General features: G+C 39.8%; 2 protein-coding genes across 4 annotated transcripts; one reads left to right on the top strand and one right to left on the bottom strand.

Moving 5' to 3' along the window:
• Positions 1-13,065: 13,065 nt before the first annotated feature.
• Positions 13,066-58,940, bottom strand: LOC124126770 (armadillo repeat-containing protein 2-like). 3 transcript variants are annotated; one of them, XM_046490284.2, is made up of 21 exons: positions 58,809-58,940; positions 53,531-53,808; positions 51,076-51,148; positions 48,190-48,231; positions 45,511-45,700; positions 34,978-35,143; positions 34,544-34,623; positions 34,058-34,156; positions 33,762-33,937; positions 32,657-32,759; positions 32,148-32,320; positions 30,448-30,498; positions 29,741-29,886; positions 20,998-21,097; positions 19,487-19,627; positions 18,674-18,866; positions 18,261-18,383; positions 17,207-17,320; positions 16,787-16,919; positions 16,048-16,208; positions 13,066-15,695 (listed from the first exon to the last, which is right to left on the bottom strand). In XM_046490284.2, the coding sequence occupies exons 2-21, from the start codon at positions 53,731-53,733 to the stop codon at positions 15,529-15,531; spliced, it is 2,634 nt and encodes an 877-aa protein (XP_046346240.2). In that variant the 5' UTR covers positions 53,734-53,808; positions 58,809-58,940; the 3' UTR covers positions 13,066-15,528. The 3 variants fall into 3 exon arrangements, with proteins under 3 accessions (XP_046346240.2, XP_046346241.2, XP_046346243.2); XM_046490285.2 differs by having other exon boundaries at positions 45,511-45,691; XM_046490287.2 differs by lacking the exon at positions 48,190-48,231 and having other exon boundaries at positions 45,511-45,691.
• Positions 58,920-63,515, top strand: LOC124126771 (transmembrane protein 161B-like). Its single transcript, XM_046490288.2, has 2 exons — positions 58,920-59,026; positions 61,040-63,515. Exon 2 carries the CDS (start codon positions 61,080-61,082, stop codon positions 62,553-62,555), a length of 1,476 nt encoding a protein of 491 aa, XP_046346244.1. The 5' UTR covers positions 58,920-59,026; positions 61,040-61,079; the 3' UTR covers positions 62,556-63,515.
• The last annotated feature ends 1,514 nt before the right edge of the window (positions 63,516-65,029 follow it).

The raw sequence follows: 65,029 nt of genomic DNA, 5'->3' as shown, positions 1-65,029 counted from the left end.
GCCTATTCCCTTTAGTAAACTAGAGATAAAAAGCAAAATCAAAGCCTCCAAGGCCCAAAGATGGCAAGCCAAATAAAGTTGAAATAGCCATCTCACGTCTCAGACTCGTTCACAAAAAGCAGATAACTAGGTATGTCCATCTTGCAATCAGTCTGAATTCATTACTCACTTGTTACTATCTAGAATGTCAAGACCATGCCGGCTCGGCTACTCGAACGTATATTAACAGAGCAGCCAAAGTTAAAAATGAAATCATATCAATACAAAAACAGAAATTTATGAATACTAAAACTCGCAATAGATTTGTGTATCCTACACACATGAGCCCCAAAGAGCGACAGGTCAGCCGGAATTGCGAAGGCAGAAGGCGACATCTTAAACACTTAAAGCAACAACAGCATGACTCACATAACCATGGCGGGTTTAAGGTTAGTAGAGTATGCGAGGCACACGAGGCACACAACAGGTTCTGTTTAAAAATTACTTGTACAACAAGAGCACAACTCGACAGACTTGTCAACACTGGAGATGCATCCATAAAGCCTGCAAAGGAAAATGTACAACAGTCGGAAACTTTGTACGGAATATCACAGACCACACCCATCCCCGTGAAGATGCCACACCCATCCCCGTGAAGATGCCGACCGTCTGAAGTTTCTGAGCAACTTGAGGAAGAGGGCCAGAGGGGAGATAACCAACATGCATGAGTTGTACGACTTTGAACTGGTTGCAATTCGCACTGTTCAGTCTGAGTTCCCAAATGCTTAAGTGAAGGGCTGCTAATTCCACTTCAGCCAAGCAGTATGGAGGAAGACACAGGATCTTGGCTCATCTTCATCTTTGGAACCATTGTCGTAACTGCTTTCGGGAGTCAAGTGGGACCCTACTACAGTTACCTAAACGCATTGCCGTTCCTGGTCATGATGGTCAGTTAAGCCATGACTTTGCAGCACGCCTTGTCAGCATCAGTCAAGGAGTGATTGGACTAATGACGTTTCCTCCCTATTGTCTCCATCAGCATATATACTCGCATAATAAAGAAACGCAACACCAGCTTTATACTCACATTAGGTTTACTTACTCTCAGTCCATCTATCAATACACGACAGGATCAGACCAGCCAGGCTCGTCACTAAATGGGGAGAACTTAGAACGATCAGGGTTCTACTCGATAGACTGGAAACCGCACTCTCCACTCCTAATGTTGACTGTATGATTTTAAAGTGTTTGGGCCTGGTCTGTCCTTGACATAGATAATTTTAATTGGTTAAGAACAATATCATACCATGAACTCATGAGCCAATTAAAGATGTCAATGGATTAATTGGCGACAACACCACCAAAGCTATCCGGAAATATCCTGTCACTATCATCGCCCTATTGATGTCCTGCTTGGTTGCGCCAACACGTCGGCTTTCTATCTCCATCGTTGTTAAAGCTATAACCATGTTATAAGTTTCTTAGGTTTTGGGGATGCATTTTCACCTTAATAACACCATAACCAGACAACAGGACCAAGCACCAACAACGATCTTGAAGGATTTCACAACCGACTCAATCGAGAACTACCCCATGACCATCCGAACATCGACCGCTTCATTGAAGTTATCCAGATAATCGAGAGGGCTGACCGCGCTAAGATGTCCCAGATTGATTTGGGAGCAGCTCCACCTAACCGAAAGAGTCTTCAGAGAGTCTGAAAACCGTCTGGAGGGATTGAAAGATCAGCTTCGCCATGACCATCCGAACATCTACCGCTTCATTGAAGTTATCCAGATAATCGAGAGGGCTGACCGCACTAAGATGATCCAGATTGATTAGGGAGCAGCCCCACCCAACCGAAAGAGAGTCTTCAGAGAGTCTGAAAACCGTCTGGAGGGATTGAAAGATCAGCTTCGCCATGACCATCCGAACATCTACCGCTTCATTGAAGTTATCCAGATAATCGAGAGGGCTGACCGAGCTAAGATGTCCCAGATTCATTTGGAGGCAGCTGCACCCAACCGCAAGAGAGTTTTCAGAGAGTCTGAAAACCGTCTGGAGGGATTGAAAGATCAGCTTCGCAAGGTACTCAAAACTCCACTCCAGTTCCTGGATGCTACAGGCTTCTATGCAGGGTTGGAGTAAACAAAGACTATTCAGATCTACTACCAGTGCCAATAAAGAATTTTTATATATTTATGGCATGATATGTCTTTGTGTGCCTATCCTTCACATAAATAAAGTGCAAGTTTACTTTTCTGCTTTTCTTGGACCACTCTGTTCTGATACTTAGGTAACATAGGGTAGACCAGTCAGGGCCTTCAGCCATGAGCGATGTTGTTTTAAGGTGTGTGACAAGTGGGACGCGTAAATAATGGGAGGATACTGAGTAAAACATTGTGTTGCAGCCAAATCGTTTTGCGACGTCCATAGTGCCTCCAAGGCTGGGGGCCTGTCAAGGATGAAGGTCATCTTGTCCCATGGAAGAGCAGACATTAAGAGTGGATTGGTAGGACACCAGGCATCTGGTGAAGGACATAGAACATTGGTTGAGTTACTCATAAGTAGTTAATGTGTCATTCGTCGGTATATTCGGTTGACAACATCCTTCACTTGACCGGTCGGGGAGAGAATGTGGAGTTGGTGAAGTATGTCCTCTCACAGTAAAGTGTGACAGAAGAAGACAGGTGTTGGTGGCAGCAACAGAAAAGGGACAAAAAGAAGTGGTAGAGTTACTCGTAAATAAAAGAGGTGATTTGTAACTCATAGCAACGTTAACATTCTTCACTTGGCCTGTTTGGGAGAAATGTGAAGCTGGTGAAGTATGCCCTCTCACAGGCCATGGTGGGTATCAATAATAGAGCATAGTGCGGGAGAACACCAGTGGTGCTGGCAGTAGAGAATGGACATAGCGAAGTGGTTGATTTATTTGTGGGTAAAGGAGCTGATATGTCACTCGTAGATCAAAGAGTTGAGAACATCCTTTACTTGCCAGGTCGGGGAGGTGATACTGAGATGGTGAAGTATGTCCCCTCACAGGGCATGGATGACAAGTAGAAGAAGAAAAGGGACAAAAAGAAGTGGCAGAGTTACTTTTGAACAAAGAGGCTGATTTGTCACTCGTAAATGAAAGAGGTGACAAGAAACAAACTGTTTGTCTGGTCATGAGCTTGACCCTTGATATAACAGATCAATGTGACATCAAACTTTCCAAGGTCTAAGGAAATATATATGTTGCTGTCAAACTGAGGCAAATTTGAAATATAACCATTTACACAACTGTCTAATGAAAAACAAAACAACAAACAAAGTATCAATTTATTTATTCATAAATGCACTCGTATTACACATTGAACAGTGTTCACATGATGGTTCCCTATGCAGTATACAAGTTCCTCCTAATCTTCAATACTCATAACAGAGCATGAAAACTGTTCGCTTGAGAGCACCTTCTGACCACAGTCAAAAGTCAAAAGTTCAGAGTCACTTGCAATGAATCCCCCTTTTCCTTCTATATTATCAAGGGAAGGACAGGAACCAGGAAGAAGTGAGTCCCACTCCAGCTTGGCATTGGTTCATCCTCTCACATTAGCCAGACCAGCCTTTGTGAGTGTGGCCCAGTGCCTCTTGGCATACAGCTTCTGGGTTGGCTTCCATTGAAATAACGGGAACCTCCTCATAACTGGCCTGCTAGCCATCGCAGACATCTGCAGGAGTTTACTTTCTGTTGAACCTTTCAGGTCCTTCCAAACTGTCTACCTGGAGTGCTTATCCAGGGATATCGAGCGGGACTTTAGCTTCTTCAGAATTATGTGTAATCAACCAATCAGTCATTTACTTTAGGATTAGGTCATCAATGGAAGTTTTTGAACACCCGCGCAACAGCAAATATTTACAATTGTGAAGTGTTTTTATTGTAATTTGCTAAATGTTTTAGAAAGGATTAGCATAAGCATGGACATTGAAAATGGGAAATATTTTGAATGTATATTAACATGAATTTCAGTTTCAATTACATGTAAGTTACATAATGGACAATTCCAAAGTCTCTTATCGCTGCCCGCTCTCCTCCCAATATTATGCCTACTTTCCAGTTCACCAATTCTAAATATACCAAACATACACCTATTTTCTTTAGATAATATACTTAACAAGAATGGTTCTGATGTAAGCAAAGTCTTTAACACTGACTTTAATTCTAATTTTGAATAACTCGACACCTCAGAATACCATATTTGTGTATGGCAATCTTCACCCTTACAGATTCATTCAGTCTCACCAACACCTTGAGATTCGCAAACGAAACCATAACCGAAAGAAAACAATATTTTCTTGATATTTGAAGCCCTTATTGTTCTCTGGACTGCATCTTGTTCAACTGAGATATCAAAACAAATTTACAAAACTTGAAAACGTTCGAGCAACAACCATTTATTAACACCCCAAATATCTGAACCATATAAAATGATAGGTTTAATTTATACTATCAACGTCTGCCTTTTACCAGACCAGAAGAATGCAATGAGTGTCTACCGAATCTCAACAAAAACAATGTTACATAGTTACAGTCCTTGTTCAAGAATAAATACACTGCCATATGACACTTTCTGAAGTAATGTACATGATAATATTCATTATACATGATAATTAAGAGAAATGTTTACAAAAATTCAAAATGTGTTTGCAGTCAGAACTGATCACATTCAAACAACTCGGGACAATGTATCCGCAATGACGATGTCTTTGCCTTTGATATGCTTGATGTCTAAATCAGGTTCTTGCAAAGACAGGCTCCAGCGCATCAGGCATTGGTTTTTGTTCTTCATTTCATGGAGAAAAGTCAGTTGATTGTGATCAGTGTACACTTGAATAGGAAACAAAGTAATATCCAAGTACACTTCAAATTGTTGCAAAGCGAACAACAGGGCAAGAGTTTCTTTTTCAATGGTGGAATAATTTCTCTGATGTTTGTCAAATTTGCGTGAATAATAACAAACAGGATGGTCAAAGCCTGATGCATATTCCTGCAACACGACAGCTCTAGCGTCACTAGCATCTACAACTAATTTGAATGAAGTTTGGTGCTTGGAGTACAGGAGAATATATGAGAATGGCTTTAATTTTCTCAGGAGCAGCCTGACAATTACTGTCCCAAACAAATTTCACCCTTTTGCCCCGTAAACTAGTGAGAGGGACTACCACATGTGAGAAATTTTCACAACATTTACGGTAGTAGCCAGCCACACCCATAAATCTCCATAGTTTCTTTTGGTTTGTGGATCTTGGAATTTTGAAATAGCTTCCACCTTCAGCTTGAAATGCTGTACCTGGCCTTGGCCTATGACATTTCCTAAAAATTGTATATGTATACATCATTTTCAGGTGTTCGTCCAGCTCCATGGAATGATTGATAAAACGTCAACATAGGCTTCGACACCCTCAAGATTGGCTGTAATGTCATTGATGAGATGCTGGAATTTGGCTGGAGCATTCTTGTGCCCAATTGGCATATTTTAATATTGGTAAAGTCCATCTGGAGACACAAAAGCTGATAACCATTTGGCACACTCAGTAAGTGGAATCTGTGAATATCCTTTCAGTAGGTCAAACTTGCTTACGTATTTGGCTTCATCAGTATCACAATCTGATACAACATCCACAATTGAAACAGTGGCAACAAACCGAGTGGGTACATTGTCATTTCTTTCATGATACTTTCTAATCATACTGACATGACAAAGCTGTGTCTTTTCTGTCAATAACCTGCGGACGGACCGTGGTACCTAGCACTGCACATAATGGTTGACCAGGGATTGGCAAAAACACTAAGACTTTATCACCAGGACTGAAATTTCTCTTGAGATCATTCAAGTGCTTTAAAGGTCCACGAACTGCATGGCCAAAGACAAGGTCAAAAGGACTAAAACCTAGAGACGCCTGAACTGACTCCCTCACAACAAACAACAAATGAAGGCCTTTATCCCAATTCTCAGTCTCAAAACAGTAAGTCCTTATCATATTCTTAAGAGTCTGATGAAATCTCTCTCAAGTTCCTTGAGATTGAGGATGATATGAACTCGACATAATCTGAGTTGTGCCTAACTGGTGCATAGCCTGTTGGAAAACACCTGACATGAAATTAAAGCCCTGATCTCACTGTATAATCTTAGGCAAACCAACCATCGTGAAGAACTTTACCAATGCCTTGATAATAACCTGAGCTGTACTTTTCCATTAAGGAATAGCCTCTTGAAACTTTGTGCAAGCACACATGATAGTAAGCAAGTACTTTATTTCCTGACTTTGTTTTAGGCAAAGGGCCAACACAATCAATGATGGCCTTGCTGAAAGGTTCTTCAAAAGTTGAAATGGGTTTCAAAAGTGTGGCTGGGATTTTCTGATTAGGTTTGCGAACCAATTGACACACGTGGCATGTTTTGCAAAATGCAGCCACATCATGCCACAAATTAGGCCAAAGGGCATGGGAAAAGATTTTGTCACATGTTTTGTTCACACCCAAATGACCTGCCAAAGGAGTTTCATGTGCCCAACTCAAAACATGCTTTCGATATATGAATATGTAAGAACAATTTGAACATTCATAATCAGCAGGTACATCTGGCAGCATCCATTTCCTTATCAAAACACTATCCTTGAAATAATAGTCAAACGGGAACCTTGTCAGCTTTTTCTGAAGAGTGAGCCCCCTGTAAGTAACCTAACTTCTCCCTACCTAGAACTGGTTCCTCAACAGTCAAACGGTCAGATTTCTTAGCACACTTCCTCGAAAATTAAGACAGGTCAAGAGAATGATCCATAAAAGTGCCAGCCAAACTGGAATCATTTGCTTAAGAACTTTGCTTAGCCATAGAACGAGTAACACACATGAAGGAAAAATACCTGGAATTTCTTTTTCAAGATTTTCAGTACTTTCTTAAGTGCTAGGCTCAAGACAAATAATAGGATCAGCCAAACATCTTCCCCCTGCCACATCATTCCCAATGAGCACGCCTACACCTTTAACGGCTAGAGTTTCTACAACCCTCACCTTGACCAACACAGGCACCAAATCTGTCTTCAAATTCACAATATCGAGAGGTGCACTGGTAAAACTCTCTAAAAAAACCTCAGAGTTCACTGACGACTCCTCAGAAAGTGGGATAATAACATCCAAAATCAGAGTCTGAAGAGCACTAGTATCTCTATCTCCAATGGGCTTAACGTTGGAAATGTCACCTTTAGCTGACACTAAAACTTAACTAACGAAAGGTAAGTACTCCTCTCTCACAACAGCAGACTTTGATGACTGGTCTATATCAGCCAACTCCTCATTACCTGAACCACAAAATGGCTGTGACGTGACATTCACAAAAGCAATCAGGGAAGAATGACTTGCCCTGGCTTGCGGCAATATCTACAAGTAGGCTCTGACGAAAATCCAGAAGTATTTGTGGAACCAACTGGAGTTGAACTTGACTTTTTGTCAACAAACTGAGAACCAGACTTGTTTGAACTAGATGTAGTAGAGGATGAATGATCTTTTCCTGATTTGTAACCATGTAAACTCCGGTGTGTAAACCCTGACTGCTTAAAACTAACCCTTTGTGTTGGGTATAATCAGCAGCCAGAGTAGCAGCCTTGTGTACTTGATCCATTTTCTGCTCATCAATTAATGCAAGATATGTCCGAATATCCGTTGACACATACTGCTTAAAATCCTCCAGCAAAACTAACTGCCTTAAACAGTCAAAATCACTATAGATGTCATTTGAAGTACACCGCCTGTCAAACAGTTTCCTTCTCCCTTGCAAACTCAACAAAAGTAGAACATCCCTTTTCTTAGCCGACCTAAACTTTTGCCTGTAAGCTTTAGGAACGAATCCATAAGCCTTCAAAACTACAGCCGTTACAACCTGATATTCAGAACTCCTATCAATAGGTAATGCAGAATAAACTTCCTGATCTTTTCCCCTAAACACATTTTGCAACAACAAGGTCCACTGATTTTGAGGCCATTTCAAACTAATAGCCACCTTTTCAAAATGTTCGAAAAACTTCTCAACATGATGTTAAGAGAACAAGTCTAATATGCTTTAAACGATCAAACAATTCATCACCTGTTGAGGTACGGTGAAAGAGATCATTCTGTAATTCAAGGTTGTTTTATCATAATTTCTTTATCAACTTCCAATCTCAATATTTCTTTCTCAGCTTCAATTTCTTTGAGCCGAAATTGTCTCTCGTTTTCTTTCTTTCTCTTTTTTCTGCTTCAATTCTCAATCTTTCTGCTTCCATTTCTCTAAGCCGAATTTTGTTTTCCATATTTTCAATCTCTTTAAAGCCAATACATCATGTTTTTCTTCAATTAAAGTCGTGATGAACGCCAAAAGGTCATCAGCAGGTTTCAGATTGGTAGAACTCAGGGAGAGGCAGCCAATATGTCCAATTGATGTGTCTCAGTCTGTTATTTGCAGACTTTTAAACAGGCTTCTGTAGACACAAAAGTTGAATGATCGGCCTCGCACGAGTTGTCCTAGGTGAGATCAACAACACAACTCGATTACTAAAAACACAGGCTTCAAGAAATCCAGTCTAAACAGCCAATCAAATCGTTGTTCACTTGCGCCAGGCCACTGGACGCAGCTAATCGGCGGTGTCTATTCGCACGATATCGTGTACATAAAGAGTACATATTCCACAATGTACACGATATCGTGTAAATAACAGACAATTTATCACAATATGCACGATATCGTGTAAATAACAGACAATTTATCACAATATGCACAATATCGTGTAAATAACAGAACTTTAACCATAATATGCACGATATCGTGTAAATAATTAAACATTAACCATAATATGCACGCTATCGTGGGAATAACAGCACACGATACTCACACGTTATGGTATCACGGGTTATATTATTCGATCTATCAGCAGCGATTACGAACATTATATGAACTCGCTAAATACATATATATATATGTGTGTGTGTGTGTGTTTGCGGTTTATAGGCCTAGTATCTACACAGATCAACACATCGATCTCGGCATTTGCGCAAGTGTTAGAACCCACAACACTGGTTTTTAATAATACTCGTTGATAAAATCGAATATAATAAATATTAAAAGAATTTACACATCTTATTTACTGGGTATATTTTACATTATATTAAATGATAATTTATATGCCTCGTTAAAATGTAGACATTAATTGCGCAAAAAGTCGTGTTTGCTTTTTCCACGGCGATAGATGTGTGGCAACCCTGTCATATTGTCCTCAGTACGCAATAACCTACAATACTGTGTACGCATGCTAAGAAATAAATACCTAAATAACATATCAGAGTTGCCCTATTCAATTCTAATCAGAACGGTTTATGTATTCATATATCTGATGACTGATTATTGGTTTAAAGTTCCAAATACAAATTTTAATATTGTTCTTAATTGAAATTTTTACATATTGGTGTCCTATTAAATCAAAATGCGATATTTTCGCATTCAAATTATGATCAGTCGTTAAACATTTTGTCCATCTTTGGTGTTAAAATGATTAATGTTATTTTTTTGTTTAAAACACATGTAATGGTTCTTCCGTTGAATCTATAAATGGCAGCGGTTACTTACAGATGCATTTGCATGTATATGAATATTTTACGTCCGTTTCAGTCACTATCTGTCACATACTTTTTGTCAAATGAAGATGTTTGTAACAGGGGGTGGGGGATCCTAACATGTTTTTTTGGTAACGAGGGTGGACGCCGATGGGGGTAGGGGGTGTAACTAGTATTGTGTCCCAAACGATAACATATATAGGTAAAAGGTTTGCTGTCTTTCTGTTGGTGTGGGTGTACAATCTTTTCATATTATTTCTCATTCATACTGATTTACACAAGTTTTCGGTCAACACACTGGTGCACTAATACATCTTAACTAACGAGCTTACCATGTCATCATGTTCTGAAGGAGAAAAACTGTCAGTTTAAGACGATTGGCATAGTATATATTAACAAAATTAAGAAAAAGAAAAATCACACAAGACAGATATATTAACTAAGGAATTATTTGTTATGGATATGTAAGAAGTGATTCGTTGAAATGGTTCAATGAGTATTTTGTAATTGCGTTAATCCAAACACGTATACACCATCAACAATCTTTTAAAATATCTGTTTTTGACAAGCTGAAGAAACTCCCCAAATTTTAGTAAATCATTCACACGTCTTCAAACTGCATGCAACATATAATTCAACAAGTGCTTCCTGCGCCTATGCTGGGAGCAAGCGTGTCTGTGATTCTCTTAAAAAAACTTTTTGTTGGTTGGTAGACACAGGTGTTTGGTTGATTGTCAACTGATATGTCATACTAAGTTACATGTATATGTTGTTTATTATGACGATATTTCGACAGAATTCTCACAGCTGAACTATTTGTAAAAATTCAGCGTTAGTTTCGAGGATTAAAAAATGACTTTTACAGAGTCAATTGTTTTATACTGATAATAGTAACATTTCGTGCTAGTAAAATCCATATACGGTAAGTAATGGAACGTTTTTTAGGGCTACTTGAGTGTGCAGGGTGACTGATTGGTAGTCAGCAGATACTTGTTATGGTGTATTGTTTGTTGTTGAATTCTGCTATTTCTGCATGCTCGGTGACCAGGGTAGCCCAGCAGGCACAACAATCAGTTTGAACATAACAACCATGTCAACGTTGAAACAGTGTCATTTGCGTGCTGGGAGCGTAGTGTTTCCCTGCAGGTTCTCCAAATGACGGTTCATAGCGTTAAATATGCGACTTATAGTTGTATGGAGTAGTTAGATGAATATGTACCCTTTCGGCCTGGACAGCATGGCCACAAGGATTTGTTTCTGTAAAACTTCATGCGAAATAACTTCTTTTCAGTGTTTCCTGGAATATACATGTTTTCTAGATCGCAGATCAAGAAGTAGGTGAATGAATATGGATACACGCTGAGCCTGACGGTGTTGCTGTGGGAACGGGGAGACTGGGCTGTGCGCATTGCATTGTTCACATGTGGAAAATCACATTAGGGTCTTTGAAATAACAGCTTTAGTCTAGATCACCCACCGGCATTCAATATACAGTAGATAACAACTAACTACTTACTGAGAACCAGGCATACTCACCCGTAAGACAGACGCACGGGGCCAGCCAGCTGGAGATGTCACGATCTGTAATTGTTATCCAAACTTTGCAGAATGATGCAGAAATGAATTTCGAGGAAAAGGCTGTGTCACGTAACTTGATCACAATTATCCGTGATCTACGTTTCGTTTTATTTCTGATTTTACAAAGCAAGCATTCTCCAAGAATGATGACCTGTGAGTAACTGTTGTGAGAGATCAGTGCAACATACGTTGTGTCCTGGTGTTACCCACACTCACTATCACAAATGCTTGTCGTAAGAGGCGACTAACGGGATCGGGTGGTCGGGCTTGCTGACTTGGTTGATGCATGTCATCGATCCCAATTGCGTGGATCGATGCTCATGATAATAATCACTGGATTGTCTGGTCCAGACTAGATTATTTACAGACCGCCGTCATATAGCTGGAATATTGCTGAGTGCGGCGTTAAACAACCAACCAGTGGTCTAGCTCTATAAAATCGTCCAGACTAATGCGAACATACACACACACACACACACACACACACACCTCGCTATATGAGTGCAATAATCTTGGACATGTTCTATTTGACAGAGATCTAAAGAAACAGCCGGCCATGGTAGTACAGCTATGTTATGCTGCCTCAAAACATGTTAGAACCGGTGCAAGTGCAACTTGTGGGCTGGCATTATCATTCTGCAGTAAACTTGCACAAAGTGATCTAGAAAGGATATCGTCCCAGCAGTGTATTCCATTCCAATCCCAATAAGTTGTGATGCCACCATTACACTCCATGGCAGCGATTCCGCAGATGCACCAACCAAATATGTTGTCTTGACGCGACGTCACACGTGTACGAATTGGAGCAAGCCGTGGCATTGTGTGTTGATGAGCACTTGACAGCTGAACAATCATTGCATGCAGTTCACATTAAATAAATACCTCTGTGAGTATCAGGCACCAAACAAACACGCAAATATCCAAATTGTTCGCTGTGAATGAACAAGCACGTGCAAATTGTGAATCACGGCCTTGAAGTCAAGGAGGTGTCTTCATAGATATATATTGAAAGATGCATTATTTAATTTAAGAAAAATTCATTTTTATTGAACTTAATATTAAGCAAAGTAACTTTTTCCGCTAGTATATGTTGAGACGACCCCAATCGTAATGATCGTGCATGTCCATAGTTTCATTGATACACATGTTGTCATTGTTTTCAGACATATAATCAACTGCTCTCACCTTCTGTTTGTCACGTCCAAGATTATTGCACTTATATAGCGACGTACATGCATATGGGTGAGTGTAATGCAATACATGCAAATGTAAGATTTTACTGTTTCTGAAATTCTTGTTGATTATAACGTGAACCATATTACTTTCCTCAAATGAGTGTTGATATGAAAGTTCAGTCAATACGTGGAAATAAGGTTGAGGTTGAAATAATTGGTTTTGCAAATGAACATATGTAAATTGTTATTACAGTGTTAATGGCCAAGTCAGAGAATCAAATCATTTCATATTTGCCTAAAAACAACCATTATTACTCATCTGACATTAACAAACCTTGCTTCTACAACAATCACTAATAATACAGCCCTTGTGACATGCTGCTTGTCTCTCACTGGTGACTGGGGAGTTTGGTTTACCCCTTCCTTTAGTATTTCAGTAATGTCACGTGTGTCACCTGATTGCGGGATGTTTTTACCACTGGCATTGGGATGGTGCCGACAAGCCATGAATCACAATCAGTGCAAATCTGGGGTTTGGACCTATAATCCTCTGATTCCTTCTTGCCCAACGGATGCCTAACTGTACACGGTGAAATGTACCAGCTTACATGACTGATGTCCACGTCTCCTGGCCTCACCATACATGGCAGTACAAGGGGACCTCCGGTCCTCCGGCTGCCAGATTCACTTGTATTCACACCACACAACAGCATATGTTCAGTATTTATTGGACGGAATATTACATTTTGTACAAAGTACAAAGTATTCATCTTAAATAATACAATTTTGTATTTGAAACCCAAGTGTATCCCCCAATATTGAATTACCTCAATGACTAAGAATTTCATTGATATCATTAAACATTGTTTTTAATGGATCCTTCAATGAGAAATAGCATTGTCATACTTTTATGTCAAAGAGATGTCAACATAATATATTCGATTTGGTTTGAATCTGATTAATAAAATTAGCATGTACCTTTAACCAATAGTTTTTCAGTTGAGTAAGTAAACTTAGTCATTACTATTATCCTGCATGCACAGTATGATCTATCAAATGTTAACAGACTTTGTTTGACTGCACAATCCCGCCATTCAGGTTTTCTATACTGGGTTAAAAATAATGTACAGATTAACTGACACACAACTGCAAATACACAACTGCAAATACATGACTGTAGAGAGTGAACTTTAGTACATTCCATAGTGTTACTATGCAGTGAACTTTTACACCTGTGCAAAACAAATTTTTACTGCTATGTTGTGTCCATCTCTTCTCCACAAGCAAGAAAAGCAAAACAGTAAACATCACTGTCAACTCAGGAAAAATAGCAAAAGCCACGATTAACATAAAACTTAACATGTGTAAGAGTCAGCGATGCTGTGGAAACAATGGAGTTCAACATAGGAACTTTTCATATGAAATAAATAATGAGTTTCACGAAGAATGGTACCATTTTTTCTGTTTATTTTAAAGTCACATTGTTATTAAATAGTATGTTTCTTTACGAACATAAATATAATGACAGTAAAAACTGGACGGAAATGCCTGACATCCCACATTACATTCTTCATCACTGATTCAGTCATCAACTTCATCATCTTCATCGCCAGTGTTGAAAAACACTAAAGCCATACGTAAATAAATGTCATAATTTGGCTTCTTAGATAGTTCATAACAATCATAAACTTTGTAGAACTGTCTCAACAAGTACAAGTGTCAATATCGGTATCTATTTCATATGATCATTATTCTATAAGGGATGGAACAGTTTCCTTGTAAATATGGAATGTTTCTATCAACAAAGGATGTATTTACAAGAATCACAGGTGATACAGCAAACACACACACACACATTGGAATGTTTCATAGAAATAAATATATTCTTGTATATACAATTACTTTTCGGATAAGAAACTGATAGAAGAGCAACACAGCAATACCAAAGAGTCTTAACATTAACATGATTAAAGCATAGAACTCTCCCAATTGGTAAAACATGATAATCTTGTCCTGCAGAAATCGCTGATGAACCTGAAACTCGGTGCCTGTCCTTACACATAGGGTTATTGAGCCAGAGATACTTAAAGGCTAACGACTTCCTCGTGGATGTATCTCAGCATGTATAAAGGTATTTAGGTAAGACTAGAAGGATATTTCTGAGAAGAGAATAGAACTTTGGTGGTGTTGATACAAAAACCCCATGTACACTAAGATAGTGAGGTAAACAGTCTTCTTCATGTCTTCATTTTCTGGTTACTCTGCCCTGGCTTGTAATGACCTCTCAATTGGTAAGGAACTTACAGTGCAGATTCATAAGGAGATAACACAGGCACATGTCAAATAGGCTAACATGCTCTGTGATGAGGACTGTGATTATGCATATTGACTCCCCAAACTAATTGTTTTTGTGACTCAACAATATTTCTGTCAACTGTCATGCAAAGAATAAAATACTGGCAAACATCACAGGTTACAGAATAAAAAAGCGGACGGAAAGAGGCACACAGATGTGCATAGCTATGCCCAATTAGGAGAACACAGAGCCTTTGGGAAACACGTGGGGAACCACCTTACATCACAAACAATTACGGGTAGTGTAACCAACTCAACTTGATCTTCCTAAGGTATACTGACAGTTTCTACACACCTTACAAATGCACTTCAAGATTGAGTTCTGTCATTAGACTAGTCATTTAATGCAAATTGTACACAATGTTTCATCAATTCACAGGCAAGTCATCAAGTAGTTCCACCATTATGTACTATCAGTATTAAGGATACAGCCAACTCTATCACAAGCTTATACAATGGACTATAGGTTGACCTCCCATCATAACAATATCGTAGTTTTGTACACACAACAGATAACTAACCTTTCTTAATACTCTTCACATCATGCAGGGATCATCCTGTGGGGTTTATACAAATACATGTGTAACAAATATATGCTCAGAAATGTTTCTCTTCAACCAATTCTATACATTTGACACTTCAACAATAAAACTTTGCTATCACAAATTGAGGTACTAAGAAAGTGATTTCCTTATTGTTGAAACTCTTCCCAATCATCCTAGTGTGTATAATGTTCCGGGATTTCACTCACACTCCACCGACTAGTACACCACATTCAACTCATGCTAATACATTCGTAGCTCAGCCACCAGATGCCTATCACCCTGGCGCTTCCAAAGGTTCAAAGCAGGACTGATGGATCTCTATCCTCTTCAACAGCTGTGATGCAACAGGACAGAAGTCAGCCTCCCATGTTTCACACAGGTAGTCCTTCAAATCCTCATCTACTTCATCCTTCAGAGATGCTTCTAAAGCTGTTTCCCTATCTGAAAGCAGTGAGAGAAGAATACCGTGATAACATTGCCCATGCAACTCCGGATGAATCCTTGATGACAAATGTAGTATGTGAACACTGCATCAGCAATTCTGTAGCTCTTTACTGAAATATCTCCACATGTGCAGCCTGATATTTTCACATTGCAACAGCCATCTTGGGATGTATTCAACATATGTCATAAACACAGGTAACATGCTTTTCAGTCCATCAACTGTTATTGGAGATAAGCCTTACATCATGGGCTTTCCTTTGATGTCAGAAATGTTTCAGCCATCACTGAGCTCGTTCATAAGCATAGGGAGTGAAGTGAAAGCAAGTCATGTGTAAGAAAGATGACTCACCCAGATACTCTACCAGCACATCGACAAGATCCTGTGCCTCTGCTTCACCGAAGCATGAGTTTGTACTTGTGATCTTGGTGCTGTAGTTACACAACACCTTACAAACAACACTGCCCAGTTGCCAGTCCTCACGCCCAAAGTCTCGCAACACTTCAGTCAATCTGAAACATGTCCACAGTGTCAATAGTAACTCCCATACATGACAACTACTCTATAATAAGTACTCTTTAATGATGATATGGATACTGTGAAATGGTCAGCCCAAATAAGTATGTGAACTGAGACTGAAGGACCTGACAGTCACAGAGTAAGTGAGTTGTTCAATGCCATAGTCCACAACATCCATCTTTGATCTATTTTGCACTAGATTCCAAAAGAGTTATAATAAGGAAAATGATTTGCAGATGCCTACTTGAATAGATGCAAGACGTATTAAGCACAATAAAGTTCCTATCTTAATGTCATACTTTACACCATAAGTACTCCAAATGTCTCTGAAAACACTTGAAATATTAAAGCAGGCATAGAAATTAACCAAGCAAGTCTGCTAGCATAGTGATAACACATAGCGATAACCATTAAAATGTTTGAAATTCTACTAGCCCTTAGAATACCTTTAACGTTACCAAAACTGGTCTGGGCTAGCAGGCTTGGGCTAAATTATATCCCTGAAGCATGAAGAATTTTTAGAATTGAATAGACTGACTTGCAGGAATACACTGTTGCTTAGATAACTCACTTTTTTATGCCACCTTCTTTCTTGAGAAGAGGTCGCTTATCTTCATCAGCCATGAAGTTGATGAGAACGCCACATGCAATGAACACCAGCTCTCTGTTCCCTGAGTCCAGCAAGGTGATCATGATCTCATCAACTGAAACAGATTCACCAGATTACAGTACAGTTTCTACTTGAAACATCAGTAGTACCATTTCCTTGTGAACTGAAACAACCTGTATATATATCTGTTAAGGTATAACATCATCTGTTTTTTGGTAACAGTGGATCAAATTTAAAACAGCTTTGAATTAAATGCTTCACAAATCTTGCATACAAATACTGATTGTCCCATTGACAAAATGGGAAGAAACCATCTAACAATGCTGACAAACCCTGGGAACTATTAAGCCATACACTAACAGATCTTAAAGTCTCACTCACCTTTCTGTCTGGAGAGAAGGTCTCGAACAGTCCTCTGTCTGGTCAGATTGCCAAACACTCGCGAAGCTTCTAACATGGCCTCCATGTTGTCTGTCATCACCAGTTTCAATAAGACTGAAGTGAAACAAGACTTTTAATCAGAATACCAATACAGATCAGACACAAACAGATCCCTGCTAATGAGTGAGTTTAACAGCACTTATAATAATAGTTCAGTTATATCACAGTATGTCATCATAATGTGGGAGCAAAGCCCCAAGTGATGCAGGCCTTACACAGGGATGGTGCTGCCAAATCTAAAAACAAAACAGTGGCCAGTGTGTCCTGCTGAAACACTGAACACCTTAAACCTGCCCCTGTGCACATTCAACTGTTAACTGAACACCTTAAACCTGCCCCTGTGCACATTCAACTGTTAACTGAACACCTTAAACCCACCCCTGTGCACATTCAACTGTTAACTGAACACCTTAAACCCACCCCTGTGCACATTCAACTGTTAACTGAACACCTTAAACCCAGCCCTGTGCACATTCAACTGTTAACTGAACACCTTAAACCCACCCCTGTGCACATTCAACTGTTAACTGAACACCTTAAACCCACCCCTGTGCACATTCAACTGTTAACTGAACACCTTAAACCTGCCCCTGTGCACATTCAACTGTTAACTGAACACCTTAAACCCACCCCTGTGCACATTCAACTGTTAACTGAACACCTTAAACCCACCCCTGTGCACATTCAACTGTTAACTGAACACCTTAAACCCAGCCCTGTGCACATTCAACTGTTAACTGAACACCTTAAACCTACCCCTGTGCACATTCAACTGTTAACTGAACACCTTAAACCTGCCCCTGTGCACATTCAACTGTTAACTGAACACCTTAAACCCACCCCTGTGCACATTCAACTGTTAACTGAACACTTTAAACCTGCCCCTGTGCCTATTGAACCACCAATGGTCTGGAGACGTCCAAAGCAGTAAAATGATACTGCTCTACAATGAACTGTAAAATGACTGGTAATCAGTGACAAGTAGGTCACTCACCCTGAGCTACAGTGTTCTGGTGGGCTGTGATGGCGCTGGTCTTGGTGGTGTAGTATGAAAGGTTGTTGATTGTAGCCACCGTGTTAAGAATCAGCTCCTCGCTGCTTCCAATATCTTTAGAATCTGAAGAAATACAATTTCATCATTGCTTTCCCCTAAACACAAATAGACCGTACACATAATGCATGTATTATTGCTGCCAGACTTAATAAGTTTCAAAACAACATTTCATGGAAATGAATTTATACATTGCCCCCCCCCACCTCAATGTTTTCCTAATATTTGGATTTTATAGAATTGAACAAGTTAAAGTTTTCTTAAACAACTGCTATATTATTCAGACTTCCAATTAATAGTTGATATGACATCAGTGAATGAATTCTACTGATATTCTAGTCACTGTAATCACACACCTAGAATTGCTAGCAAAAGTTGTACACATTCCACATGTGAAGCTATGATTGGCCCAACAGAATCATTGATGGACAAGTTGGCGATTACTCGAATGACTTTGATCAGAACGTCATCTATTGTGTTGACAGCACCATCCCCATCATTATTGTTGTGTCTGCCATTTGTGGTAACATTCTCAGGCTTTGACCTTTTCTGAAAGAAGAAAATCAGTTTTAATTAGTTTTAATCAGTGTGTGAAAAGCAGACATAATCATAACGCAAAGCTGTCATTGACTGTCAGTATCTGATTCTGGCACCAGGTGATGATCAACAACAGTGTTGCATCTTGACGGTGTGTGCAAGATGTGGCCCCTGGCATGAGGGTTGCTTGGTGAAAACAGGCAAGACAGCTTCCCTGAGTCAGTACTTTCATGCTGGTCCAGCAATTCATGACGAGGATGTTTTAATGTTTAATTAATTCATATGTTTTACTTAGTAACTGTTAGATTGTGTCACAGAAACTATATTTACTGCATATCAGCATTCTGTTCACTTCACTTGGTATTTGGAGTACAGGCTAATTTCAGCTTTGTGCATTCCTTACTTTTCTTTATTGGAGGTTAAAACACATGTACATGTACACAGAAAAGCATATTTTGATTCAATTAAAAAATGCTAGGGTGCATTACCATAAGCTAATAAATTTTAAATGATTCAAACCACAGAAAAACTATTATGAAAGACGTAAAGCTGATCAATTCATTTTCATTCCAAATTAATCCACATATTACTTCTAAACTTGTCAATCAAGGTTGTTCCTGAAAGGTATTTACCTGAGACTCCAGGTTGTGGAATGTTTTTAATACTGAAAGCAGGGTGGGCATGGCATTAGTTTCCTGGAACAGTCTTCTCCTTGCATCATCGTTCTTGGCTGTGATATTCCCCAGAACAAAACACACTCTCACGACCACGTCCTGCAACATCATGCAGCAATACACCAAAGAGATCAACATAGACAGAGACAACCATCTTCACGAGGCAAGAGAGTTAGCTGACTTTGAAAGTGCAGTTTCCGCCCTTGCCAAACTAGGCTGGAATTCCTGGGCTCGATTGTAGCACCACCAGTGGTTATTACGAGTTATGTTCCTTCTAAACCTCTCCTATGGACCAATCTGATTCCATCACTTGCATTTGTTTCAATTAAAATGGCAGTGCCCTGTCAAGACGATCTGATCTATAATCAAGATCTAAAACGGGTCTTACAATGTGAAGTGCATCAAATCACGCGAGCACCTTGATTAAAAACATGAAAAGGTTTGGAAAATATCTGTTGACAATGAGTTGGTGGTGCAAAGGCTTTGCAAATCCTGCAATCGACCGAAATCTGCACAATAGTTTACAAACCGGATTTCGATTTCGCTGCAAGATTTTGATTGGACTATGCATAGACTCATTAGTCCAGCGAAAATGTAACTCCATAATACCAGCCTAGTTCGGCAAGGATAGAAACTGAACTTTTATTGTCAGTTAACTCTCTTGCCTCGGGAAGATGAGAGACAACGAGCAGGTGAAGGAACTCTCCAGGAGCCAGTCTAAACACCTTGAATTACTAAGTTCATTATTTGAAACTTCTCTCAGTCTATTTCAGCAAGATTCAAGTTGTCTTATTTCCCAACTACATGATTGTTTGTTTGTGTAAGTGAAACTGGTTGCACATTACATGAAAACTACAAAAGTGTTTACACATATTTGCAAAAACAGAAACAGCCTCTTTACTATCATGTCCAGAAGGCCCCAGAAATCATAACATACAACCAAGAATTTCCAGTCCGATAACAGGTGTCACCCCAATGAAGGGTTTGTTCAGTACACAAAGAACCTTGAGGATGACCTTGACCTTTGACATGGCCAATCAATGTTCACAAATTTTTATGATATGTATGTACACGACATCCCCCAGAAGTACTCGAACATATGGTTTCAAAGTGTGGAAACTGTGGCAGTCAATTCTGACATGTTAAGCACCCCCATTTACATGGGTCAATCAACTATATGAGCAAATCAGCTCCAAGCATTCATACTTTTTATAATGGATGCTTTGAATAAAGCACTGAATAATGTCAATGCTATGGATATTATGTTATGAAAGAAAATAATAATACAATTTGGGTTTGACTTTCGTTCTAACATGACAGAAGAGAGATGACTGGGCCAGTAAAGTGTACTAGTTCCCACAGTAATGTTGAGCTTGGGCAGGTAATGTTATTGCAATACTATCAATGTAAGAAAAATAAGAGATTGATAATCCTCATTCCCAATACTACATATCAAGCGTCAGTGTTACCTCCTTGTTGACATGTCTGTTGAGCAAATGAATGAAAGACTTGTAGCAGGAATGTTCATTGGCCAAAACTGTGCAGCAGTCCGTATGGAGCGTCACTTTACTGAAAGCAAACACAGCATTGTCACTACACAGACATCTCATATGAGGGTAGTGTTGCAGATGCAATTTCTTATCAAACTTTTGGAGTCATGGAGAATGGCATTTGCGATAAGAGATTTTATTTTTGCTTTTAATAAAATCTAAATAGCTTTTGTATACTTATCTGTATTACTCCTTAATGCATTTACTTCTTACTTTTGACAGAAACGAAGCTGTGTGCAGACCAGCGGAAGAAAAAGTTGTTCCAACCAGTTGTGAAGCCGACCCTCTTACAGCTGCCACGTGATCAAACGCAAGTGATGATGTCATGAAATCTTTATATTACTGCTTGTCACATGTACTTTCGTCTGAAGGCAGCTCTGCGACAGCCGGGCGCTTAGTTGTACTTATGTGGGATAAGTATACAAATGATAAAAATATTTAGATTTTACCAAAGCTGTCCGTGGACAGTACGAGAGTATGAGGACGTCCCTGTTAAAAAACAACATGAGAAATTAGCGTGCTCTTTAGTTGAGAAACTGATTTACCAAGCCAACTGGTGGATCAAGTTTGGCGATCTTATATGCCTGAAGGATGATGGTGTTGCAGCTGACTTCTGTCGTGGAGATCTTGGAGACAGGAATACACACAGTCTTGGAGTGACTGATGTAAACTCGCAGTGTGCGAACAGGGCACAATAGGAGTTCCTCCTTTTCTTCAGATTCCACAAACAAGATAAAGGTGGGATGGCAAAGGGCCAGTCGGGCTGTCCTGATAGTTGATTCTTGGTAAGGAAATCCCAGCACTGCCTGAGGTTTACCTTGCTCAAAGCGTACAAGGCTAATGTTAAGAGCTTTAAGCTCACTAGCCCTTGCCACTGTCGCCAGTGTTAATAAGAAGAACGTCTTCTTGGTGAGGTCATAAAATGATGTAGAGTAGAGATGCTCTAACAGGGGAAGCATGCAACAACAGAAGTACCACATTTAAATCCCATGCAGGAGTGCAGAAGGCAGAAGCCTGGAGTTCCAGGATCTTGGTCATCTTCCAATCTTCTGGAACTGCAAACACTGAATTAGAGCCACCAGATAACAAGGCGTGATCAAAATCGTGGCTCTTGTTTGCCCTAAACTTCTGCATCACCTTGGGAAGAAGTACTGTAGGGTGAAAATTGTAAGGTGATCATTTCAATCTCCTGGGCATCGTATAAGCGCTCTCGTTCTTATATCAAGGTGACAATGAAGGGTGGTGCCTCCTTACCCCGCATGAAGGCATCGGATCCAGTGGTTGCAGCATTATGTACAAGTGAGCATGGAAACCAAATTGTCGGATACACTGCACGGCTAACAATAGGTCAACTGACCTAATTCTGGTTGACAGTCAGAGAGTTCTTGACACGTGACATTTAAATCACCTTGCGCAGTAACCTTGAATTCTGCATTCAGCCGTACGAGGTTCAAGCTCCACACACGGATAATCCACTGTGAACTGTGTGGTAGACAGACAAGTGATGTTCTTGAGTTCTGTGAAGAATGTGTGACGTGGCCAATGTAGGAGCAAGTTGTCCTGTCCTGTGAATGATGATCCCGAGTGGTGGGTACCCGGTCGCATATGATGGTTCTGTCAAATGTCTAATGGTCGTGAATTTGGGATGATCTTCAAGTTTTGGTACAGATCATGCCTACCAGAAGCCATAAGATACAAATTCTACAAGAGTACAAACGCCCTCTCTGTGAAATCGTTCAGCCAACGTTAAAGTACACCGATTAGACTGGGAGAATTGGCGGAGCTGCCAAAGGCCTAAGGGAGCGTCGGACCTCCACTGTATGAAAGCCAATCACATGTCCGACATCTGGACAGTCGTCGGCTTAGATAACCTCGTCATACGATGGTCGCAAACCTCTGTTGGAACATGGACTGCATAAAATCATGAATCCCTAATGGGTCCATATTGGGTGCTCTCGTATGCGGGTACGTGGGTGGCGCTGGTGGGAAAAAGGGTTGGCTTCACAACTGGTTTTCTTCAGCTGGATCTCACACAGCTTCATTTCTGTCAAAAGTAACCAGTAAGGAGTAATGCAGATAAGTAAACAATCAGCATCTTCAATGCATGGATGTAAAATAACCATGCCACAATTCCATGGCTAGGAAGAGCAATGTGCAATATGTAATGCAGAATAAGTGAAAAACATATGAGCAGTATGTATATTGTACAAATTGGATATTTTAGTATAAAATAATCACACTTTGCATTTCTCCCTTCTTTTTCGATCCTATGTGGGAATGTGCTTGAATTATGTTTCCAGCTTCTAAAACTAAAAATAGCCACCCAAGCCCCCCTGCATCTCCATGGTTACGTCCAAAAGCTAGGTCAATGACGTGCCTCTTGTGCACGCAGTGCCTGCTTGAACTGACCACGTGTGCGCCTCTACCAATTCATTCTCTCTCACAGAGCTTTATAAGGCTAGAGTAAATGAGATGCGGGCATTGTCGGGTGGGCCTATCGCGTGTGAGATAGGATAAGTATATAAATATACAATTTATACTAAAATTTCCAAATTTTTAAATGGTTGGATGGTGGGTCAGAGATACCCTAGCCTGTATAGACTACAACCGTGAGATATGCACGAGGAAGCTGGTTCTAGACAGTGTAATTTTGAATTTTGTTTCAGAATTTTGAAAAAATGTCTAGCGTCTAAAGACATGAACTCGTGAGCGGGGAAAAAATACACACGATCAATCAGTGTTTACGATCCCGAATACGTTACTCAAACGCATAACAGCATGAGATTGGGTATACATGCCAAACATTTTTTCCCGTATGTCATCGTACATATAGAACAAGCTCATAGCTGTCAACGCATAAGCGAAACGGCAGATGACTAGAAATCGATCCTAGAAGGGCATTGATTCTTCTAAAAAAAGTCTCTACAGATGAGCTAATCCACCCTCCAAAAGGGACTCAATCTGGGAAACCTGAACAATGAAAAAACATGTAATACCACGTAAACGTTTAATGATTTATTCTGTATATACAATTGTAACCCGCAAAGGATTACGAAGGATAACAGTTTATGTTCTGCGTGAACTGGGGCGAGACAGCTGTTGAGCCAATACCAACGAGCCAAACTTGTGGAGCCCTTGTACGTCTGTGACTGAAATGTCACGAAGTTAGTGGGACACAAACACAGTATCCGACTTCCAAAAACACCCTTCCATGATGGTTGAAAGGGTGCAGTTACTGTGGAGGGCCATGGTGGAAGCAACCGCACGAGTCTTGTGAGGATTGGACATTGTAGGTGGAGCGGCCCGGCGAAAGTATACATTCGCAGAATGATGGAACGTAGCCAGAAGGATAGCGTCGTCCGAGAAATTTGTAGACGGATATGACAATGGGAACGTCTGTGGAGGCGTGACGCATCGAGATATATTTGAAGCGCCCAAACCCGGAACAAGGAGAGGTCTTCAAGGTCGTTGGATCCCAAAAAAGCCGGAATTGTAAATAGCCGGTCCGGTTTCTAGTTTTAGAAGCTGGAAACCTGATTCAAGCATGTTCCGACATAGGATCGAAGAAGAAGGGAGAAACGCAAAGTGTGAGATAGGATAAGTTTAAAAATTATTATTTATTCTTCCAACTGTGGAAACTTTACAAAAGCCCTGCTTGTTAATTGAATTTATAAATATTTAACATGTTCAAATATAGTGCTTGGTGAATCACAAACAAAATACCTGTAGAAACTGCTTAGCTAAAGGCACAGTAACATTTGGAAGTGAACAACACAGCAAGAATAGGGACCTCCATGACTTCACTAATCCTTGAATAAATAACTAGTAACAGTTAGGGCTGAAACGATATCCCGGGACACCGATGCATCGCAATTCACTCCATACGATACGGTGTGCGATTTGTGAGGTGCTGTATCTCGATTTTTCACGATACGTTTTTTTCAAAGACGTATATATACGTACGTCTTTGTTTTTGTACATAAACTTTTATCACAGATACGTTTTAAATGTGTTTAAACTCTTTCAACACCGTAGGCACCAAGTCCTCAGGCACCGGCCAAGCCTTAGTCACATCAAAATAGTTTATATTTTTATGGACCGACCTGTCATACCATTCATTTATTAAATCTATCACATGTTACAATGTCTGAAATACGAATTCTATTTCAATTTATCATTTTTTATCGATAGATTCAAAGTTATTCACTATTTCCCGCAATGTTATTTAAAGTATAATCCACGGACGCACACTTCGACAACGGGTGCACATCGAACATGTCAAAGAGCAAAACAAAGACGTTTCAAGCAAATCTTTAAATATATTATACAAAGTGATAAATAAAATCAACAAAAATATATCTAAAAGTGGTCAAACTTACAGCTAAGTTATTATTTCCATCTTTTCGTGCGATCGCGTGAAATGATAGTCAAAGGACATCTCGGCTTTCGGTGCCTCGAATTCTCGGCTCGGACACGATGTTCAATGTCAAAATATATGCATGAAAAATCTTTGTCACAGCTTGTAACCTAGTATGATACGTCCACGAAGCTCAATATTTTTAATATAGATCGAGATTTCCTGCTTAAAACGTTCAGAATAACACGATTAAACCAAAATATTTCGTAAAAATCTGAAATTCATCGTACACGAGGATTTGTAATTTGATTGCCTGCCTCAGGTCACGTGCTCAAATTTGACCAATCATAAACCTTGTACCAGATTTCGGCAAGAAAGCGTCATTAGGAACCATTTTTTATCCAATGAAACTTTATGTTATACCTACGAAAAGACTCCAGGCAATGTTACGAGCGTGTAGATGAAACAACAAGCTATCTAGCGATGTGTCATATGTCAGTCTTCGACGAACGTGTTATTCATTCGAAGCCTCGAAAACAGTGGTATTTCTTCATGTTACTTAGCGGACAGCCGCTGTTATCTGGAAATGGGTGAAATCAGATACTATTCATAATTCTTTTTAAAATAATTTTCCAATTATGTAAATGAAAAAAGAAGAAGAAATAAGTAGATCTAGATCTTTTGAAATCTTATATTTGCCCCAAATCGTCAAATTTTCGCTTCCTTGGTCCTTAATCTGGATGTTATGAATGTGTTAGCTTACATTTTGTATATTTACAACGAACTTAATTAAGTTGTCAATGCATTATTTAAATAATGTTATAAACATAACTTTTATATTTATAAACACCAAGATTAGACCTTTCAAATGGTGTATAACATGGCTGTTGCTACAATTGTTTTTAATTGTTTTTTTTGCCTTTATACATGAAAATGGCAAATCATTAGTTACTGGACACTGGTACATTTAGTATTTACTCCTAGAATCTACTATCTAGTCACAACTCACAAATATGTAGAACTGTTACGTTGTGTTTGCTGGCCATTACATGGAAATGGCAGATGATTCATTAAGTTAAAGTACTCATTACAGTATATATTTTATGACTCATGAACATTCATTCACTTTCATTCAATTTTTCATTTTAATAAACTAAGTTTAATTCATTTATCTCTTTTCTTCTCTTGTCACTATGTGTATCGAGATACGTATCGAATCGGGATGTAAGTATCGAGACACGTATCGTATCGTGACCTAGGTGTATCGTTGCAGATCTAGTAACAGTCCACTAACAGGTCTTCTAATTCAGGTAGAATGTACTTTGTCAGAGCCCAAAATGAACATTTACAGTACTAAAATTGGCATTTAGACATGGGTTGCTCTCTCCAACTCCGAAGAATTCACTTGAAGCAAATGGATAGTATTTGTTTCCTAATATATGATTTTTTTTATCTTAAAAAGGTTTTATTCTTTCCCCGTGTCTTCATTGCAACAAGTATTCAAATTGGTCTGACCACAGATCAATTATCAAAGTAACTGGTAAAGTCAAATACACTGCATTCAAATAACAAATTTTGAGGATCAGCTCACAGCCACTTAAAAGAAGGGAGATCCAGGTTAGAATCGTTTTTCAGCAACCCAAGCTTACCGTAAAAGGTGACTATGCTTTTCGCAAGAGGTGACTAATGGGATCTTTCTTCATGCATTTCATCGTATCCCAAATGTGTAGATTGATTCTTATGATGTCAATCACTTGATTGTCTGGGGGGGGGGGGCACGAGTGGCCCAGTCGTCTAAGGCGCCACAATTCGCTGTGCAGAGTTGCGTCCCTTTGGCACGCCAGAAACCTATGATAGTGGGTTCCAATCCCGATTCACCCCGATCACATGTTTCTAGGTCTGTCAGCACCATACCCGTGCTTGTGGGTTTCACCGAAGTGGTAAATGTCTGAGACCTGCATCACTTCAGGCTTTCCTCCCACATTAAGCTGACACGCCGCGATATAACTGGAATATTGTTAAAAGTGGCATTAATTAAACTCAACTCACTCACTTGATTGTCTGGTCCAGATTTTATCATTTTCAAACATCTGTCATACAACTGGAATATTGCTCAGTGTGGCCTTAACCAACAGACAAACAAATACTTAAACAGTGTTTGCGTTGTGTTTCAAAATAACGGGGTCGCCTGTGACCCGGTAGCCGCGAGCGCCGTAGGCGCGAAGCTATCTAGGGGGGTTTGGTGGCATGCCCCCCCACGAAATTTTGTTAAATGTGGACCTGAAATGGTGTACTTTAGGCCATTCTGAGCATAAATAAGTGTGTGGTTAAAATCTTTAAGTCTCACTTTTTATGTGTGTACACAAGACATCTTTAAAATCTTCATAGATTAGCCACTTGACTTTTTCAACACCAGTCAACTAGAAGCTTTATCTGCTGTGACACCAAGTTCCCAGAGACTCTTGTGTGATAGATGAAGCAAACATTTATCAAGGAAAATATCTGCTTGTAAAACATTAGTCCTGCACCATGACTGTGGAATATATATATTTTGTGAAAACAACACCAATCTAGAAACGTATACAAAAGCAAGTGAAGCCAGTTCTAGCTAGGAAATCAGCAAAGGGGAAATTATATATTTATTTTTGGAGTCGAGAAGGGTATTGTGTAATATAAGATTTCATAGACTAAATGTTAGTCTAGTAAAACATATTTGCAACTACATGTTATACACCATTTGAAAGGTCTAATCCTACTGTTTATACATATTTATGTTTATCACATTATTTAAATAAAGCATTTACAACTTAAGTAAGTTGTAAATAAAGATGTAAGCTAACACATTCAAACGTCCAGATTGAGGACCAAGGAAGGGTAAATTTGACGATTTTTGTCAAATATAGACAAACATAAAATCCACTTACCTATTTCTTTTTTATTTCATTGTTTACCTGATCGGGAAAGTATTTTATAATTGTAAATAGTATCTGTCATCACCAATTTCTCGATACCTGCGGCTGTCAGTAACATTAAGAAATACGACCGTTTTCGAAGCTTCGTATTAGAAAGTTTATTTTTTCATCTACACTAACCTCGCCATGTCTTTTCGTCGCTGTAAGTTTGTCACGTGCTTTCTTGTCGATATCTGCTACGAGGGTGGTGATTGGTCAAACTAAGGCTGTCAATCAAATTACAGCAATGGCACATGTGTAATCAAAGATTTTGACGAAAGTTTTTTGTTATTCTTAACGTTTCAAGCAGGAAACTCGCGATCTATATTAAAAACATGGAACTTCGTGGATGTATCGTTCTAGGTTAGGAGCTGTGACACAGGTTTTTCAGGCATATTGGAAACATCGTATCTGAGCCGAGAAATCGAGGCAACGAAAGCCGAGATGTCATTTGATTTACATTATACGCGATCGCAGGAAAAGATTGAAATAATAACTTAGCTGTAATTTCGACAACTTATTGATATATTTTGGTTGATGTTATTTATTACTTTGTATACTAGATTTAAATATTTGTTTAAAACGTCTTTGTTTTGTTCTTTGACATGTTCGATGTGGACCGTTGTCGAAGTGTGTGTCCGTGAATTTTATTTTCAATAACATCGCGGGAAATAGTGAATCATTTAATCTTTCGATAAAAAATGATAAATTGAAATGGAATACGTATTTTAGACATTGTGAAATGTGATTGATTTAATAAATGAATGATATGACAGGTAGGTTCATAAGATTATATAGATCTACCCTTTATTTTGACGTGACTACGACATGGCTGGTCTACCGGCCTACGGTGTTGAAAGAGTATATTGGCTCTTCAAGCAAACTTTCTTGAAACCTATTTTTCTTTTGACAAAGTTTCGGGGATGCCATTTGGACTTTAGTCCTTGACATTGACAAAATACTGTTAACAAGGTCTGCGATTGGCTTATGTTTCTATTTCTGTTTTGTAAACCAATCAGCGATGCCATTACGGACACGACATGGAAGAGAAACGTCATCGGATACCTCTCAGTTTCCCGCCGAAATCTGTGGCTTGCACCGGAACCCCGCGAATATTGGATACACATTATCACATGAGTTTTGGGAGCAAGAGAAACACGAACACGAACAAAACAACAATAAGTTATGCCTGTTTTCAAAATAAAAAACGTGTAAAGGGACGCGTGAAGGTTGGGTTTTTTGCGTCCTATTTTTTTTCGGTGCGTATTTTTGTATATGGGACGCCATAAACGCAAACACTGCTTAAAACATCAGTCATTCCTGAGGTGTGGAATGTGTGGGGACGTCAGCTTACCTGAATATTCTGGATATGTAGAGTACCAGATCACAGTCATTGGGGTAGGCATCGAGAAGATGACTGAGGCTCTCTATGACCCCGGTCTGCAGGAACCGCTCCCTCCCTGACCCCACATCAGCCAGGTTACGCAGGGCTGCACACAGCTGCACACACAACAATGTCATAATGTCACAAAGGACTAGGTAGCAATACATGTATGTAGTTCCCTCTAAACCAATATGACTAGGCAGCTACATATAGCTCCCTCTAAACCAATATGACTAGGCAGCTACATATAGCTCCCTCTAAACCAATATGACTAGGCAGCTACATACAGTTCCCTCTAAACCAATATGACTAGATACGATGGATGGTGTTTCTATTTTTATTCAGTAAATCATCAAACAAACGTAAGGCTGAAGAAAGTAAGCTTGTTGCTTGGGTATTATTTTGACAAACACAAAACACATAGAAACATTCAGACAAAAATGCTTATAGACAAAATATGAAAATTCTAATATCAGATTAAAAAAGACACCATAGAAAAGATGTCAGAGAAGCAACTGTTTATTTCCATCTTAAATATCCTTTCACACTGTCAATAATTTAACTTTAATTACGTGAAGGAAACATAACCTATTCTGTTTTGGTAACAATTGCATAAACAAGTGCACACAACATCCTTCATCAAATGCCTTCAATATAACAAGAAAGCAATAATTTACCTGAACTAAAATATGTCCAAACTGGTCACTGACTCGTCCATTGTCTCGATTCTGATCAGAAAGAAATGTACATGTAAAGCAGAGAGACAGGAAGACAATGTTGGCATGAAGGGGAGGGTCAACAATCCTGTTGTCTAATTCAATGAAGAAGACAAAATGGTCCAACTAGTTTGAAAAAGACCCCTTAAATCAGTGAGAGATATTATCACGATGCTGTGAACAGATTACACGGCTGTTTGTTGATGTTACGCTTGATGATTAAAATCTACAGGTGAATATGAACTGACTGAAAGAATTACTTAAAGCAGCTATAGGTTTCCATAGCAACACAAACAAGTATTTGTCACAGAGTGACGAAATATCCCCCGCCATATACACCATAGTACCAAATATGAAGACAATCCAGCGATTAGTTCTTGAGATATTGTGGCAACACCGTTTTCCAACTCCAAAAACAGATTTGCCTGCTGTGACCTTGAAAATGGGGTCAAGCTCACCAAATCTGACAGGTGTATGCGGTGTCTGTATATACACTATAGTTCCAAATATGAAGACAATCCAGCAATTAGTTCTTGAGATATCGCGGCAACACCGTTTTCTAACTCCAAAAGCAGATTTGCCTGCTGTGACCTTGAAAATGGGGTCAAGGTCACCAAAACCGACTGGTGTCTGCGGTGTCTGTATATACACTATAGTTCCAAATATGAAGACAATCCAGTGTTTAGTTCTTGAGATATCGCGGCAACACCGTTTTCCAACTCTAAAAGCAGATTTGTCTGCTGTGACCTTGAAAATGGGATCAAGGTCACCAAAACCGACTGGTGTCTGCGGAGTCTGTATATACACCATAGTTCCAAATATGAAGACAATCCAGTGTTTAGTTCTTGAGATATCGCGGCAACACCGTTTTCCAACTCTAAAAGCAGATTTGTCTGCTGTGACCTTGAAAATGGGATCAAGGTCACCAAAACCGACTGGTGTCTGCGGAGTCTGTATATACACCATAGTTCCAAATATGAAGACAATCCAGTGTTTAGTTCTTGAGATATCGCGGCAACAAACAGGTGGGACGTACGGACGGACGGACGGACGTACGGACGGTCGTGAATACTATATCCCCCGCTTCGCGCTTTCGCGCGGCGGGGGATAACTACATACGCATAGAGTTCAATCCTTCAATGTTTAGAAGTCTGTCTAAATAGAATCATAAAAAAATCTCCGACAGTTTTAAAGAGTGCAGGAGATGGGTTTAACTCCTCTTTTCAACAGTATTTCAGTCACATCAGCTTAATGCTGGAAGTAGGCTTGAAATGATGTAGGTGATAGACTGCTACTGCTTTGAACAAAGCAAACACTGACGCTATTACTATAAGAGAGCTGAGACTTGGTCTTCCACAGTTGTCAACCACCTGATTACTGACCATACTGACCAGCCATTGCAACCACCTGATTACTGACCATACTGACCAGCCATTGCAACCACCTGATTACTGACCATACTGACCAGCCATTGCAACCACCTGATTACTGACCATACTGACCAGCCATTGCAACCACCTGATTACTGACCATACTGACCAGCCATTGCAACCACCTGATTTCCATCCTTGTCACCTCTCGTAACAAGCAAGGATGCTGTGGACCCCGGGGGGTTCAAGTTTGACTCAAAAGATACTGTGTGAAAAGTTTGCTATGCTCACAGTTTTCTCTATATTGTGCATGAGTCCAGCAAGCGTCTCTATACACTCCTTCTTGGCCAGCCTCTTCAGTATTGTTGGGTTTCCGGTAAGGAACTTGACGGCTCCCACACAGTAGATGAGAGCTTCACACGACGCCACATGGTCACTACTCTGTATTGTCTCTATCAGAAGATCTGAAATAACAAACATTTTTCATAATATCTCTGTCTTGAACATACAACAATTTCAACAAACTGGATAAGACAGAAGTACCTGCAAACATGAAGTGAACATATAGATAGAGTTATCCCCACTGGATCACAAACCGAGTCGACTGAGTGAGGCTACAAGCTATTATGCACTATTGTTTGAAAAATGTTGTCAAATGGGATTTGAATATAAAGGAGTGGATCAGATGTAACAAACGGAGTAAGTGACAAATATCTGAGTTAAAAGTCTGAGAAATGGTGGTGGTAGCCAAGCTGTACACATATCTCCGTGACATTTCTCCTCCATCACAGATAACTCACCTAGAACATTGCCTTCCAGGAACTCCTGGTCGTTCTTCTCATTACGGCTCACTTTAAACACCAACTTACACACATTCAACAGATTATTGCCTCCCACCTTAAACTGGAAAAGAAATTTGTCCATTAGGCTGTGACAAGTAAGCATGCAGAAAAACTTACTGTCACATGGTTTTGTTTGTTTGTTGTTTAATGCTGCATTCAGCAATATTCCAGCTATATGACGGCAGTCTGTAAACAATTGAGTCTGGACCAGACAATCCAGTGATGGATATCATGTACCAATCCACTCATTGGGATAAAATGACATGCATCAAGTCATCGAGCTGACCACCTCTTACGACAAGCATAGTCGCCTTTTCATGGCAAGCATGGGTTGCTGACGACCTATTTTAACCTGGATCTTCACGGGTCGAAACATGATTTTGCCTCAAAACATGTCCCTGTTACCAACTTTCTGTCAAACTAGCTACTATGAAAGTACCTCCCAGATGAAGCAAGCCTGCCTACTTAGATTCTAAAGAAGCAAATATTACAATCCTGTGAATCCTCTATGTGATGCTTAGTAAAGACAGCTTCGGACATTGGGAATACAGTACTTAAATCTACAGGAGAAACCTTGATATTTGTAGGCTATGCAAACAATTTTGCTTAAAATAAGTTACTGACACAATGCATTTTCCCCTAAAGTCAATGATATATTGTTGTATTTCAAATTTCCAAGCCATAATACTCGGAATTTTTTTTTCTAAAATACTGAATCCCCTATTATACTTCGGTGCGCACTATACTCAAGAAAATACAGTAATGCCATTGTGAATAAAAAAACAATTATTGAATTTACTATTGACTTAAACAATTGAACGATTAACAACACAGCATGGATTTTGACTGATACACAAATAAAACAAGAACACTTAAGTAAATCTTCTACACATGAGTGTCTGTCCCATATGTTACTTCAAATTAAGCCATAGCTAGTAACACACATCAAAAGGAACATGTACATCCTCATTTTGCTACCCTGTTTTGTCCATCAGGCCTTAATATTCCCACCCTGTTTCAAACATTACTGTTGACAGTATGGAGCTATGAGCAAGTCACTTACTGCCAGTATTAGCCTGGCTAACTTGAGCATGACTCTGGGTTCTTCCACATCCAGCAACTTGAAGATGGCCTTGAGTATGGAGGATCTCTGCTTGTAGCTCTTGGTCAGTTTTTTGTTGGTGTCCAGCACAGTGTACAGCTCCTCCGCCAGCTCCCCCAGCTTTTCATTGTCCCTGTCTACAACAGTGGGGAAACAAAATGTTCTTATAACTTGTGAACACTTGCTCTTGCCAACTTGTCTCCCCTTGGACTACAGAGTGGGTCAATAAAATGTTGTTACAACTTGTGAAGACTTACTCTTGCCAAGAGCTGACATCGCCTCAATGAGAGGGGCCACTTTGTCTGTGAAGAAGTTATCATCACCGACGTCAATTGAGTCTCTTTTCCCAGCACTGCCTGGAACATAAAAGGGAGGAAATCTGCATAAGTCTGAGACTGCCATTAGACTTGGACTTGTATGTAAGTCTGAGATCTCAATTAGACTTGGACTTGTATGTCAGTCTGAGATCTCCATTAGACTTGTATGTCAGTCTGAGATCTCCATTAAACTTGTATTTCAGTCTGAGATCTCCATTAAACTTGTATGTCAGTCTGAGATCTCCATTAAACTTGTATGTCAGTCTGAGATCTCCACTAAACTTGTATGTCAGTCTGAGATCTCCATTAAACTTGTATGTCAGTCTGAGATCTCCATTAGACTTGTATGTCAGTCTGAGATCTACATTAGACCTTTAAGACAGTTGGAGATCTGTGATGAGTGTACAAGATGGGAAACACACTGACCACTGCGACTCTTCCCTGCACTGCTGGACTTGCGTGAGCTGCCACTGCCCACCCTCTGTTCCCCGTCATGGGATCCACCACTGCAACAGTGAAGCTTGCAATAAGCTCCATGGATCACAAGAGGACTCCCCAATAGCAATTGATGGATTTACATAAATTAAAAACATCTAAGAAAGGACTGACCAAAGTTAATGTGTTTAAAGAGATACTTCTTCAAGGTCAGAATCATAACTTCTTTTCCTTCAAAGAGAAAAACATGTCATGCCACTGATAAAGAACAAAGAATTCATTTTTTTGGATAAATATTAATATTTTTCAGTCTTTATGATGACTGATTCAATTGGAAATAATACATGGATTTGGGTTAATGAAGACCGTAATTTACCATGTTCCAATGTTTCAAGGAATAGCTATATCCGCCAGTCAGCACTCACGTTCTGGGTGGACTGCTGACTCCCATGGAGCTGGACACCCGTGGGGCAGCTTCTTTCCCATCAGCCATGCCCCGCTCCTCTGGCAGCAGGGTCCTCTCCTTGGGCCCGCTACTCACACGACGTGGGACGTCTGCATCAGGGCTGCCTTGGTCTTGGTGCAAGCGGCCTTTAAATTAGAGTCAGTATTATCATACTTACCTCATTCAAAAATTAAAAATGAGTAAAATCTAAATATTTTTTACATTTGTATACTTATCCTGCATTACTCCTTAATGCATTCACTGCTTACCTTGTGACAAAAAAAAACTGAGACAGCTAACCGGCGATGGTCCTTGGGTGAATGGTTCTGTTCACAATCCCACTTTTATATCCCGCCGTCGCTGTCCCTGTGACCTCACGTGACCAAAGGTCAACTCTTCACATCACTGCCTGTCGCCCGAGCTTAAAAAACATACTTTTGAGGTTTCTGAAGCCAAAGTGGGGAGGCAAGTCTGCGACGGGTGGGCCTTAAACGTAGTAATGCAGGATAAGTATACAAATGTAAAAAATATTTAGATTTTACTAAATTTTTTACTTATCCTGCATTACTCCTTAATGCATCTGTATCGGACGGTATGGAGGTGGGAAAACCTCACAATACAGAAACCTCAATAATTCACACCCTGACAACCTGACACAGATTAGTCAGTAAACCGTTAAGCGGAAAAGTTGAGAAAAACGCTAATACGGTAGGGTATTACAATGTGGCAAACAATTGCACATGGGAATTAAAGAATAGTTCCCTATACATTTTAGTAATAAAGACAACTAGCTGCTCAGCCAAATCTTTACTTACTATATGATTATAGCCCTGATGACAATAACTTGTCTTCCCTTGGCGAATTCTGATCAATTACACCGAACAGGAAAAGGCTCTGTATAGGGTGTGTATATTATTTGCGTCGAGGGTTGGTAACTTGCTGAGCTACAACCAACGGCCCCAAACTCCGTACACCTTCAATGTCCTCGAGAGTCACATCGCGAAGATAATGACTAGCGAAAACTGTGTCAGACCTCCAAAAACATCCTTCCATGATTGTCTTGATAGTACAATTGCTGTGTAAGGCCATGGTAGAGGCTAATGCCCTGATCTCATGAGGATTATTCGTTCTTCAGGGATGTGAGCAGGTTTTCCCGAAAAAAAGAGGAAAAGTCTAGGGGGGTCTGGGGGCATGCCCCACCCGAATTTTTTTAAACATTTGATTGCATTTTAAGCAATTTCGTGCAGTTTGGAAAACATTCACACCAAGAAATGTAATAAGTCAATGGAGAAAGTCAATAAGTCAAATAAACAAGATGGCAGATGCAGTAAAGTTTCGAAGTTGAATCAGTACTTTTATAAAATCGGGCATAGCTTTCGTGCACCTGGCTACCCGCCAGGTCTGGGAGCAGTACTGCCATAAACTTCAACCCCCATCCCCCAGACACAAGGACAACTGTCACAAGCGTGCAATGTCTGACCCTTTCCCCATGTTGAAGCATATTGAAAAAAAACTTACCTTGTACTTACCTTTTGACGAAAAAAACAAAACTCCATTGCAAACATAAGACATTAATACAACATATATCCCCATGTTATGGGGTTTTGGACGCTGAAGAAACATTCATAGTTTTCTCGCTAATCACATGAACAACTGTAAAACATCTCATTCACTTACAGGCTAAAAGACAACTTTATCTTAAAAACAAGCCATCAGCTGACTCTGAGTATTTACAATTTCTGTGTGACGCCACACCCCACGTTATAGTGCAAGTATTCATGATAGAAAATGTATGATGTCCGAAAACCTATGCTGGTGAAAGCTCTGATCGAAAACAGGACAATCCGCGATGCTTGTCCGGTTTTCGATCATATCTTTCGGAGTGTTTTTTTCCGAAATTTTTATTTAAGTTTTACGCGGAAGATGATTTTTTCCGAGGACTACTGTTTTAAAAAACGCGATTTTCCGCGTTTCCGCAGAGATTTCACATCCCTGGTTCTTGGTGGATCCAAATTGGCGATCGAATAGGCCTGAAGGATGACTGCGCGTAACCATAAGGATATGGTGTTGCGACTGACCTCGGTCGTGGATGTAGCAGATACGGGTATAAATAACCGCTTCCTCGAACCACGCCTAGTCTTGGAACGGCGGATGAAAATTCGCAGTGCCCGTACCGGACATAATAGAAGTTCACCCTCACCCTCACTGCCCACAATCATCGAGATTGGTGGAATGGTGAAGGAACGATCAGGTTGGCCTGGTAATTGATTCTTGGCAATAAAATCCCAGCACAACCCTAGATGTACCGCTCCGTGCGTCCCATGCTCAAAACGAACCCGGGTGATGTCGATTGCATGTAATTCGCTCACCCGTGCCGCTGTGGCTAATGCCAAGAGAAACATTGTTTTCTTGGTGAGGTCATAAAATGAGGATGCATTGAGGGGCTCAAATGGGGGTCCTCGCAAACCTCGAAGTACCACGTTCAGATCCCACGCAGGTGGGCGGAACTTGGTCTTCTGATCCTCAAGCCTGAAAGAGCGTAATAAGGCCTGTAGTTCCGGGATCTTAGTAATCTTACGATTATCCGGAACGGCCAACACTGAGGTGACGCCGTAGTAGGATCTTGACCTTTTGCTTTGCAAAAAGTCTCAAACGATCCCCACTTATCATCGTAAAGGCTTCTAGTAGAGGGACGATGAGCTAAGGTTATAGCTTTTGCTGCCCGAGCCGAATAGCCTTTTGCACTTAATGCCTTTTTAAGACGAACCAACCGTGCAGACGAAATTTGTCTGGTGTTGGATGAGGCAATTTGCTGTGAGGGTGGATCAGTAGGTTGGACCACTGTGGAAGGGGTAGTGGATCGTTTCCTGCTAGCCTCCTGAGCTCGACGAACCACCCTCTCGCTGGCCACCAGGGCGCGACCAAAGTCAGAGCAAGTGTTCTTGTCTCTTGGATCTTTTGTATTACCCTGGGAAGTAGAACTGGTGGCGGAAATGCATACGCCTTTATTCCTTCCCAAGGAATGCTGAATGCGTCCACCGCCCAAGCCTTCGGATCTGGTAACGGGGAGACATATGTCAAAAGTTGGTGGTTTTGGCAAGTTGCAAACAGGTCGATGTTTGGTTGCCCGAACTTCCGAACCAATAATTGGAATGCTTCTGTGTGAAGTTTCCACTCAGTGGGTGCTACCCTGTCTGGGCGTGATAGAGCATCGGCCAGAATGTTTCGACATCCGGGGAAGTGCTGAACTATGAACTGTAGTTGCAGCCGATCCACTAGATGGAAAAATCTGAATGTCTGTTGAAGTAGCGAGTTGGAGTGTGTTGTTCCCTGATTGCGCAGGCACCACACCACAGTGCTGTTGTCTGTGGATATGGAGAGTTGGGTTGATTGTAGTTGATTCTGCCAATGGGATATGGCTAGAATTACGGCTTCCAACTCCAGATTGTTTATGTGCCATTTCCGATGAGCGCTTGACCATAGCCCTGAGACTGTCTGGTCTTGTAGGTGAGCACCCCACCCCTGAAGGGAGGCGTCTGCGAATAGGTGTAGATTCGGGGACAACCCTGATAAAGAGATTCCTCCTAAGACATTCGACTCTATCGTCCACCAACGGAGATAAGGTCTCAAATTCGTTGGTAGCATGATGGCCCTGAGTGGATCCTGACTCCTGATGTAGGGATTCAGGAATTGTTGTATTGGGCGTAACTGTAATCGGCCTCTGTTGGTTAGGTCCTGGGCTGAGGTGAGTAACCCTAGCAACACTTGCCATTGGTGAAGTGTGCGTGGTTGACAAAGAGCAGGTGACAGGAGGCGTAAATTCTTGTGCTATCTGTCCCTGGGTACCGACAGGAGGTTCTGATCTGTTTGAAATAGTCCTCCTATGAACTGGAGTCGAAATGATGGAGTTAACTCCGATTTCGCCTCGTTGACTATCCAACCCAGTTGATATAGTAGTCTTCTGGTGAATTCCCGGTGACATACTAACGTCGGTGTGTGTTGATGACACAGGAGACAGTCGTCTATGTACGACTGGAACCAAATGTTCCTCAGCTGTAGAAACACAGTTATGGGCTTCATTATTCATGTAAATAGCCACGGGGCCACTGAAATGCCAAATGGGAGTACTGCCCACTGGTAGTGGACCCCATTGAACTGGAACCTGAGGAATCTGCGATCTTTGGGATGAATCAGTATGTGCAGATATGCATCCTGTAGATCGATACTGATCAAGGAATCGAACGCTTTTATGCTGGTTCTGAGTAGTCTCAATGTAATGAGGCGGAAATAGGGTGGACGCTTCAGATAGAGCTCGTTGAAAACAGAGAGATTGTGTATCATTCTCATCTTGTCTGAGCCCTTCTTGGGTACCAGGAAGATGTGAGAATAAAATCCCGGAGTTAGCGCTGGGGTGTGTATAATCTCTTCGGCTCTTTTCTCCAATAGTAAGTCTATGTTGGCCTTTAAAAGGACATGTTGCTTCCTTGGATAATTCTCCGGAACGGATGCCGTGGTCAACGGAGGAAAAACCTCTATGTCTAGTTGGTAACCGTGGCGTAGAATGTTGAGAACATAATCGTCCCTGAGGATGCTCCAGTTCTTCCAAAACCGATTCAGTCTCCCGCCTACAGGGGTATCGACAATTGGGACGACTGGGGGTAGGAGATCCCAGTCGTGACTGTCTAACATTTCAATGTTTGCCCCTCCTATCACCTCCCTTACTGTGGTATTTACCACGTCGGGATTGATAAGAACCTTGGGGTTTTCCTCTGCCACGCCCTTTGCCACGAAAAGAATCGTGCACCTGTCCTTCCTTAAGCGACTCACGTCTAGGCCTGTAGTTGCCTGACTTGCCTGATCGCTGGGAAACATTTTGAGAAACATGCTCCAAAGCCTTGAGTGCTGTTTCATCCCTAGCGTAACTGGAAACCTTCGTGTGTGTGTCTGAAATCTGTTTGTTGAACAGAGATGAGGAAGACCAAGGTTGACGTAGCAATCTGCGTTTAAACTCTGAGTCCCAAGTAGATAAGGCTACTAAATAACCCAATCTCCGAGTGACAGTTATTTCTGCCAACGCAGCTTTAAGATGATTGCTCATATGGTTAATCTGACGCTGTTGAAAATCAACTATAGTTTGGAGGTGATCTAGTCGGTTAGGATTATCCTCTGACAGATCCTGCTCTACCGCCCGAGTAGACCATGCTAATGCTGCTAAAGGTTTTAATACCCTTCGGATTTCTGTTTCAATAAACGCAACTCTGGTATCCTGAACCTTAAGAGTGGTAGGCCTTGACGAGCCTGTCATTCTCTGTATATCCTCATCCAAACTATGTGCCTGGTTTGCTGCCTCAAAGCCATGAATAGGAAATTCATCTTTCCTAAACCTGGGAGGTCTGAATGACGGCGTAAGTGTGAGCCTGGAGAAGCCCTCATCCAAAGATCTAATCATATCTGACATCATAGGGTCAATCGGAATCGACGTAGGATGTGTCCAAATAGTATCTTTTTTATCTACCCCACTACCTGGGGAAGGTACTGAAATGAGGCGGTCAGCTACCCAATCAGATACTTGAGCCAGGCTAAGGTGAGTATTCCATTCGTTCGCGGAATCTCCCTCCTCACCATTAGAACCATCTGATGAATCAGAACGATGTTGATGTGTACGTCTTGATGGTGAACGACTTCTACTCCGATGTGCAGTATTACCTCTGACCGAGGGCTTAGATGAACTGCCTGGTGACAAGGAATCACGAGTTGATGTCCAAGTACGGGCAGGTGTACTGGTACTACTCAACGAAGAATGTACTGTATTATGACTCATAATAGGAGTGTTATACACATTAGTCACTGGAGTAGGCGGTAAAATATGTGCCGTAGATGTAGTTGATGCAGGTGTCTGATACATAGGCATAGGCGTAGGCAAAGGCATAGGCGCAGGCGCAGGATACAGTTGTGTCATAGACTGCTGCCACATTGATTGTAGAAAATTTGGCATCCAATTAGTGTTTGGAATTGGCATAGGCGCCTGCGCTGGATACATTGGTACAGCGCTAAGCTGATCGTGCGCTGGTTGCGTAATATCATACGCTGATAACCCTTGGGCTGATGTCATTGTAGAAGCGCTTGGGTAGTAGGGCTTGGCTGCGCTCGGCGCAGGCATACGAGGCGCAATGCTCAATGGAGTAGACTTGAGTCTAGCTTGGCTTGGCGCTATCCCCGACAACACATCTTGAGACGCTGGCGCACTGTCTGCAGACGTAACAGATGTAGAATTCTCCAAATTAGGTGCAATTATAATACGCCCAACATTCTCCGGGAGAGAAGATTCCGGTGGCATGTGCACCTCCGCGGTGACAGTTACGGCCGACCTATTATCCCTCATAGATAAAGGTTGCGTCGTAATGATCGAATCCTGTCCCTCGCTCATTTGCGATAGCGATAGAGACATTTTCCTTTTCTCAAGACGTGATTGCTGCAAAATACGTTTGTGAGTAACTTGCCTATACCTCGCGAAACTCGTTGGAGAGAGGTTTTTACAAAAAACACATTTAGAATTTGGTGCACAAATTTGTGTACATGACAAACAACGTGGGTGAGGATCTTGAATAGATTTTTTCCCACGACAATTAGTACAACGCGCAAGCATAAGTTACGCAATAATATGCTAGAAGAAAACGGGACTGGAATTTACTGCCGTAGATAATTTCTTGGCAAAATATTTGAACGAGTTGATAGTGTATAAATGCTTGAATATACGCAACTCAATGAACCGCCAAAGCTAGTAGTATTGAAAACAACATATGAAATATGTTATACATACCTAGCCGATAATTGTAAACAATTGACTACCTTTACCAAGCAAACAATTGTAACACAATTCAAAATGGCGGGGAACAGATAGCACGTGGCGGGAAAAAAAGACACGTCTCTTTTTCCGCCTCAAAACATCAAATACAACTTCACAACATGTTGAAAGTAATATGAAAGGTATACATCACCCATCGCAGAAGAATTTTAGAATGGTAGACGAATGGAAGGCCTAAATAAAAAAACAAAAACGAGAGCTCCGCTGGAAACGTCCTAGCTATGTCGCGACAGGCAGTGATGTGAAGAGTTGACCTTTGGTCACGTGAGGTCACAGGGACAGCGATGGCGGGATATAAAAGTGGGATTGTGAACAGAACCATTCACCCAAGGACCATCGCTGGTTAGCTGTCCCAGGTTTTTTTTGTCACAAGGTAAGCAGTGAATGCATTAAGGAGTAATGCAGGATAAGTAAAAAATGTATATTTATCCTGGAATACTCCTTAATGCTCTTACTGCTTACCTTACAAAAAAGAAGACAGCACCTCCCGATGGTCCTGAGTGAAAAAAAGAAATGCTATTTCCGACACAAGTCCCCTTTTTACAGGACCACCGCAGCTGTCATGTGACAAATTGTGATGTCACATCCAATCCATATTAGTGCTCGTCACCCAAGCTACCAAAAAGAATTTCTGAAAGACATAGTAGGGAGGCAAATCTACGAGGGGTGGGTCCTTAGATGTAAATGCAGGATAGGAATACAAATATAATAAATATTTAGATTTTACTAAATCTTTTACTTATCCTGCTTTACTCCTTAATGCATCTGTATCAGGCGGTATGGTGGTAGGTATACCTTCAGATGTAAAAAAAACCTCAATAATAAAGAACCCTTCAAACGACAAGTTGTAAAGGAAACTGTAAGGTGGAAAAAACATAAACGCCTGACGGTAGGGCCGGTTCAATCTTATTTACAGACGGAACATGAAAATGAGTATAAGTGGGAAGATTAGCGTAAGCTAAAATCTTTATATTCTCTGTTACAAAGCCAAAGCTGACAAAAAGATTGAAAAATCCTTCAACCGGGTGTCGTAGACAGTACTGCACGTGAAGGGTAAGACTGGCTCCGGACAGGACGAGTTCATTATTTGCATCAGGGGTTGGTTACCTGCTGGGTTACTACCAGAGGGCCAAAACTATGAACGCCTTCGATGTCTTTGAGCGCCACATCGCTGAGATATGGGCTGGCGAAAACTATGCAAGTGTAGGAGGTATCCCAATAAGAATTAAGGTGATGCCGTGGTGGGATCTTGATTCTTTGCCTTTCAAAAAGTTTCAAATGACCACCATGTGTCATTGTATAACCCCCATGTAGAGGGACAATGTGCCAAAAGCACTAGCCTTAGCTGCCGGCGCCGAAGAGCTCTTCGCGCTTAACGCCTTTTGAAGACAAACCAAGCGTGCAGATTAAATCTGCCTGGAGTTGGGTTAAGTAGTTTGCTGTGTGGGTGGATGAGTAGCTTTGACCACTCTGGGAGGGGTAATGGATTGTCTTCTGCAAGGCTTATGAGGTCGACGAACCATCCCTTCCAAAGGCTCTTTGTTTCTTTGATCTTTTGTATCACCCTGGGAAGTGGTACAAGAGGCGGAAGAGCGTACACTTTTAGCTCTTCCCAGGGGATGCTGGCTACGTCTACCGCCCAAGCCTGCGGATCTGGGAGCGGGGAGACATACGTCATTAGTTGGTTCTGGTGTGTTGTAAAGAGGTCGATGTTTGGTTGCCCAAAGCGCTGAAGCACCAGTTGGAACGCCCCTGAGTGAAGTTTCCACTCCATGGGAGCCACCTTGTCTGACCGGATAGGGCATCGGCCAGGATGTGCTGGACTATGAAGTTTAGTCCCAGACAATCCACTAGATGAAAAAACCTGAACGAGAGTGCTATTGTCTGAGTTTGGGGGAACTGTAGCTGCTCCTGCCAATGTGAGATGATCAGAATGAGCACTTCCAACTCTAGACTGTTTATGTACCAAGTCTGTTGTAGGGAGGCGTCTACGAACAGCTGCCTATTCGAGGCAAGACAAGATGTCTATATTGGATTTTAGTTGCTTCCTTGGATAATCCCAAAGCGGGGTAGCTGTGGTCAACAGTGGATCTAGCTCTATGTTCAAACGGTAGCTGTAGCGCAGTCAGTTGAATATGAAAGCGGCCTTCAGCCACGTTCTTTGCCACGAAAGGAATCGACCCGTGACGATTCTGGGGTAAAATAGGTCTTCAGCAACCCAGGCTTGCCGTAAAAGGTGACTATGCTTGTCGTAAAAGGGATCAGGTGGTCAGGCTCGCTGACTTGGTTGTTGCATGTCATTGATCCCACTTGCACGGATCGATGCTCATTATGTCAATCACTGGATTGTCTGATCCAGACTCGATTATTTACAGACCACCGTCATATAGCTGGAATATTGCTGAGTGTGGCATTAAACAACAAACAAACAAACAAACAAACAAACGAAATCCTGGTCCTGCTCTTTGAGGGATGAGTGTCTCGGCCTGTAGTTGCCAGACCTGCCTGCCATGAGACACATGCTCCAATGCCTTAAGCATGGTCTTATCCCAAGCATAATTGCAGACCTTGGTGTGTCCGTAACTTGGTCACTGAACAGAAGGCTAGCTGACCATTGTTGACAGAGGAGCCTACATTTAAATTCTGAATTGCACTTAGAGAGCGCTAGGTAACCAAGCCTGCACGTAACAGTGATCTCCACTAGGGCTACTCGGAGGTGGTTCCTCATCTGGTTGACTTGACTCTGTTGAAAATCAAACACAGTCTGAAAATCGTCTATGTGGTTCAATTAGCCTCCAATAAATCCTGCTCCATTGCATGGTTTGAGGATGCTAGTGTGGATAATGGTTTTAGCAGATGCCTGATTTCAGTTTTGATGAAAGGGAATGTGGGTGTGGTTGGTCTCGAAGAGCCATTCATCCTCTTCAGTTCAAGTCATCATCTAAAGCACAAGCCTGGTCCGCTACAGCGAAGGCATGGATAGGGAAATCGTCCGTCCTAACTTTTGGTGGTTTAAATGACGGCACAAGTGTTGTCCTGGAAATAATCCTTGTCTAGCGCCTTAACCATATCCTTGAGCATAGGATCCGCTGGCATAGATGTGGTCTGTGACCAGAGGGTATCTCTCTTATCGACCACGGCTCCGGGAGAAGGTGCTACTGGCGTGAGGTGGCCCGCCATCCACTCAGGCATCTGCGCTAGGCTAAGAGGAATTCCAGAGAAATCCCCATCCTCACCGCCTGCAAGTGAAAATAATATGAAAGGAATACATTAGCCATCACAGACGAAATTAGTGTGATAGCAGAATGCTACCCACAAATTTAAGCCAAAGTTGTAGGAGCCATGCGCCACACAAACTTCCTTGGGGACGACGAGCAGTAATATGAATTGGATGTGACATCACAATCTGTCTGTTGACGGCGGTGGTCCTGTAAAAAGTAGACTTGAGTCGGAAAAAACAGCATTTCTTTTTTTCATCCTTTGTCATAAGGTAAGCAGTAAATGCATTAAGGAGTAATGCAGGATAAGTAAAATATTGACTTTTTTCAACAAAATGATATAAAAATATCTGGCTTTTTATCTATTGGTTTTATTTCTATCCCTCTATGATTCATAAAAACTTCATTAACAAGAATAAGTAATGAGTACCATCAGATGACCCACTGCGTGGCCTAAGACTGGTCGTAGACTCCCCTCCCCCATCAACACTAGTGGCATTGTACAGCTTCTGTCTTGACCCCTTCCGGGACAGTGGTCTGTTTGGGTCAGCTGGTGGTTTGGGGGCCAGAATGGCGTTCTCAATCTCAGCTGCTGTAGGGGCCCGAGGGGTCTGAAAACACTGCAAATTATCAGATCCAACAGTTTCAATACTTAATACATACAAAGAGTTGTGTGGTAAAACTCCGAAGCCATTTCAATGTTAACTTCCAATGAGTTGTGATGTTAAGTGTGCAGTGAGGTATTTTTTAAGTAACAGGTCAAAACATATCTGGAAAAATGGATTGATGTCCCATTAATCCTGTTGTTACTGTTCTCAGTCAAATTATCAATGATTCTCAAATGAACTAAGTTGTGATGAAACAAGTGAATGGAGTCCCTCTGTATGCAGACATTCCACACATCAATCTTCAGGAATGGGGCTAGGTGTTTTTACTTCCTACCAAATCAACATAAGGCCAAACACTCCCCTACATTGTGTACAAAACACAACCAAACATTGTGTACAAAACACTACCCTACATTGTGTACAAAACACTACCCTACATTGTGTACAAAACACAACCTTACATTGTGTACAAAACACAACCCTACATTGTGTACAAAACACTATCCTACATTGTGTACAAAACACTATCCTACATTGTGTACAAAACACTACCTTACATTGTGTACAAAACACAACCCTACATTGTGTACAAAACACTACCCTACATTGTGTACAAAACACTACCCTACATTGTGTACAAAACACAACCTTACATTGTGTACAAAACACAACCCTACATTGTGTACAAAACACTAACCTACATTGTGTACAAAACACAACCTTACATTGTGTACAAAACACAACCCTACATTGTGTACAAAACACTAACCTACATTGTGTACAAAACACTACCCTACATTGTGTACAAAACACAACCTTACATTGTGTACAAAACACAACCCTACATTGTGTACAAAGCACAACCCTACATTGTGTACAAAACACTATCCTACATTGTGTACAAAACACTAACCTACATTGTGTACAAAAGACGATCCAACATTGTGTACAAAACACAACCCTACTACGTTGTGCACAAAACACTACCCTACATTGTGTACAAAACACAACCCTACAATGGGTACAAAACACTATCCTACATTGTGTACAAAACACTAACCTACATTGTATATAAAACACTATCCTACATTGTGTACAAAACACAACCCTACATAGTGTACAAAACAATATCCTATATTGTGTACAAAACACTATCCTACATTGTGTACAAAACACTTTCCTACATTGTGTACTAAACACTAACCCAAATTGTGCACATAGCTTAAAAAATGACTTGTCTGCTCTGATATTCACACATGATGAAATTTGACAGGAATACTAGAACACTGTGGACTAAAGACCCAATACTGTCTACAAACATGGACTACCTCTGAACCACTTCCCATGCCAAAACCTCAGCACACTTTGCTTCATTTAAAACATGTACATATACTTGTAGATGGTAAGCTACTGGTACAGGCAACTACAGTACACTCTGCTAGATGTGTCTTTTTGAAATGTTGAAAAGCCTGTTCATGTGACTGGCTTAATCACTTGCAAGTGAAACACCAGCCTATCTCATTCCCTTCTCAACAGATATTGTACCCTTGCCTGATAGGCTGTCACTCCTTCAACACAGTTCAACATAAAAATATAACTATCCAGCATTGACTTCTTGCAATATTTAGCAGTTCAAAGTAGAATTATTTTTAAATTCCAGTTGCAGCAAGACCCCAAATAACATTCCAAAGTCTGTAGAAAATGGCAAGAAATGCAATCTCAAGTTCTGTCCATGACCCATTTTGAGTAGTAACTCTGCTGTTTTAATGCCTGCTGGTGTACTGTAGGACACACCTGAGAATACCATTCATAAATCAAGACTGTGATTTATTCATACAACAGTCAATGTTAACATGGATAGGATAATATAGCCTAATATCAACAGGAGGTACCAATAACACAAATAGTGCAACACAACTTCCTAAAATAGTTAATGATAAGTAAACATAGGTGAAAAAAACTAATTTGATGCCACAAACTTCACATCAGGATCATGTGTGATTTTACCAAAGTGCTTCAGGTTCCTGCGACTGTTGATTTGCGGAGTGAATTTTATTTCTGTAATCAGTTAATAGCAGCTCAGATTTAGATGTTACGGCAAAGATAAACTGTTATTATGGTGACAATCAATCAAACAAACAAACTTAAGAAACATTAAAATGGGGTATTATTCAGGGTTTTCCCTTGGCACTGGGTTTCTGCATATTTCACATAATCACACAGGTATGGGTTACAATACATTAACATCAATTGTAGTTAACTACAGTAAGAAAGAAGAGCTGCACAAGATATAAAAAAACAAGGAAACAAAATGCAGACCTCTCTGAAAGGCACTACTTTCCTGCTGCCATGACTAAACATGGCTGGGGAAAACCCTGATAATCAACAAACATGAAAGTGTCAGATATCTACTTGAAAGCAGCAGTCGGAACGTGCATCGACTATGCAACATGCAATACTAAGATGCACAGTGGAAGGAATGCAATCAATGAAGTGTGTACCTTAATCTCAGCCCTGGCACGAACATCTGACCCTTCGGGAAACTGCAAGCCAAAACCATGCATGGAGAACAGTTGGAGACACACACACAATACCAAAGGCTCCTACCGGATTTCTAAACATATGATAACTTCTTGTGATAAATTCTTTGTTTTCATTTATGCCTAAAGATCTAAACATACTAAAAGAAATTAACGATTTCCATACAATATGCATGACATGTTTTTCATTATTCGTAAAAATATTCAATAACATTCAGAGTGATTTCAGGGTTAGAAATTAATTTAGATTTTCACTAATACGCAAAAATGAAATGCTATAGCAGGGTTAGAAACTAACAGTTTTTGTCCACTAGTCCTTATAATGATAACATATAGTCAGATCCTTAAAATGGGCCAACTTCTACTAGTCCTTAGGATACCTTTACTATTGGGCAGTTTGGTAAGGACTAAAGGACTAGTGCCAATTTCTAACGCTGTATAGAGTTGCCAATGGTAAAACTAGTAGTCCACAAGGAAATGTCAGTAGTCCTTCATGAAAGTTAATTTCGAACCCTGAATTTAGTACAATTATTTAGTATAATAATTTAGTATGAATATATGAATTAGTATAAATTTCATCATACTTATATAATACATCTGTCCAAAAGGCCAAAACTTGTTGAGTCTGAAAAAGTTCCTCTTTCATATATTTTCACCATAAGTTGTAAGTGTTAGCCTTGGCTGCTGATCATCACCATTATCTTTAGTCACTGACACTTGGGGTCTGCTAGTTCATTAGGTAGCACATATGGACTATTTGTGCTGAAACAAGCAACAAGTTCACCTCCAACATTCTCCAGGGCAGAAGATTTCAACAATTTTCTTGCCCAAGGACAAGTGTCTACAATTTGGATTTCGACACACCTGCCCTGGAAACATGCTTTTATTTCTTGAAGCCATAGCTATATGTCATATGTCTAACAACACATGAGTACCATGTTAAGAATAAAAGACAATATGTATCTGTTCTATGAGACTACAAAATAATCACAAATATTGATAAACCAAAGCTTTATTCTAAAAGCAGACTGAAAACTTACAGAAGTCACTTTTACCCCACTGGGCCAGTCAAACTGACGCCGATGTCAAGTTGGGCCTAATGGGCCATCAAGTTTTGTCACGTTTCTAATGCTTCTAGTTTGAAATACAATATAATACTTTCACCATGCTTCAGTAATCATTCACTGAGAAAAACATGGTTTCAACTTTACTGAGTAGAAATGTTCTCCATGCATAGATCTGACACCTCCTGTACCACACACAATGCCAAGGTCATTTCTATTTTGAAGAAAACTATTGTACATTAAGTTATCACAACATAATTTAAGGATGTGCAAAATCTTGCTTAATTAAATAAACTAAATGGTAAACCCAGAACTTTTCCGCACTAGTTGAATAGGAGCACGTTTAGAATTCAGCACAACCTACACGTGAGGACAATCTCTGCCATCACTACATCCACAATGTTCAACTCAATGCAGATTTACTTTGTCATTCCTAAACGTGTACAGTAATGAATGAAAAGGGACAAAGTGGTCATGATGCTATTTGGGCATGCTGGTCCTGTTATATAGGAACAAGCCGATATGACTCGAACTGAAAATGGTCAGGTATGAGTTCACCAGGTTAATTAATACTTTGTTGGGTGACTTTGTGACAGAAAGGTGTGGGAGGAAACACTAAAGATAATGTGGATTCCCTTTTGATTTATATCTTGGCAGTGAAAGTGGCTTGGGTGGTAAATCCATGAAATTTCCTCCAGCCAATATATTCAACATTAAACCACTACATCCTGCTCTCCCAACATTTTTGTGTGAAGAATAAAAAGCAAATGAAAATGTGAATACAATACAATGAACATGAATACCTTGACAAGTACATTTATTTGCACATTTTGAGGCTTTGGCTCCCATGCTTGAAATATACGAGAAGGGGGTGCAGCAACCTTAGAACCCTTACACAGCTCATAGTCATCCTTGTAATGACCAACCTACCAACCATAGCAAAAGATGCCTCATGCCAGACAGATATCATCTGGATCCTGCAACATTTGTATCTTGCAGCAATAATAATTAAATACCTAAAAACTAATGAAAACTACAAAATCGAAAATATAGAATGTGGAGATTTGTTCCCATGTATAACCCCATTTAGCCCAACTGAACAGTTGAGTTGTCATGGAAACAGGCACAGGGATTGTACACAGATACATCTCTAGATGCATGGCAGATAGATCAGAGACAAGACAAAATAATAATTGTTAGTATCAGAACCTGGCTACATAATACATAGTTGTGAAACATGTAAAAACAAATACATCAAAACCATGATAATCATTTAATTAGGAGATAAACCTACTGTGTTTTGAAATTTGATGTAGTCCCACAGTAGAGTAGATACATCTTATTTTAATTTGGAATTTAAATTTAATCCGACACTCGTTAATCCGACAGTCTCGCACTCTGACTCCGACACACCTAATTTGCAACGAATTGCTGAAATCACTCATTAATCAGTCTCATTAATTCGACACAGTGATCAGCGTCTTCCAGGGTCATCTGCCCGCGAGTACACAGCCCCGTGTTTTGATGCCAGACGAGTCTTATATATCGTATGGACAATTTGGATAACAATAGGTCAATGTTCAAGAAAATGAAACGATCTGAAATCCAGATCCTGTGTAAATGTCATATGTCTCATGTTTCAGCACGGGGTATCAGTACATGTTTGTATACAACAAACAGGATTGGTGGGTAAATCAGAACAACAGTATCATTTTACACAGACACATATATGTATAAGTTCATGTGACTATTTCACCCCTATTTTCAACGAGAGAAAACTTACATGATCAAGAGGAGATAACTTTGCACCTGACACAGGTCTAGAGTCACTGCCATCGAAGTGTCGGGAGTTCAAGCTGCAACACAGAATGAGTGAGAAAATTGGGTTAAGTCAGTGTGGCTGTGCCTGCTGTATTCTGTGATTCCGTGGTCACAGAATATATATTGCAGAAATGCCCACTTGTTTTGAAGGTGACGTGACTATTGTATTATTGCTTACCGAAAGTGCATGTCTGTATGTATGTTCACACTAGTGATCTCCAGATTCACTTCAATAAACTATTCTACATTAAAAACACGGTATGTTCATCTCCTAAATTAAGATCATATAAACATTGTTAACTCATAGACAATTTCATAGGTCAAAAAGAGTTGTGACATATTTTCTGATTTCATATTAATTATGTTATTTCTGTATCTGATTTGACTCTCCTTCAGGATATGAGTGCTGCTGAGATATCTGATGTCTGCCACAGTACAGTGATACTGCTGATTCACGTGTAAAACATCATTCACTCACTATAATACCGGTATTACCCTAACAAATAAATTAATAATGTCTGACCTTACTGTAAGGTTTTATCTTGGCTTCCAAAATAAGATTAGCAGACATCATGGGAAAAATATTATCTACCGTATTCGATGTAATAAGCGCCCAGGGCGCTCTCAAAATTAGAAATAGGGGTCTCTTATAGAATATATTTTTTGTGAGAAAAAAAAACAGAGTTGAAAGATTGTAAATTCTGTGGTTTATGCTGACAGCATGAAATAATTTTTTAATTTGACGTTTACACAATATACGGCTTTTCCATTGGACGAGAGGTCGGTCACATGACCGCGAAATTGACGTTCATAAGTCACGAGACCGTGTTCTTGAAATGACGTAAACACTGACGGACAACTTCCACATTCCTGAGGAAACTCCTGGGAATTCCCTAGCATGAAATCATACATAAACATTATTTCTGATCATTTAGAACCTTTAATCTTGGTCTCAGCATTTCAGTATACATTGAGAAACCTAAGAGAACTTGACTGCATGATTGTTCACGAATTTCCTCGCTACCGCCCATCCTAATGAACAAACGAAAAAATGCACATCCAAACTATCGTCAGTATCGACTCGATCTGTGTCTAGGCTGACACTGACCGTCTCCAGCAATCTACGAATTTACCTTGGCGTCTGTTTGGCGTCACCTTTCAATAATCGGTCAGTTGATCAATGATGACTAACACATGTAACTGCCACAGGTTCATTAACAACTTCGGAAATCCGCCCGTCGCGTTTATCGTGTCGGCCATTTTGACGTCTTGTACTTGATGTAAATGTATTACGACGCTCTGTAATTGTGACTGACTTATTGAGGTAGTTCTTTACAGACCTTTATCATCTAATAGTGATATTATTTGAACACATGTGTTGCGTAAGATGTTTCTGAAGAGCAAGTTGTGCATCCATACACTCATGTCACCTCTCTTTTTGAGGAACTATTTTACTCCGCGATATAGCTGGTTGTTGTTTGGCTGTCAGTGTAAACATGAAGTCACACGTACTAAATAAAATTGTGTTTAGATCTTGGCCTACATCCTTTGAGGTAAGAAATTGTAATAAAAAATTATAAGAATTGACTTTCACTTTGTGTGAGTTCATTGGAGTATGAACCTTTATAGAGTGAGGGCCAAACATTGTATAAACGTCGTCGCAAGCTCCGACGTTCATACAGTTTGGCCCTCACTCTATGAAGGTTCATACTCCAATGAACTCACACAAAGTGAAGGTCAATTCTTAAAGGAAACAAAAGAAAAGTCTGTACATATTATACACGACAGATATATTTTCCAGAATGTAATTGCCCATAATTAAGTGTGCATAAAACACATGAGTGCGTATCATACACGAATCGATAAGTCTTGTGTACATTGATCAATCGGAAGGGTTAATTTGGATTGTTCACTAGCCAATATATTAGCAAATATTGCTGTGGGCGCTTATTAGAGCGGGGCGCTTATTACGTCAAAAACGGTAGTTCAAGATCGTGATACTCTATTAGTTCTTACTTACTAATGTCAGAGGTATTTTAACATTGCATTCAATGCAATAATGTAAAATTAAGTCTCTTCCTCAGTGAAATACAAGTCACCTCGACCAAGCCACCACATTAATTACACTGGTAACAATATCATGTTTATAATAATATGACTTGTTTTCACTCCTCTGGTCTCTGAGCAGATCCAGAAACATCCTTCCACATACTTGTTTGTGCCTTAACTGAATTCAAGGTGAGTCCTGATTTAAGCAGAAAGTGTTGATATTATTTTGACTGCTTAATCATAGTAACATCTTAATTTAAGTAGCAACATAACTCAGGTTACTTTTACTTCCAAGACTTTTGTTTTGGATATGATATCAATAATTGAATATGAAACATATACTAGGAATCGACCACAATATACATTACCTAAAAGCACTTGCTGGCCTCGACTCTGGGTTCCGGGCTGTAGATGCAGGAAATAAAGTTCGTTTCTCATCACGGGGGGTGAATGGTCTCTTGGTCACAACAGTGCGGAGAGATGTTCGTGCATCCTGGATAATTCTTGAACTGGCTTGAACATTTTCAGGCAGTTCATAAAATGGTCGATCTTTGGATTTCTTTGGATCCATTCTTTCTGTCTAATGTTGCTTGTAATACTTGTGCATAATACTATTAATATCTACCTGTACACCATGATGGGAAACCTAGAAAAAAATATTAAAAAGATATTAAAAGATCTCTTCATCCTGTGCTAATATAATCATACTAACATAACTTGGTAGTTTAGCATATATCCAGCATGTCCACTGACATTGAACAGCTATTGTGTACCCCATGCTCTGCATTGTCGCAACTTGATCATGTTTTGTTGATGGACAAAGACTACATGATGAAGAAGCCAATAAAACAAGATTAAATACAGAAAGATGAGGTGATTAAATATAGATAGGTGAGGTGATTAAATATAGATAGGTGAGGTGATTAAGTATAGAAAGGTGAGGTGATTAAATATAGATGGGAGAGGTGATTAAATATAGATAGATGAGGTGATTAAGCATAGAAAGGTGAAGTGATTAAATATAGATAGGTGAGGTGATTAAGTATAGAAAGGTGAGGTGATTAAATATAGATAGGTGAGGTGATTAAATATAGATAGGTGAGGTGATTCAGTATAGATAGGTGAGGTGATTAAGTATAGAAAGGTGAGGTGATTAAGTATAGATAGTTCAGGTGATTAAATATAGATGGGTGAGGTGATTAAAAATAGATAGGTGAGGTGATTAAGTATAGAAAGGTGAGGTGATTAAGTATAGATAGGTGAGGTGATTAAATATAGATGGGTGAGGTGATTAAATATAGATAGGTGAGGTGATTAAGCATAGAAAGGTGAGGTGATTAAATATAGATAGGTGAGGTGATTAAGTATAGATAGGTGAGGTGATTAAATATAGATAGGTAAGGTGATTAAGTATAGATAGGTGAGGTGATAAAGTATGGATAGGTGAGGTGATTAAGTATAGAAAGGTGAGGTGATTAAGTATAGATAGTTCAGGTGATTAAATATAGATGGGTGAGGTGATTTAATATAGATAGGTGAGGTGATTAAGTATAGATAGGTGAGGTGATTAAGTATAGATAGGTGAGGTGATTAAATATAGATGGGTGAGGTGATTAAGTATAGAAAGGTGAGGTGATTAAGTATAGATAAGTGAGGTGATTAAGTATAGAAAGGTGAGATGATTAAGTATAGATAGGTGAGGTGATTAAATATAGAAAGGTGAGGTGATTAAATATAGATAGGTCAGGTGATTAACTATCGATAGGTGCGATGATACAACATTATGCTAAAGGAACTAATATGCACTGTGACAACTACTGTGCAATGCATGTTCTTGTCGTCCATGCTCTTAGTAGTCAATATTTTCAGTGATGAATCATGTACTGCAATTTGCAAAATATACAGTGAACATACAGAACACCCAAGTACTTGACTAAACAAGGTGACTTTACACCAATGTGCACATGATGGGAAGATCTTTACAGGCCACCTCCTAATGTGTACATACTAATATACATAATGCAAGACAAACATTCAATGTCATTGCATTGTACAATGTGTCAAATGAGTCGGAAATGACAAAGTTTTTATCTGTGTTTGAAATTTAGCATGACAGTCAATGGGTTCTGGTCATAATTCAAATGTATAAAGTTTTAAATTTAGGATCTCCCTACTAGATTTAAATACTGCACGGGCAAACTTCAAGGACCCCAATAATCTTAACCCCTGTTAATCTTGTTAAATACTCCCCAACTCATTACGAGCCTTGCATGTGTGCAATAACTAACGGGTTTGAACAGACTGTCTGAACCTGCTGAGGGGATCAAGCAGCTTTTGGATTCAACTTGAGTTTGGAGAAACTAATTGGTGTCATTATTGTTAACTGCTATTGTTATCAAGCTGTGTATCAGCCGCATATTCTACTTGACACACAACCCACAGTTTCACAAGCCATACATCCATGTTTGTGTACATACAGTAAACTTGGCAAGTTCTAAGGAGCGACAGATATAAAACATAAACATACAGTGGTGTGCAAATCCAAACATTTTCACTTGCTTTTTGTCATGTGAAAATTTCAAAATCTACCAGATTTCAAGGGTTGGCTAAACTCGGCGATCATCGGAATTATCCTCAATGAGTAGAATTATTAACAATGATCAATATGAAATTTGTGTCATTGATAATATCATACATAACTATAGTGATGAAATATAGTTATAACTTACCGAAACAGACTTGTTATTGTCAATCAACCTATCATGTTTTATAGACTGAATAAATACACTACTTGCTATACATGTACATCCTTATTCTTGTTAAAGCAAACAATTGAAATCTATTTTATTAAGTTTGGTCACATTTTCATTCAATATTGTTAACATGAATTTAGGGAAATTATGTGTGAACTTATCAGCAGCTTGCACCAACTGGCAACTCACCGTTCATAGCAACCGCAGTCAGATTACAGTGAACCTTAGTTGCCATATCTCAAAACTGTGATATGTCAAAACATTAAAAGTCATATTTTCATATTTGTTGTAGTTTGACTATTATATGTCACAATAAGGTTTTCGTGAGTTAAATGGCTTACCTTAACGGTGACATGGCAAACTGTTCTATACACAAAAAGTATTCAGGAACAAACTAAAGTGCTATCCCATACGCCTGCTTATGGTTATTATTATAAATATATATACCGTATCGGACGCAATAAGCGCCTAGGGCGCTCTCAAAATTAGAAATAGGGAGCTCTTATTTGAATATTATTTTGGTGAAAAAAACATAGTTAAAAGATAAATTTCTTGGTTTATGCTGACAGCCTGAAATGTTTATATACGACAGCTATATTTTTCAAGAGTTTATTTGCCCATAATTAAGGGTGTATATAACACACGAGTGCATATAATACGCGAATAAATAAGTCTTGTGTACATTGATCAATTGGAAGGGTGCTATTTGGGTTTGTTCACTGGCCAATATATTAGCAAATATCACTGTGGGCGCTTCTTACGTCGAATACGGTATAGTAAAACCTGCAAATAAAATAACATGATAATAGAATATAGTGTTCCTGATAGTTTCAGATACAATTTCTTACAATAATTGCATTAAAAAAAAATTAAAATTATACTCTAAGGTATTTTACAGCTGAATCACTGGTATGGAGGAAACGTGTGTACAGATGATTGCTATTTCCAGCTTATTTTACAAGACAATACACTCAGCAATATTAATCTCTGCATATTAAACAATGCCTGGCATAACAAGAAATACAGTTGAAATGGTATACATGTATCATCATGATTGTCTTGTGAAGTTTAATTGTAAATTTCACATTTTCGTTGACCAAGTTTGTTATCTCCGGTTGGTTAACTTGAAGCTGTACAAATGTTTTTGACTGGACAAAATTCATGTTTTATCGATTAATGGGGCAAGGTCTTATTGGTGTATATCATGTTTAGAAAGCTTGTTTTTGTTACATCTTAAATTTCCCTAAAGTAATCCATGCATAAATATGTCACCACTCACCAGTGATGAGAAATATGTTCATTTCTTTCAGACCTTTTTGAATATTTGCTCAAAGTTACTTCTCTGATATTTATCAATAATTGATTAATATGTAGTTTAAATAAACTGGGCTTAGGTTTTTCTTGGCATTTTCATGGTATTGTCATAGCGCTGATTTACGACAACCATTGTCTGAATCAACATTTAATTTCAAAGGCTAAGTACCCTGGATCCATGACATCTAAATGCCTTGAAACACTTAATTGCCGTTCTTTATAAGATGCTAATCCCAATTGTTATTCCCCATGTATTGTAAATCGACTGTCTGCCATCATGAACGAGATGTTCAAGTATGTCACTGATGAATTATTATTTACATTTATTTATGACTTACTAAATGTCAGCTAACCTTGCCTATATATAGGCCTTCATCGAGAGATGAAAGGTGAGAAAAAGAAAGGAAGAGAGGTCTTACCCTTAGCCTATGGTTGTCGTAAATCAGCACTATGACAGTATCACACATCAGTCCATTTTTTACCAAACATTTACATCAGTATCAAAGAAAAATCCCCTACCATCTTACATATTCCTTCCTACTAACCAGTCAGTGGTCACATTTTGAAATTCAACAGTCAACAGAGAGATAACATTTCATTCTCAACATCAAATAGAAACAAAATGCCCTGTTATCCACCTCATGCAATATTCTGAAAGTCACCATGACAACTTTTAGGTATATTGATATCTTAAAATATCATCAACTTATTTAAAGCAAAACATTTGATAATGTGAAGTATGTTTGTGATTACATTGGGATAAACGTACAACCTGCAGTCACCATGGTCACTACATCCACAGGACAACATACTGCTTGTGCATTACAAGCCAAACATGATATTTAGTTTCAAGTAGGAAAGGGAACTTTCCACAATACATAGTAAAGGATTTTATAGCAAAAAACACTTTGCTTTCACCACACAATACCTGATCAGGGTTATGGTGTACTGTCATGAGTTACAACATGACACGAGGAACAGTAGAAACATGAAGTCGGAGAACATGGTGAATAAACCAAACAACTGAACCAAATGACAAGAGTTTGGATCAACTCAACATATATATAAGCATGCCAAGGCTTTATCTTCAGTGAGTCATCAGTAACTTCTGATGTTCATATTTTTGTCAGTGTTTCCCCCTGAAAGATGATTAATACTTTGTTCAAAATTGGTAGTATGAGCTTCAACTGTTCAATATTTCACTAACTATTTCAACTAGCATCGGTCGCTTCTCAATAGACCAGTCACGAAGCTCGGTTTCAGTTCAACACTAATAAATACTTTTTTAGGGTCAACTGTTTCATAAATCAGTGTAATCTGAAAGCCATTCCATGGAATGAAAATCATTACATGTAAACTACTCACAGAACATATGAAAAGGCATAACGAGTTCAGCAATGTTGGCGAGTAAAGTGCTGGAAACTGACAGTTCAGTTCTCGTCTTGGGTTGTTGTCAAGATCTACAATCGCGATCGAACCTGTTGCCAGCTAGGCCTCAATCGACACCTTGATCAGCGCTTGTCATTTACTCCTCATAATCAAATAATTGCACTGCAGTGTATTCAGTGAACATTATTACCTTTAAGACAACGCATTCTGGCCATATTAAGACGCCTTGGACAAGAAATTCCTCTGCCCCAGAAAGATTTCGCTAAGATACGGATCGATGTCAGGAATTTTTCTCCGGATGTGTAAACATGCGCAGACACTACTTCCTGTAAAAAGACGCATGGAGGAAAGTGGCTTCTTAGAGTGAGCCGTGAGGTCACTTGTGACAGTCTTGCCAGCATCTGACAGGTATGGATTTAAGTGAAATGCACTTTGCAGTACAGAAATATTAGATAGTGTAATAAGAATAGGTGCAAGGATAGCTCTTGATAAAACGGTAACTTTTATAGCAGTACGTATTATGGCTGTGCAAGGCTGAAGGGGTCGTTGTCGGCACGGGTACTACAAGTACCCAGGTACGCTTCTTATACAGAAAAGTACCGTAGCTAAAATACAGAGAGGTACCCGGTACCCTAAACGGCGGACGACTCCATATTCCTCACCCCGAGTCCGGTCCATGCTCTAGTTCTGGTTCGCCTGATGACAATTGCATGCTGTAAAGTAGGGCTGGAAGGGTACTCGTTCAAAAAAATGAAGGAAAGTTGAAAAAAAGGACAAAAGTATGCGATAATAGTCAAATGTTATGTAAAGACGTCATATGAAAAGAAAGAACACAGTACTATAGAACGTCAGTGTGCACAAAAAGACACTAAACTGCCTAAGGACAACATTGACAAGAATGCCAGATGTAGCTGCAATTTTCTAAAACATTCCGAGTTGAATCAGTTTGTTCCACTGCATATATGATATCCTTCCGTGTGCACTTGCGTACGCATTGTTCTTTCTTTTCATATGACATCTTTCCGTAACATTTGACTGTTGTTATTGCATACTTTTGACCTTTATTTCAACTTCTTCTTTTTTTAAGCAGCGTCTGTTTGTTTTGTATTTTGACCATTATTAGTAATATTTAATACTTTATTTTTAACATTTGACCATTATTGCGTACTTGTGTCCTTTATTTCAACTTCATATTTTTTTACCCAAAGACTGCCCATACCCATCCTATGCTACCTTTCTATATTCTGATTTTGGCTAGCATTCATTTCTGTATACAGAAACATACCTGGGATACATATCTGTTGTACTTGGTGCTGACAACGACCCCTTCAGGGTTATTAAGTTGAAAATTATAATCTTATACTATCTGGAAAAATCAAGATGCTATCTTGAGAATTCAAGGTACACATTCCCTGGGTTTAAAGCTGACACTGTTGCCAGATAACAACTTTAAATTTCAATATTAAAAAATAATTTAATGGAACGAATGGGCTTCTGTATAAAACTACATGATTTATGATCCAGAGATCATATACCGATATATGTCAAGACATATTTTTCTCTCGTCTGAAGTACAGGGAGGTTGGGTCGCCTTGTGGTTAAAGTGTTCACTCGTCACGCCGAAGACCCGGATTCGATTCCCGATTTGGTACAATGTGTGAAGCCCATTTCTGGTGTCTCACGCCATGATATTGCTGGAATATTGCTAAAAGCGATGTAAAACCTCACTCACTCGTCTGAAGTACTGTCATATGCACAGCTTTGTTGTAAAATAGTCAGAGATTAGTGAAAATCTGTTTGTTTCTCCATAATTTCTATTCATGGGTCCCTATTTATGTTACAACTTGTTATACATCTTGCACTTGCTGGTTGCTACATACATAACAATACGCCTAGTTGAAGGGAGTACTGAACTTTACTGTGCATATTTTAAGATTTCAATTAGTGCCATGCTAAATAAGGCTAGTGTGTTATCTAATTTGCCAGCACTTTACAGCACTATTACTCCTTACCAAGTGCCCAGCACCCAATTGTTTCCCTTTATGCAAGTTAGTCATTTACTTCTTGAAAACTGATAAAAGTTGTTAACCCATACCCTAACACACAACTAACCCAAAGTATTGTAAAGGGGTGTTTAATTGGCAAGAGGTACCTGATGCTAATGATTGTAAATGGGAGCTTTTTTGGAAAGGGGATCTAAGGGGATCTAAGAGTTGTGAGAAACCAACCCTAAGGACTAAGGTTTTGAAGAGACATGAGAGATCAGTGAAGTGAGAGTGGCCTAAGTGAAATAGCATTACAAGCTGCTCCCAGTAAACTGCAGTCTTGCCTATAGTTGAATAAACTTATTCAGACAATCATCAGATGGTCTCATCAATTTTTAAAATATGTAAACGAAAATGATTTTGAATTCCTTTTCAGATAGAGTGAATCAATTAGCTGAAACTGCAAGCACATCAAGATGGCCGTCCTTGGTATGCAGTTTGTCTTCAGCCTGGTCATGTTCAGCTTCCTCCAGAAACTGTCCCCCTACTATTCCTTTGCTCGCTGGCTGATGTGTCGCAGATTAGTGAGATATCTACACCCGACAGATGATGATCTTAAAACACAGGCTGGAATTGCACCTGCAGGTAAAAGCAAGGGGAGGAGGAATGACAAAAAGGAAAAGACCAACAACACAACAGAGACTTTCATGGTGCCCAGAAACATTGACATTCACCTGGAACTTACAAAAGTGGAACCTGTGGACTTAGTTCCTTTACACTTTTACCCTGAGTTCCAATGGCTTCTAGACTTCTCCTTCTGTGCATGCATAGTGTATATTCTGACAGAGATCTATTATGCTTTGAGTGCACATCACATCGAATTTAATGCGAGCATCCTTTGGTGCCTCCTTGCTATAGGGTTCTGTCTTCGCACATTACTCTCTCAGACAGCTCTTTATTTCCGCACTGAAGAGGGAGGAGAGAGAATATTGTGCGTTACTTTTGGTTTCTTCTACCTAGTTTTAGGAATGGGAGTTCTTGTAATTGGTGATGATATTTTGGAATTTGGACTTGAGGAGGGATATCGTAACTTCTCAGGAAATGCAGAACAATTCTTGAAAGAACAAGGTGTGGATTCTACTGGCCCAGTATCTCTTCTCACGTTCAAGATTATCCTTGCCATTACATGTTCAATTCTTGGAGCCTTTTTGACGTTTCCTGGACTGCGACTTGCAAAACTTCATTCAGATGCTATGAAATATGCAAAGGAAAATTATGTGAGACAAACATTACTCCATCTTAACTATGCATTGCCGCTTATCGTCGTGTTGTCATACATCAAGCCTATTGCTCGCAATGTGTTTTGTGGTCACTTATGGACATCGTCAGGGGCCTTGATTCCAGATGATTCTTTTGACAATATTAGATTACTGCTTGTTGTGGGTATGTTTGTAGCTAGGATAGCCTTGTTCTCCACCTTTATGCAATCTCACCTGAATCTGGCACATTTGAAGTTACAAATAATGAAGCGTGAGGCTGGCAAGATCAGTAATGTTGATCTACAGAAGATGGTAGCCCGTGTTTTCTACTACCTGTGTGTGGTGGCTCTGCAGTACATCACTCCAGTCATCTTGATGCTTTTCATGTCCTTCCTCCTCAAGACGCTGGGAGACTACTCCTGGACCACAGTCTTAGGAGAAAAAGTCACCTCACTTTGGTCTCAGAAGAACCAAGGAACCAGGCCGATGACCACATCTTCCAAAGTTAATGAAACAGACAGTATTTTAGACACAGCTGCTCATTTCACTTATACCATTGGAAACCTGCGGACTATTTTCACCCCAGTATGGTACCGTGGTCTGTTGTCCTTCTTGATGTGGTGGATGTGTACAGCGTGGTTCACCAGCACTAGTCTCGGCATGCTGTACTACTCACAGTCAGAAACCTATTAACTACAAGTCTCTGAAACAGCAGACAGAATGAGTCGTGTCGTGATTATTGTGTCCATATTTGCCAACAAACTCATGTTGGGATTGTTTGTATCAACAGATCTCTGGTACAGTAGACCTGATCCACACTGGTTTGTTGACCACAGACAAGTTTCCATAAGAGACCTGAGCCTGTGACTAATATGGATGGTTGTACCCACTGACTTACATGCTTACAAGTACAAGTGGTATGTCTGAAGTGTTGACAGGCTGCCATGATACATATGCTGTCCATGCTGCATGTAGAACCCATTTAGTAACTCTGGGGATGCATATCATAGTACATACCTGTTGTCAGTAATGAATGGTTGAGTGAACATGACTCCACATCGTTTGGAACTAGGAGAATTGTGTACATGGTAGAGGACATGAAGACAGCATGGTCAGTGTATGAGCAATGCAATAAGTATTGTTTAATACCATCAAATATGTAATATGTACATGATATACAGTATTTTGAATATGGTGCCTTCTCGAATATTGTTGAAGTTGATCCTTGATGTTAACTTGGTATTTTAATTCATACTTCTTCCAAAAGGTAGATTTTCTTTTTTTCCAAACCAGATTCATGAGAATATGATGAGATGGATGCACCTGACCAGTCATGATGATGTATCAGGAAAGCGACAAGGGTTTCATTTTCAACAAATCTACACATATCATGAAATGTTTAACTTTGAGAAACTATCCCAAAACATGAAAGCTATTTTCATTTGCGTATTTATTATTTACATGCTGTCATCAAAGCCCTTAGCCCTAGCAATAGACCTGCACTTTGATGTGTAAAGCTATGTTGTCATGCACCTCGTTGTCACAGTTGTGGTAGTATATCTATATAACTTTGCAAAACAATATGTAAAGCGCACCCAAAGGTTTGCGTACGGTCTGTCTGTTCTTATTTAAAAGTGCATTTGTTTCCAGATACGATTTTGGTTGGTTGGTTTGTTGTTTAACGCCACACTCAGCAATATTCCAGCTATATGCTGGCGGTCTGTAAATGGACCAGACAATCCAGTGATTAATGTCATGATCATCGATCCACGCATTTGGGATCGATGACATGTATCAACCAAGTCAGTGCGCCTGACCACCCGATCCCGTTTGTCGCCTTTTACGACAGGCATAGTCGCCTTTTACGGCAAGTATGGGTTGCTGAAGACCTATTCTACCCCGGAATCTTCACGGGTCTTCCAGATAAGAGAAAAGTCTGGTCCTGTTATAAAATAACACCATTTTGTGCACGTGTGAAATAAGGTGAGCAAGCATGGGGGCTATAGCTAATGTTTACGAACATCCTGTTCCTTTAAGAGCATAAACACAGAAATTTGTTACCATGGTTAATAAACTATGGACTGATCATACAATTAGAATGGGCAGCTTCCTGCTACATGATGTTTGAATGTGTGGTACATGCATGTACATGATGTAGGATTATCTTCTGTTGGATTATGTGGTGCTACTTTTCATGGCACAGCATGCAACATGTAGGTTAGGGGGAAGACAAGAACTGAAAATGACAGTGACCATATCATTTCCCCTCCCGAGTTATATGTCTGACCAGTTTGGTTCAGCAGTTTGATGTTATGACTGTGCATGCTAAGGGAAGTAATTGTTTTTTATTATCTCCCCTTGACTGGTCATGCCAGGTCATGCCAGGTGCGGAATGTTTGTTACACAGGTTTCTGTGAAACCCCAAGTCCTGCACCATGACTGTGGAATTTATTTACTATGGTTTTTTTTCACAAAATAAATAGTCCAATCTAGAAACAATGAAACATATACAAAAGCAAGTCTAGCCAGCTCTAGCTATCTCTATCAGCATAGGGGAAATTATTTTTTTATATTTTTAGAGTCGAGAAGGGTATTGTGTAATATAAGATTCCATAGATTTAAACTAAGTCAGTCTATGAAACCCCTTACTGGTGTGAAAATACCACAAAGTAAATGTTTGAGGTGGAAATAATAGGAACTTTTGGCACTATATATAGTTATCACTGTGCATGCATGTTGTCGACACAGTTTTATGTGTGGTTCAGTCCTGGTGGCCTTCAAGTGTTAATGAAGCATTGTCATCAATGAAATGTAAACATACTACCCTCTGTAGTTTGTAACCTTTATTTGCATACTTTAATGAATTGTTGTCAATAAAAGGTTTGCAAAATCGTAGTATAACTTTAAGCATGTTAAGTAATCGAGACCCAACAGGAGAAAAGGGACCCTGTGGCTGCTGGGATACAATTGTACTGTGACATCAACTGACATGTACTGTGACATCAACTGACATGTACTGTGACCATGGTGACATCAACTGACATGTACTGTGACATCAACTGACATGTACTGTGACCATGGTGATATCAACTAACATGTACTGTGACATCAACTGACATGTACTGTGACCATGGTGACATCAACTGACATGTACTGTGACATCAACT

The sequence above is a fragment of the Haliotis rufescens genome, unplaced genomic scaffold (genome assembly GCF_023055435.1).
Source record: "Haliotis rufescens isolate VD_foot unplaced genomic scaffold, xgHalRufe1.0.p SCAF_5, whole genome shotgun sequence".
Lineage (NCBI taxonomy): Eukaryota > Metazoa > Mollusca > Gastropoda > Lepetellida > Haliotidae > Haliotis > Haliotis rufescens.
This window is presented reverse-complemented; position numbering and strand designations above follow the sequence as displayed.

Excerpts from the sequence above, each read along its gene's own strand:
- LOC124126770 (XM_046490284.2), bottom strand. The coding sequence starts at position 53,733 with ATGGATCCAAAGAAATCCAAAGATCGACCATTTTATGAACTGCCTGAA. Across the intron at positions 34,624-34,977 it reads GTCAGCAGTCCACCCAGAAC|TGGTGGATCCCATGACGGGG; the intron begins GTGAGTGCTGAC and ends TCACTGTTGCAG. Across the intron at positions 32,760-33,761 it reads TAGCCAGGCTAATACTGGCA|TTTAAGGTGGGAGGCAATAA; the intron begins GTAAGTGACTTG and ends TTTCTTTTCCAG.
- LOC124126771 (XM_046490288.2), top strand. The coding sequence starts at position 61,080 with ATGGCCGTCCTTGGTATGCAGTTTGTCTTCAGCCTGGTCATGTTCAGC.